This window comes from Acipenser ruthenus, chromosome 42 (genome assembly GCF_902713425.1).
Source record: "Acipenser ruthenus chromosome 42, fAciRut3.2 maternal haplotype, whole genome shotgun sequence".
Classification (NCBI taxonomy): Eukaryota; Metazoa; Chordata; class Actinopteri; order Acipenseriformes; family Acipenseridae; genus Acipenser; species Acipenser ruthenus.
Window position 1 is genome coordinate 5,848,584 of NC_081230.1, and position 68,924 is coordinate 5,917,507.

General features: G+C 42.6%; 3 protein-coding genes across 3 annotated transcripts in view; all 3 read left to right on the top strand.

Annotated features, from left to right (window-relative positions):
- The first annotated feature begins 20,737 nt into the window (after positions 1–20,737).
- On the top strand, positions 20,738–24,650 carry LOC117401080 (tubulin alpha chain-like). The gene is made up of 4 exons (XM_034001521.3): positions 20,738–20,871; positions 22,799–23,021; positions 23,127–23,275; positions 23,429–24,650. Exons 1-4 carry the CDS (start codon positions 20,869–20,871, stop codon positions 24,407–24,409), a joined length of 1,356 nt encoding a protein of 451 aa, XP_033857412.2. The 5' UTR covers positions 20,738–20,868; the 3' UTR covers positions 24,410–24,650.
- Positions 24,651–33,577: 8,927 nt separating this feature from the next.
- LOC117401081 (tubulin alpha-1C chain-like) lies at positions 33,578–37,663 on the top strand. The gene is made up of 4 exons (XM_034001522.3): positions 33,578–33,680; positions 35,980–36,202; positions 36,300–36,448; positions 36,571–37,663. The coding sequence occupies exons 1-4, from the start codon at positions 33,678–33,680 to the stop codon at positions 37,543–37,545; spliced, it is 1,350 nt and encodes a 449-aa protein (XP_033857413.2). The 5' UTR covers positions 33,578–33,677; the 3' UTR covers positions 37,546–37,663.
- Positions 37,664–61,978: 24,315 nt separating this feature from the next.
- Positions 61,979–68,924, top strand: part of LOC117967105 (peripherin-like) — a 15,128-nt gene continuing 8,182 nt past the window's right edge. Inside the window, exon 1 of the mRNA XM_059011589.1 lies at positions 61,979–62,569. Within this exon, the coding sequence (XP_058867572.1) occupies positions 62,040–62,569 (530 nt within the window). The 5' untranslated portion in view covers positions 61,979–62,039. The remainder of the gene's footprint in view (positions 62,570–68,924) is intronic.

The window sequence follows — 68,924 nt, forward strand, 5'->3', positions numbered from 1 at the left end:
TCCCGCCTAGACTACTGCAACTCCCTCCTGGCTGGCCTCCCTGCGTCCGCCACCCGTCCGCTCCAGCTCATCCAGAACTCTGCTGCTCGCCTGGTGTTCTCTCTACCTCGCTTCGCCCACGCTACTCCACTACTCCGCTCGCTCCACTGGCTCCCGATCACCGCTCGCATCCAGTTCAAGACTCTTGTACTAGCCTACAGATGCCTTGACCAGACTGCACCCAGCTACCTCCAGACCCTCATCTCTCCCCACACCCCCACTCGACCTCTCCGCTCCGCCTGCACTAGAAGACTGGCTCTACCTCCGCTACGCTCCCCTGCCTCCCGAGCCCGCTCCTTCTCCACCCTTGCTCCGCAGTGGTGGAACGACCTTCCTACAGATGTCAGGACTGCCCAGTCCCTGACCACATTCCGGCGCCTCCTTAAGACTCACCTCTTCAAACAGCACCTGTAGAACTCCTCTGTTGTATCCTGGGACACTATCACCCTTCATTTAAATATGCTTTATTTTGCTCTTATCTGCCCCCTATTTTACTGCATTTAATCCTGTACTTCAGAATATTGTAATCTGCCAAGTGTTTAACCTGTAGTATTTTGTACTTAATCATATCCTGATGTAACTTTCACTATTATCTGCTGTATTATTGAATTGTGGTTTGTCACACTTGAAAAAATTATTGTATTTCTTGCTCTTATTGTATGACTTGTATTGTAACACTTGAATGTATTTGTATTTGCTTGCGATTGTAAGTCGCCCTGGATAAGGGCATCTGCTAAGAAATAAATAATAATAATAATAATAATTTTACATCACCCAAGCACTGATCTTACATAAGTTTTATTTTGCGGCTTGTACAATGACGGTGACGGTTTTTAATGTCAATTTGCGGGTCTGACCCACGAAATGAAGGTCACTTGGGTGGTCTGCTGTTTGTAGGAATTCATACAGTATTTAAACAAATTACAAATCCTGCGAATGATGGTGATTTCTAATTTCAAATGGACGCTATTTTTTAAGAGCTACTTGGTCCAGGTCTCAATGGTCACAGTTATCTTAACTCGTGCATTCCGTTTGTTTGCAATGTTTTTGTATGATTTTCTGTTTCTGTGTGGCATCCTGGTGACATTGTGAAGCACCCCTGGAGCCTCAGAAGGGCTCTCAAACATGGCTTCACCAGACTGACCACCAGCCTGACCTCTGCAAAACTGCCCTAGACGATATAAGAAATATATCAATAACAAATTCCTCCACAAGGGGCAGAGTTCTGCAGGGGGCAGGTAATGTTTACACTCTGGTGTACCAGCACAACTTGAAGGCATGTCTGGGAGCACTTTGAGTTTTCAATGTTACAAGCTGTGCTGACTGAAACAGAACATAATACGAGCGAATCTAAACAACCAGAGAATTCATTAGTTAAGAGAATTGAGATATGTGAACCCCATAGCAAGTACTATTTAAAGAATTGTATTGAACAAATACCCTTTGTAACATTAACTTGGAGAATTTACCTTATTAGGTGGTGAGCATTAGATTCTAAAGTAAAAGCAGACTCAACTGGCCAGGTGTCCAGTGACTTCAAGCAGACACCTGCAGGGCTGGCCTCTGTCCTCCAGGGGCTGGCAGCTCACCAGCCCCTCTCCTGATAAAGGCACGGCCGTGTGGTGTGCAGGGTGAGTCACACAGTCAGGAGAGTGCAGGGTCCTGGTTGTGCAAAGTTGCCGATCTTCACTGGGGATTCCACGGAGAGCACTGTCTCTGGCACTCCTGTGGGTTAGGGAGGCAATCAGGGACTGTTCCTCCTCATCTCGCTACAGCAGACCTATCAGGTAACCGGGGAGATCAAAGCACCTGCAGGCTGCCATTTGTCCTCCAGGGGGCAGTAGCTCACCTCTGCTGTGGAGCTCCAGGATATAAGAGGCGATGATTGGCTTGGGGATCAGAGGACACACGCTTACCTTCAGAACTGAGCTGTTGTGGAGAATGCTGCGGTGAGGGAGGAAAAACATGGGTAAAATAATTAGGTTTTCCCAATTATTAAAAGCACACACACTTTAAATAATGTGTGCTTGCTATCCGCTATTTATAATACAGAATTCTTGAACATTTTGTTATGACAATAAAAATGAACCAGGACAACATCTGTGTGTGACTCAGTCCACGTGGAAACGTGGATGTCCCGCCAGTGCAGTGCAGCCAGTAGACAGTGATTCACACAAGGCTATCTTCCTGTGGTGATTGGATGACTGGATGAATTCCTCGAGACCCCTTCCAGCACCTTGTAGAGTCTATGCCATGTCCAGGCTGTGTTCCGGGCAAACAGTGTCCCAACCTGGTATTAGATACAGGTCCTAATAAAGTAGCCAGACACTGTATATCTCAACAGTATCACCTGAAATGCACATGGTCAATACGGTTTTAAAAAAGAGGAAAGGAAATGGTTTGAGTGAATATTTTATGGGTAGTTTGTACTCTTTCTCCACTATTGCTCCTACAAGTAAAAAGTGCTGCTGTATGCTTGCTGGATGGAGATTACAGGATGGGAGTAGTCAGAAATTGAATCAGTATGGAAGATCGTGGATTCCAGTCTCTGCTAAAGCTTGGTTGCTAGGAGACAGCCTAGGAGACCTGGAGGTATTAATGCCTTCCTTTATCAGGCACATCACAGCAGAATTGGCACATGCCACAACAGTTTAAAAAAGGAATACAGTTCAGTTTCCGATCTGGATTTTTTGCTAACTGTGCTATTGTGCCACTTGTCCATCTGCAGCATGAAACCAGCCTGTAGAACTCAATCTCATCTCAGTCCAATCTCAAACTGGGGCTGTAGCCGGTTCTATCTGCAGTCTACAATCTACAATCCAATCTGCAACTGGACATTACACAAAAGTAAAACATAACCTATGTATCCGGGCTTCAATCTCTGCAGAGCCACACCCAGAAACTCTGTCATCTTCTCATAGAACAGAACACCGCCACCTTGAGGGATGAACATATCATAATCAAAATGGCTTCAAAGCATTCACTTCCTGGACTGGTCATTGAGAATGGTCTTAATTTAACAGTCTGCAGAGCTTGGCTCCTGGTGCATTGTTCAGGTGTGTTTATCCCGTGTTGATGGTTTCTGTGCCACTCTTGCACTTTCCGGAGGTGGTTTTCTGCAAACGTTCCAGGAACACCCAGGAGTCTTGATGGTCACGGTGGTCAATGCAGCCACTGCACTGAGGGACGAGTCGGTTTCACGCCCCTTGTGAAGTCCCTGAGGTCCTTCTGCTTTCCCATAACTGTTGCACACAACTGTCATAAAGTAATAGAGGTCTAGAGGATTACATGATATTTGGCCACGTAGGCTTGCAGACAACAGTGAGCGTGCTGATGAGGCCACACCTGGCGATACCACAGGCACAACACTGAGTATGATACCAAAGTCACTTCACAGGGCAGTCTGTAACCCTCTTATCACCCCATAATCAGGTGCAGACAACCTTTGCATAAGTGCAGGTCTCCCATGATCGCTTTCATGACGGGACTCTTAAAGGATGAGAAGTGGAATCTGTATAGAAGTCTGTTCTGTAGAATGGCCCACAGCTTCTGTTCCTTGTCAAGCACTTTGTGTTGTGCCATGGATCCATCTTCCAACTGACTATCAGCCTTATGTATCATTTTTTTTCAGATCTGCTGTCTTGACCATTGTGACTTAAACAGGGAGATGCAGCTTTGATATACTGCAGATGACAACCTCTACAATGAACCAGACATAATATAATAAAAGGATGGGAGTCATTTAGGCATTTAATTGGCTAATTGTTAGTTGACAATATGCCATTCGTAGAAAAGCGTTGATGCTTCCTTACAACAATATAGCATTATACTAGAAACATTTCTTATACAAATGTACCAGTACATTTGCATTGTAATTTTGAAGTTGCTTTTCCCATGATTATACTGTGCATTTACCACAGTTTACCATGTTCACCTCTCTGGGCTTAACAATGCTTTCCCTTGCTTCACCGTGCTTTCACTGTGCTTTATTGCACTTTGCTGTGCTTTTACTGTGGGAAGCTTTTATACCGGGTTGGCATGGGAACCTGGCTTAACACAGAGTTCTATGGAAACAAGCTAGAGTAAGAGTAGAAAAAGGCTTCTTGAATTTAAGTTTCTTTTAAAATTAAAGCTAATTTTTAATAGAACAGGACCCATCCTTATGCATTTGAATAGACAATCAAGTGATGCGATAGCGGTTGTACTGGAGGTTTGTGAAAGGCAGCGTTTCATTTGGGGTGGGCTGTTTTATACGGTATAAACCGCATTATCAGTCTCGGTCCTCCCCCCTCCTCTCACCCCAGCGTTGCCACAGTGGTCATTCTGCAGAGCACATGGCCTCTCTCGTCACTGTCAGAAATCATTATCCTGACTCCACAGGGGCAGGACCTCCTCTCTCTCTCCCTAGGCAGACTGACACTGAATATCGGTCAGGCTTAACCCAAGCATCTTCCATATCTACAACCTAGCAGTCTAGTCTCCTTCTCTGCTGCTTGCCATTAACAATGAACATAGCCTTTTTTATTATATTTAGATTTCAGTTATTTTAGACGAGTAAGCACAGACATATAGGTTAGACGGTTTCACACAGAATGACATTCACTATATTTACATTCTAATAAAAAGTGGCATATTCTATATTAAATTGTCTCCAGATATTGTGTTCCTCCCTATGTTTATGCATCCAATCGTATATAAAAAGCATGTTCGATTTTTATTACATGAGAATAGCTGTTATTGATTTCATGCTGGTATTGGACTCTCCCAGATAAAATGAGATAGTAGTGGTGGGGACCAACCCAGACGTAGCTTCACTTTAATATATGAGCCTGCAGCGCTTTCCCTCCGCCAGGTAATGTGGATTTCCTATTAGCCTGGTGTCGATGGCTGAAGTGCAATGCTGGCTCCAGGGATCAACCACAAGCACCTCAGCATGGCAGCCGTCTGGAACCGGCTGGGTGGGGCACTTCATAGGGGTCATCAGGTAGGCAAGTTAAAATATGAGAAGAAAATGTACAAATGAGAGGAGGTGGTTTGGCCCATCTATGCTCATCCGGTTCCTAGTAGCTGATTGATCTCAGAACTTTGTCAAGTTGGGTCTTAAAGGATCCAAGTGATTCTGCCTCAGCAAAAGTGGGTCGGTAACCCATTTCATGCCCTCAGCATTCTGTGTGAAGAAATGTCTCCTTCCCTCTGTCTCAAGTCTGTCTCCACTTAATTTCCAACTGTGTTTTCTGATCCTGGTATCTGTGCTGCTCTTAAAGTATTGTTCAGGGTTACATTTGTTAAATCAACTCCCCCTAAGGTTAAATACAGTAAGTCATTCATACAGTAACTCATTCATGCATTAACTCATTCATACAGTAACTCATTCATGCAGTAACTCATTCATACAGTAACTCATTCATACAGTAACTCATTCATGCAGTAACTCATTCATACAGTAACTCATTCATGCAGTAAGTCATTCATACAGTAACTCATTCATGCAGTAACTCATTCATACAGTAACTCATTCATGCAGTAACTCATTCATACAGTAACTCATTCATACAGTAACTCATTCATACAGTAACTCATTCCTTTAAGCCCTGGGATTTGTCTGGTGGCTCATCATTGGATCCTTTCAGAGCCACAATGTCCCTCTGGCACTGTGGTGAAGTGTTGGAGACGGTACTGTGGTTTCACCAGTGCATTATACAACCTCATTATAACCTCCTTGAATTTGCACTCTGGTCATTATAGAGAATTTAACAGGTTTGCTAAACTTGGAACTGTAGATGGTGGCCTTAATACTGAACACAGGGATGGCCTTAATATTGAACTTTAAATAGGAGCAAAGCTGGACTGTAAACAAATGGCCTCAATTCTGAAGTGGCCTTAAAGCAATGATTTACTGTATAATGTTTTTTTACCCACACAGTGATGTGATTGTTATATACTGTGAAATAATTGGTCAACGTGAATATAATCTACATGTCATCATAAACCTGTTATGTTTATCTAGATCATCAGAGCATGTCTTTGCTACAGTAATGCCATTGCACATCCAGCAGTCTCACGTTACTCCGGGACAATGGGGTTCTGTCTCCCCCATTTCAATGAGAACAGAGCGCTGTCAGAGAAGAGCTAGCTGTATTGAAGATGAGGGTCTTAGCTCAGCTCACAGTGAACTGCTTCAAATATCAACCAAATAGCCCCTCTCAACGGCCCCTTTGTTTCATAAAAGCATATCAAAGTGTAATCAAGCATACTGAAAGCATGTTAAAGCACTGACACGTCCAGGGAGGTACTGTAAAGTGTATTACAAACATGACACACTGTGGTAAATACATAATATAACCATGGGAAAACTGCAGGATTACAGTGCTGAACCGGTAAACAGGTCTCTCATTTCTGAACAGTGAGCTGCAGGTGGCCTAGGTAGAAGCCTCCTCCCACCACTATGATGCCAAGCCAGGCCTGAGTTGGGAGAAGATGAGGGACGATGGCACTGGCTAGTTAGACACAGTTTTGGCATGAATCAAAAGAGTTGCCCAGTCACCTCAGTACTGCAACCCATGATACTGAAAGATTTCTGCTTGGCCCTGCTGATGGAGTTTCAGGAACTGTTTATAGTGTAAAATGCTTTCAGGTCTATAATGGTGCATAAGTAACCAATCACTCAGAAAACATGACTGTTTCTTAGAGCTAGAAAGGGAAAGACTGATATTACGAGTTAATGACATTTCTTTGTTTTTTTTTGTACTGTCCCCTTATCTTTTTATGCTGTTTACAATCATTCTGAGTTGTTTTTTTTAAGTTTCTCAAATGCTGTGTAAGGCGCTTTCAGCTGAGTTCAGAATCTGCTCTTCAGCTCTAGTTGCCTGCCCTCGTTCTACGTTGTTCAGGGCAGATCAGTCGTTTTGCTAGCAATACACAGCAGTGCTCTATAGTGCTGCTGTTTACTAAGATAAAGATATTTATTTCATTTATAAAAAGATAACGTTGTAAATGGAGTAACGGTATGAAATCGTGCCTCTGTCGGGTGTGTGGTTTTAATTCTAGGGGTGTGCGTGGGAGGAAGGAGCTTGGGTTTCCCGGGGTGTTTGAGCAGGCAGCTGCAGAGATGCTTTACATTCCCCAGCCGCCTCTGCTCAACGTGATTCATCTGATGCTGACATCAATCACAGTCTATGTTATAATAATCTCAGGAAGCCGCCACTGACGGCAGCACCGTCATTCTGATGATGCCGTGCCAAGCACATAAAAGCTCTCCTGCATGATAAAAAGGATCTTTAAACAATATTGTCCTCTAGTTTCTGTGCTGTCCCCTTACCTTTTTATGTTCTTATATATATATATATATATATATATATATATATATATATACACACTAAGGATTCCCTTTTTACATGGAAGTGTTCTCCAGGAGAAAGACATTTTTGTCTTCTAAGCATCTCATTGTACCCAGTTCGTGCTCCCTCTTGCAACAATGCTGGTGATTGAAATAAGTGGCGTCCAGCATTGTTGCAGGAGGGCGTGTGATCTGGAAACACTGCGATCCTTAGAGTTGTTCTACTCCTGGCGAACGCTCCTGAGTAAATGCTGAGAAAATGTATTGCGCAGCTGCTTTTGTTTATAAATATACACTGTGATACGGACAACACAGGACACAGCAAGAGTCTTCCCCGGCAGACAGCTCCAGAGGGGCCGAATCAATTGGTCACAAAGGGCCTAAAATGGTGCTGCATGTGATGTATGGGGCTACCTGGATAGCAAAATTTTAAAGAGTAGTGGTGCCAGGTCACCTTTAAAGAATGGTGGAGCCAGGTAATGGCGTTGTTGGGCTTGCAACAATTAACCCAGGGGCATGCGCTAGACTTCATACTCAGTACTATGGGAGAAGAAGCAAAGCGGGAAGTATTGATTATGAACGTCTCTGATAACCTTACAGTGAGTCAGCTCATGTTAGGCTTAGAAGAACAGTATGGGGATTGGGTATCTATTAACAAATTGCGGATGAAGTTATTTGCTTGCAGTAAAGGGGATGTGGAATGTGTAGAATCATTCACCCTATGGATTAAGGAAATATTTAACAGAATTCAATGCAGGGGTGGTTCAGGCCTGGGGTTTGACCAAACAAGGGACCACTGGGTAGCGGGGTTGCAAAAACAAACCAGAAGACGGCCTACCACTTCTCTTAATGCTCTGTACAGGGAAGCGAGACGACTCCAGGACGATCTACCTGAGGAGACTGAAGGGCAGGCGAGCTGTGCAGCAGTAATTCAGGGGCCCAGCGAAAGAACACGCAGCTGTAAGGAGACTGAAAGACTGAAGCTGGTGAAGAAGTTGGCAAGGGAACTGCGCGCGGAAATACGCACTGGACTTATACGCAACTAAATTATCGCACTCCAGGACATCGGGCAGAACCAAGGCCCTGGGAACCCTATTCACCTGTTTCCAGAGGGGAGACTGAAGATTTGGGAAGTTGGGAGATAGAGGTAAGAGAATTAATGACTGAGTTGAAAAATTAGATGAGTACTTGGGGTAATTGGCTGATTCAGGAAATCAGGGCAATGAGCCTGCAATGTCATGATTCTCAGGAGTTATGTCCCTGTTGGAAAACATGGAACAAGTATTGAATAGCAGTTTGCTACGCATGAGGAATGACGGCTGTATTCATGTTATTTTTCTGAAAAGTGATTTAACATTGGATAGAAAAAACTGTTAGTTCCAAAAATGCAAGCACTGCTGTGATATATGAAGGCTGCAATATGGTAGAGAAGTTAAGATTATTTTGTGTCAAAGCAAATGGCTGGCCAGCAGCACACGGCTGTATAAACAAGTCCTTTGATCTCCAGCCCTGACATGAAAGAAGTTTGCTCTTCGGGAGTCCACTGGGGTATAAAACTAGTTAACAGGTTTTTGCTTAGAAAATACAGCTGGTTTATGACGGGGTCATAAAGCTAATTTTCAAGGGGACCAAAGAGCCAGGCTCTAAGACTTCAGAGAGATCCAAAGAGATAGTGCCACTGAGATCAAAGGGTCTAGAGATAGGAACAAGGAAGATGACAAAAAACAGATGTATGGACCTTTGGGGCACTAGGGTCTGAAGACTGCACTGAGTTCAGAGATCTTCACACTAGATCACACACACACACACACACACACACACACACACACACACACACATAATGATAATGAGTTGTACCTTTTCTATTGGTTAAGTGTCAGAGAAAGAGGAGGAGAGAGACACCTATGCAGAAGGGTATTTAATGTCATGCAACAATTGTAAGAATGAGTATTCTGTGTCCTGTACCTGGGACCAGACTCCCTGCATATTTCAATAAACCTAACAACTGACTGAAGAAAAGGACTCTGTGCAGTTTCTTGAATCTACTTACTCACCATCCTTTTTTAAGTTACGTCAGTCCCCTATTTCCGCAGACCTTGGTTCCGCCTCATCACGGTAGAACTGTCAGCTGTACTCAAGCCCGAAATAGACCCCCCCGATATCCGGAATATAAATGGGACCAGGCAGGCCGGTCCATTTATTATGTGTGTAAGCAAGCTGGTCACATGTCTTTTGAATGTCCCCAGGAATGCCGGACCAGCCACCTTTAAACTCCTTCGCCCGGCCACTGTAGGGCAAGTGGTCGGGACCCAGACTTCTGAATTGCCCTTCTCTGCTCAGAAGGCCTTAGTGGGAGACTGCCCAGTCGCAGAAATTGAGGTGGAAGGAAAACAGCTTCCGTGCAAGTTGGACACCTGTTCCCAGGTAACCCTTTCTCAGCCAGGTTTTGTGAAGAAACACTGGACCCCCAAACACTGGAATTAGGAGGTAAGGAGTGGTTAGTATTAAATGCTGTTAATGGACTGGAAATCCCCTATGTGGGCTATCTCATCTTGGATGTCAAGATTGGGGGGATTGCCTTGAGAGAGGTCGGAGTGGTCATCGTAAGCAACGAGATTCAAGGGGCTGAAACCGGGCTACTGGGCATGAATATTCTCTCAAAATGCTTGGAAGTTATTTTTCATAATTCCCACTTAAAACTGTCCTGTTTTTTTACCTTTCTGAAACCAGTGACTCAGAAGCAGTGGAACAGGGACTTCTTCGAATGGGAGAAGGTGGAGCAAAGGAAGATCGGTAGCTGGAAATTGAGGAGCGCAAAATTGGACCAAAGAGCGAAATGACAATATGGACCAAAGTGAAGGGGTCTGCTACCATACCGGATTAAAACATTAAAACAGGCGTTTTTTCAATTTTCAGTTCTTGCATATGCAGATTTTACACAACCCTTCCGACTGTATACTGATGTTTGTTTGGGAGAGTTAGGAGCAGTCTTGGCCCAGGTACAAGAAGGGACAGAGCATGTCATTGCATATGCCAGCCACTGTCTTCATCCCACTGAGAAGAATGATCAAAACTATAGTTCTATTAAATTAGAGTTTTTGGCCCTTAAATGGGCCATAACTGACAAATTAAAGGAATATCTGTGGGGGGTTTGTAATCTTTACGGACAATAACCTGTTGGTGCATCTGGATACATCTAGGTTAGGGGCCACCGAACAATGCTGGGCAGCACAACTGGCTAACTTGAATTTTTCTATTAAATATCGTCCAGGTCATAACAACACTAACGTGGACATCCTCTTCAGAAGAGCGGAGGAATCTATCCCAGCTCCCCCGAAGATCTCAGTGGCTGTTCATGGAATCCTAGTGCATCAGGCAGATTGGCCTGTGGAAGGTAAGTCCTATTCCCAGATAATTGTCCCGGTTCTCCAAACTTATCCCGTGTGGGAACAATATCATATAGCTATGGGTCATCCTGCTACCAAGAAGACCGTGGCTGCTATTAGAAAGGGATTTTACTGGGCCCAGATGCGAGAAGATATCAACGAATGGAATAAGACTTCTCCTGTGTGTGTAGTTACGAAAAGAGGGCTAGAAAACTGGACCCCTGTAATGCCAATCCTTAGTTCATATCCCATGCACAAGGTGACCATTGACTATCTTTCGTTAGGCCAACAAGGAGATACTCACCCTTATATCCTAGTGGCTGTAGATCTCTTTTCTCGGTTTGCCTGGGCCATTCCGGTCAGTGATCAGACCACGGTGAAAAGTCTTTGGACGCACATGATCCCACCATTTGGTTGTCTGGAACAAATACATTCAAATCGGGGCCCAAACTTTGAATCTAGTATTATGGCTCAATCGTGCAAGATGTATGGATATGTAAAAAGTAGAACCACTCCATATTATCCTCAATCTAATGGGGCTTGTGAACGGTTTAACAGAACTCTGCTGTTGTTATTAGGAACTCTGTCTGAGGGCCAACAGCAAAGATGGCCGGAGAAGCTCCCAGAAGTCACTCATGCCTACAACAACACTTGTCATAGTGGGAAGGGACTTGCCCCATTTTTCATGATATTTGGGCAACATGCACGATTGCTGAGACTGGGAGCTATGCCTATAGAGCAACCTGACACTCTACAGCCAGTGCCCCCGGTGGCTATAGTAGGGTTGCAGAGCTCCCAACAGGAGGGGAGGGGGCAGCAACCTCCTCCCTATGTGGAATTATAAAGGTCAGAGACGACCATCGGAAGTACTGGCTTTACATTTTCACTTGCCGTACTTTTAAGCTTAGTTCACATCAACAAACCGAGACAGGGACAGTTCAGTAATATTGCTCCATTCAGATGTCTGGCACTGTAAAAAAGTTTTTTTGTTTAAGAAAGTTTTTTTTTCTCTAATTATGTGTGTGATGCTTTATGAAAAATGTTTGGATATTATTCCTAAAACCTTTCTTAACAGAAGGGTACCCGAGGAATCATTACAAGTTCAAGAAACATGTAGTGGGTTTTTTTTAAAGAAAATTATGATAAAAAATGATTTTAGTGCCCTCTCGATGAAGGCTCTACCGTGTGGTAGTTGAACTTGACTTTCGTTAGCGCCTTTGGCTCGGGACGCATAACTATAGCAAATGGAAGTTCTTGAATTATTTCATTCGTTAACTTATTAATTTATTTAGAAATAATAACCAATTATCTGTATAGTTTGACACCAATGGGTTAAGAAGATTTCAATGTGTCTGAACCCACAAAGAGCTGAACTGAGCTGAACTGCAGGACTGAGATTCCTGTGGGATGCTGAGAGCAGCTGGAAGGACATGGAGAATTCGACAGCTGAGCACAGATTTCAGGGAAGGGCCGGTAGGACTGCGTGGCATCTCCAGAGAGCTGGCTTGGCTGAAGAAATGTTTTATCCACACTAATATAATGTTGGGCAATAAGAAATGTTCAATGTATGATCCAGATAATCACATTTATATTAAGTCATGTTTTAACTTTTACTATTGGCAGCCTTAGTTAGTAGTTCTTTCTCTCTCACCCTCGCTTTTTTCTTGGTCCGCAAATGAATAGTAGTAGTTTAATGACAATTTACCACTTAGATATCATAAGCAAACCAGGTGTTAGTATCATAGTAAAGTGTTTTAAATGCCTGATTTACAGCATTTGGAATAACTTCTTGTGCTCTCAAGATGCATGTACATAGTGTGACACAGTCCTACTTTGCCTCCATTTGTTAATGTGAGCACTATCTTCAAACACCTTGAGTCTCCAGTATGTTGTCAGCTTGATGAGATATTAAAAAATATTAAAAGATGAGTTGTTTAAAGATGGCGCAAAAGATTAATGCAAAGAGGAAACCTTCAAATGAGCAAAATGACACAAGTGAGCCTCCATAGGATTGAATACACATGGAAACAATAAGAATGTGGCAACAGACAAGTCTGCATATACACCCTGTGGTTGTCCATTAAAGGTAGAACAACTTCCCCTGTTAGACAACAAGATTTAAGTAACCTATGGCAAACCTATTGTGTTATTACGACTAGCAAAGTCCTGTGTTTTTATATCATTCATAATCATACACAACAGTCCTTAATGACTGATAATGCCCTCAATGTCAGACCTATTGCTTAAGTAAACTGCACAGTGAAGCCACCAGACCTATAGTGCTGGAGGACAACACAGATCTGAATGGCTCTACTGCAGACCCGCAGGCGCCCTATCAGCCACAGGGGTCGCTGGTGCGCGGTGAACCATGGATTGCCCTGCCGACCTAAGCCCTCCCTACCCGGGCGGCACTCGACCAATTGTGCACCGCCACCTAGGAACCTAGCAATGACATAGCCTGGATTCGAACCTGCGATCTCCAGGCTATAGGGCACATCCTGCACTCCACGCGGAGTGCCTTTACTGGATGCGCCACTCAGGAGCCCCCAGAATAATAATTTTTAATAATCTTTATTTTTAATATAGCGCCTTTCACAATAAAAATTGCTGCAAAGCGCTTCACGTGAATATTCATGGCAGCACCTTAACACATACTTCTCAAAAAATATGAAAGCACAGCAATAAGAATCAGTATTATTCAAAGTATCATAAAAAGCTGAAGAGATATATTTTTTAAAGTAAGAATTATTTTGCTGCTGCTGTTTTTTTTAAAGTATAATAGTTAGGGTTAGGGTTAGGAATCATAGGCAATGTGTTCAAAGTAGTGAACAACTATTTAGACATGTCGTCTTTACACTCCAAACAGTGTAACGCCGGTCTGAGATCCTGCACTGTTTGTGATAGCATTAGCAGTGATTAGTGTGTCTGCATGCCCTCACAAAAATAATATCAATAATGGTAATACATGGCATGAGAAATTACAGAATGGTTGATTTTTATGTCTGAATTATAAAATGTATGCTTATTTTGCTTGACCATTAAGCTGCTTTTGTAAACAGCGTCGAGAGATTTCTGAATGTTGAACAGAAGCTGGGTGATCAACCACATGGAGACAGCTCAAAAAGTCTTCAAGGAAAACTGCAAATCCACTTAATCCGTTGAAGTTGCAGGCCCTTTCAAAGGCTGCCAGTCTCCATCAAATTACTTTTAAAGCAAACTCAATCTGCTTTGCCTGCAACTAATTGCTTTTTTCTATGTTTGGTAATGAGCACTGAAATATTAAAAGAATCCTTATCATTTTTTGGATATTTCTTATGTTTGCTGCATTGTTCAACAGTGAAATCAGGACACTTTTTTTTCTTTCATTTCAGCTCTCTGCTCTTGCCTCTGCTCCTGCCTGGCACTGGCACAGGCGTGAGGAGGCCGGAGATGGGGTTAGAGACGTCCAGACATCACCCTCACAGTGTTTCTTTTTTAGATTTAGTGTGCAATTATTTTACTAATAATTTCTTCCCCAATTTAGAATGTCCAATACATTCCCTCACCACAGTAATTCCCCAGCTCTGGAGAACTGAAGGTCAGAAGGCATGCTATCCCACAACTAAGCCAATTGCCCTTTTACACCCAGGAACTCGAGAGAGGATGTCGGCGAGCTACCGGCCTCTGGTCAAAGGCCAGCCCTGCAGGTATTCGCTTGAGCTCACCAGGTGTCTGGCAGTAGACTCTGCTGCAGCGTGACGAGGAGAAACAGTCCCTGATTGCCTCTCTAACCCACAGGAGAGCCACAGCCAATCCAGAGCGAAGACCAAGACCCTGCCCTCCTCCGATTGTATGACTCACCCTGCACACCACACGGCATTTCCTTAACCAAGTGAGCCACTCGGGGCACCACTATCCCTACATTGTTTATTACATCCTGTGAACCGCTCATCCAATTGTGATGGAACTTGGTATGGATATCCCATATGGTATGGACAAACACATATTTTCAATGTGGACTGCATTCCTTTGTGATTGTAAATTTCTTCAGTACATTTTGTGTGCAAAATTAAATAATACTCATGTGTTATTCATATTATTTGGTTTTTCATTAAACCGTTTCACACTGTGTGACAGAACTGCAGTCCTCCTGCCCACCCAAAATTTCTCTTATTATACCATAAGAGACAGGGTCAACTGTACATACGAACTTATATAGAAACACATCAACCTAAGCATGCACTTGGCCTGTAGTTCCCTTGTTCACATTAGCTAGAAATGAATGGAGTTTCACACAGGAACACACCACTCCCTGACCTACAACTGGCATCATTAAACATGGATTTTACTGTTAACTGAGCGGTATGGTGGGTGCAGTTACTGTATTGTATATGTGTGTGTTACAGCTGTCCTTGCAACACATGACACGTTACCCAACGACCAGCTGAACATGCCCATTCCTAATGTATTATCATGACATTACCCAACCACCAGCTGAACATGCCCATTCCTAATGTATTATCATGACACATTACCCAACGACCAGCTGAACATGCCCATTCCTAATGTATTATCATGACACATTACCCAACCACCAGCTGAACATGCCCATTCCTAATGTATTATCATGACACTTTACCCAACCACCAGCTGAACATGCCCATTCCTAATGTATTATCATGACACATTACCCAACCACCAGCTGAACATGCCCATTCCTAATGTATTATCATGACACATTACCCAACCACCAGCTGAACATGCCCATTCCTAATGTATTATCATGACACATTACCCAACCACCAGCTGAACATGCCCATTCCTAATGTATTATCATGACACTTTACCCAACCACCAGCTGAACATGCCCATTCCTAATGTATTATCATGACACTTTACCCAACCACCAGCTGAACATGTCCATTCCTAATGTATTATCATGACACGTTACCCAACCACCAGCTGAACATGCCCATTCCTAATGTATTATCATGACACGTTACCCAACCACCAGCTGAACATGCCCATTCCTAATGTATTATCATGACACGTTACCCAACCACCAGCTGAACATGCCCATTCCTAATGTATTATCATGACACGTTACCCAACCACCAGCTGAACATGCCCATTCCTAATGTATTATCATGACACATTACCCAACCACCAGCTGAACATGCCCATTCCTAATGTATTATCATGACACTTTACCCAACCACCAGCTGAACATGCCCATTCCTAATGTATTATCATGACACGTTACCCAACCACCAGCTGAACATGCCCATTCCTAATGTATTATCATGACACATTACCCAACCACTAGCTGAACATGCCCATTCCTAATGTATTATCATGACACGTTACCCAACGACCAGCTGAACATGCCCATTCCTAATGTATTATCATGACACTTTACCCAACCACCAGCTGAACATGCCCATTCCTAATGTATTATCATGACACATTACCCAACCACCAGCTGAACATGCCCATTCCTAATGTATTATCATGACACTTTACCCAACCACCAGCTGAACATGCCCATTCCTAATGTATTATCATGACACATTACCCAACGACCAGCTGAACATGCCCATTCCTAATGTATTATCATGACACGTTACCCAACCACCAGCTGAACATGCCCATTCCTAATGTATTATCATGACACATTACCCAACCACCAGCTGAACATGCCCATTCCTAATGTATTATCATGACACTTTACCCAACCACCAGCTGAACATGCCCATTCCTAATGTATTATCATGACACATTACCCAACCACCAGCTGAACATGCCCATTCCTAATGTATTATCATGACACTTTACCCAACCACCAGCTGAACATGCCCATTCCTAATGTATTATCATGACACATTACCCAACGACCAGCTGAACATGCCCATTCCTAATGTATTATCATGACACGTTACCCAACCACCAGCTGAACATGCCCATTCCTAATGTATTATCATGACACGTTACCCAACCACCAGCTGAACATGCCCATTCCTAATGTATTATCATGACACATTACCCAACCACCAGCTGAACATGCCCATTCCTAATGTATTATCATGACACTTTACCCAACCACCAGCTGAACATGCCCATTCCTAATGTATTATCATGACACGTTACCCAACCACCAGCTGAACATGCCCATTCCTAATGTATTATCATGACACATTACCCAACCACTAGCTGAACATGCCCATTCCTAATGTATTATCATGACACGTTACCCAACGACCAGCTGAACATGCCCATTCCTAATGTATTATCATGACACTTTACCCAACCACCAGCTGAACATGCCCATTCCTAATGTATTATCATGACACATTACCCAACCACCAGCTGAACATGCCCATTCCTAATGTATTATCATGACACTTTACCCAACCACCAGCTGAACATGCCCATTCCTAATGTATTATCATGACACATTACCCAACGACCAGCTGAACATGCCCATTCCTAATGTATTATCATGACACGTTACCCAACCACCAGCTGAACATGCCCATTCCTAATGTATTATCATGACACATTACCCAACCACCAGCTGAACATGCCCATTCCTAATGTATTATCATGACACATTACCCAACGACCAGCTGAACATGCCCATTCCTAATGTATTATCATGACACATTACCCAACGACCAGCTGAACATGCCCATTCCTAATGTATTATCATGACACGTTACCCAACCACCAGCTGAACATGCCCATTCCTAATGTATTATCATGACACGTTACCCAACCACCAGCTGAACATGCCCATTCCTAATGTATTATCATGACACTTTACCCAACCACCAGCTGAACATGCCCATTCCTAATGTATTATCATGACACGTTACCCAACCACCAGCTGAACATGCCCATTCCTAATGTATTATCATGACACGTTACCCAACGACCAGCTGAACATGCCCATTCCTAATGTATTATCATGACACGTTACCCAACCACCAGCTGAACATGCCCATTCCTAATGTATTATCATGACACGTTACCCAACCACCAGCTGAACATGCCCATTCCTAATGTATTATCATGACACATTACCCAACCACGAGCTGAACATGCCCATTCCTAATGTATTATCATGACACTTTACCCAACCACCAGCTGAACATGCCCATTCCTAATGTATTATCATGACACATTACCCAACCACCAGCTGAACATGCCCATTCCTAATGTATTATCATGACACATTACCCAACCACCAGCTGAACATGCCCATTCCTAATGTATTATCATGACACGTTACCCAACCACCAGCTGAACATGCCCATTCCTAATGTATTATCATGACACGTTACCCAACCACCAGCTGAACATGTCCATTCCTAATGTATTATCATGACACGTTACCCAACCACCAGCTGAACATGCCCATTCCTAATGTATTATCATGACACGTTACCCAACCACCAGCTGAACATGCCCATTCCTAATGTATTATCATGACACGTTACCCAACCACCAGCTGAACATGCCCATTCCTAATGTATTATTCTCCCTTTATATGAAGATAAACATGCCTATGAGTACCGCCATGCTAATATAATATTTTTATTTAAAATTTACACAACAGGAAAACCTCATTAAGTTGGCACACCTTTCTCATGAGTCAGTGGTAAACTATACTTTGAACAATAAAATAATTGTCCTACATAACTATTAAACACTAGTTCAGAACTCTAAAAGAAACTTAAATTCAATGACACATTTCATATTTGTAAACCAGAATGTGGCACAACTAGCGGTTTCTTTAGAAATGTTGCTTTGTTGAATTATGCTAAAGTAAATATCCTGCTAGTTGAATAAATATTAACATGTTAACTAGAGAGTGCATAGTTAATTACAGAGCTTTGTTTGCAATCATTCTGCGCATTTCTCTATGTACAGCCTCAAATACAGTGTTGTTTTTTTGTGGATCAATCTGTGTAAAGTGTATTGCCTGGGTTCAGTAGCTGCTCTTCAGGGCTAGTTGTTACATAAACCAGTAAAAGCGTTTTATAGAAGTTTTTATTTTTTATTTTTTATATTGTATTACTTTTTATTATTGATAAACACAAACCTCACCAGGGTATTATTCAGAATAACATATTCATGTTTGTACAGGTATATAAAGCTACCATGTGATATTCCACTTCTTTAGTAAAAGACACAATATTTGGTTTTATTTCTTTATGTTTACATTTGTGGATATGATGCCCATTGATGCTTGTCGGACAGATACCTTGAAAGATCTTTCCAGAATCGACAGGTCATATCACATTGGTAAAACAAACGTGCAATAGATTCCTCAGAACCGTGACAAACACTGCACTGAGGAGAAACATTTATAAAGAACTGGCTTCTCTTTAGGTTGGTTGGGTAGATCCTATGTAGCATACTGAAGTGAATTTCCTTGACTTTATTTAGAACTGGGAATTTAAAGGGGATGTCCACACTCTCATTATTATTATTTATTTATTAGCCGACGCCCTTATCCAGGGCAACTTACAATTGTTATAAGATATCACATTATTTTGACATACAATTACCAATTTATACAGTTGGGTTGTTACTGAAGCAATTTTTAGGTAAAGTATCTTGCTTAAGGGTACAGCAGCAGTGTCCCCCACCTGGGATTGAACCCACGACCCTCCAGTCAAGAGTCCAGAGCCCTAACCACTACTCCACACTGCTGCCATTTAAAGGGGATGTCCATGCTCTCATGCAATCATTCTCCTCTGGTACATCCAAGATGTTCTGCCACACACATTATTTGCTTGTGTTATTATTTTTGAGTTGAAGTATTTTCTTACAAAATGATTGTTGCATTAACAGATTGCAATGTTACTCCATCGATTTTAGGTTCAATTTCCTTGATTACATTGTAGTTAGCATTAGCTTTGATATAATACGGCTTTGGTATTTTCTATTAGGCTGTTATATGCAAGGAAGTTCCCATCAACATCCAAAATGTCAGTGGTGTATTTAATATCTGAAATACCGGTAAATCAATTATCAAGGAAAACAGTCTTTACAGAAGAGCAGAACAGTATATTGCCAGCAAAATAAAAGGCAACAGTGGCAGCTCACTGCATCACTGGATGACTGGGCGCTGGCTCTTTCTTCTGTAAGACACTTCTGATCTAGCTGGTGTTGTAGATGTCTGTGGCAGACAAGAACTGGAGAGAAGCTCCTGAACTGGAAGCACCTTAGCACAGGCTTATCATTAGCAGAACCCCTGAAAATGAAATGCAACGCTTTCAAACTGCTCCAGTAACACACCCAGCCAGTGTAATGGCTCGTCTGTCAGAAACTAAAGAAGCGCCGCAGTCTCTCTCAGTCTGCAGATTTTTGCTGCAGTGACTCTGGCAGTGTTTGAACATTCCAGAAAGTGGGTTACAGTAGCCTTTCCAAATGTGGTAACTGGGTTAAAACACATTTGATTTGCAAAACAATGCCTGACTAAATGTTGAATAATAGTGAATAATCTGAATTTTTGTTATGTTTCTCCGCGTGCCTACTCGGCACTTTATAAATTATTATTATTATTATTATTATTATTATTATTATTATTATTATTATTATTATTATTATTATAATAATAATAATAATAATAATAATAATTATTATTATTATTTTCCAGTTTGATAAATACACAAAATTGATGGACAAAATAAATAATACACGTGTAGCATTTATATTATTTAACACCTTTTAAAATAATGATTTTAAAAAATCTGGTTAATCAGATTCCTGCCCGTAACAGCACCGAAAACTGCTTATCAAACAGGCTCAGCAGTTTGCAGCGCCCCGAGCTCTAATTTGATTAATATATTAATTTATACAGCGATACCGGCTACTACTGGTGCATACAACGTACTTATTATACTAATATATAATCGCGCGGCATCTTCCTCTAACCCTTGGCTCTCAAGCTTTCTAATTATAATAATATATTAATTTATGTCGGCCAGTGGTTTATAAAGCTACACCCGCGCCTCAAAACGCCAGTTACTTACACCGACTCTTTGCTGTCGAAGAGGGTAACGTTATTTTAGATTCTATTTTTTTCTCTCCTCCTTATTTTTCTCTAAAGCAGTCATCATGGTAAGTACTTCATCTGTATTTCACTTGTCTTAAACTAGTCTCAGTTAGGCTTGTGTGTCATTTTAAAGGTAATGCTGTTAACTTTCGTTAATTTGACGCTATTTAGATTATTGTATGGATAAGTCGTTGTATTATTATTACAAAGAAGCGTTCAGGTAGCTGCAGCTATGTTGTTAGCACCTTGCAGAAATACTGTAGATGTGTACAAAAACGAATACTGCACTTCATGTGGGCAGCAGTGTGGAGTAGTGGTTAGGGCTCTGGACTCTTGACCGGAGGGTCGTGGGTTCAATCCCAGGTGGGGGACACTGCTGCTGTACCCTTGAGCAAGGTACTTTACCTAGATTGCTCCAGTAAAAACCCAACTGTATAAATGGGTAATTGTATGTAAAAATAATGTGATATCTTGTAACAATTGTAAGTCGCCCTGGATAAGGGCGTCTGCTAAGAAATAAATAATAATAATAAGCGCCACGGATACAAGCTTTGGCTTCTTGTATGGTTTCAGTTGCAAAGCATTTGCTGGCGTGAATTACATGTAAAATGAACCCAGGTTAAAGCTTCATCGTGCCGTACTGCAGTGCCACCCATCTGCTTGTGTTATTTTCTTATACAGTATCTAAATAATCCCGATTAAAATGTACATTGGGGACAATGCATGATTAAAGGGGCGAGCGGCAGCTCTTCCTCCATATTCATGACAAAGCCATTCCCGGCTCGGGAGGAAATTGTTTGATGTGGTGATTTAAAAAAAAAAAAATGAAACTGGCGTTTCTTTCATTCAGCCAACGGGGTGCCGATTAAAATATGCTGTAATGGCACAGCGTTAAAAAAATACCATTTTGTGTTCTCCTATTTGGTACAACGTTTGTTAGACCATAGTGTAAATCGATGTTTGCTTCCTGTTACAAACCTTTTAAAATCCCTGCAGTTCATTGCCTGGGTTGTAATCAGGAAATGTCTACATTTTCAAGCGCAATGTCACAGTGCTGTCTGACCTAGATAGAGTCTCGGACTTCCTAGGGTTTTTTCCACCCTGAGGAGAGAGCAGAAACGATGCAGCATTGGCCACAGACAGTACTCGGCTCGGCACATTACACCAGGCAATTGATTTTATGTTTCAGAAATGTGCTAGATGTACCGGTAGCTCATTATTATCTAGTAATTAAACACTGGAGCAACCTAGAATTTATCAGTACGAGTTTAGATAAGACATGTGGCAATGCACATACAGAGTTCCTACTTAAAATGCCAGCCTTCGGTTCAGACTGTGTGACTGCAGGGCTGACTGCAAAGACAAGCAGGGGAAAGGGGAGGGAGGTACAGATGTAATCCTCTTACATAAGAGCTGATGTCATCGGGACTTGGAAAGCCTCATTTTGAAACATTTCAATATATGTTGAAACTGATCTTACTATTTATATGACTTACCTATTGTCACAATGGACAGTAATCTAGTTTAAAACTTTAAACAAACAATAATAAAAAAACAAGTGAATAAGGCATGTGTAGGCAAGATGAGAAACATAAATACTTTGATTTCCTCCGGTTTTAAAAAGCTCTGATGCTGAGGCTACGTTGATCACATTGTATGGAATTGCTTAAATCTTAAGGCTTTTTATGGAGTCAACAACATGATTTAAACAGGTAAAAACTCGGTTTCATAACCCTATTAGTCTCCCTCCATAGCACGGATCCTTGGCTAGGACTTGCTAAAATACTTGTGCTAAAAGGAATTTGTTTTTTGACAATATGGAAATGATGCCAGCAATTATTTTATGTTGAAAATATGGTGAATAGTGTGCCCATGAAGGACTGCACCTGCAGTGTAAAAATATTAGGTATTGGTATACTTTGATTTGACTACATTTAGAATGACTTACAACCATACACGCTGTTTTACAATACATTCTTTTGTCCCCCACAGCGTGAGTGCATCTCCATCCACGTTGGCCAGGCTGGTGCCCAGATCGGCAATGCCTGCTGGGAGCTCTACTGCCTAGAGCACGGCATCCAGCCTGAAGGGACGATGCCCAGTGACAAGACCATCGGAGGAGGGGACGACTCCTTCAACACCTTCTTCAGCGAGACTGGAGCCGGCAAGCACGTCCCCAGAGCTGTCTTTGTAGATCTCGAGCCAACAGTCATAGGCAAGCTTTCTGTTTTCTCTCAGAATGTTTCTGTGCTGTGTGTTTACCTTCCTCCCTCATCCAGAGCAGGCTTTGCTAACAGGCCTTTATTCCTGTCTCTCTCAGATGAGGTGCGCACTGGTACCTACCGCCAGCTGTTCCACCCTGAGCAGCTCATCACTGGCAAGGAGGATGCTGCTAACAACTACGCCCGTGGGCACTACACCATCGGCAAAGAGATCATCGACCTGGTTCTGGACAGGATCCGCAAACTGGTGGGCAGCTCAATGTGTTTAGTGGCAATTTACTGAACTGCAATACTTTTTAAATGAGGTTATGCAGGAAAGCTTTGATGTAAAATACATCTTAAATGACTAGATATTTGTTCTGTTAACTTGCATTTCTAATAATAATGTTTCTCTCCCCAGGCTGACCAGTGCACAGGTCTCCAGGGTTTCCTGGTCTTCCACAGCTTCGGAGGTGGTACGGGTTCTGGTTTCACCTCCCTGCTGATGGAACGCCTGTCTGTGGACTACGGCAAGAAGTCCAAGCTGGAGTTCTCCATCTACCCAGCCCCCCAGGTCTCCACAGCTGTGGTGGAGCCCTACAACTCCATCCTGACCACCCACACCACCCTGGAGCACTCCGACTGTGCCTTCATGGTAGACAATGAGGCTATCTATGACATCTGCCGCAGGAACCTTGATATTGAGCGTCCCTCCTACGCCAACCTGAACAGGCTTATCAGCCAGATTGTGTCCTCCATCACAGCCTCCCTCCGATTCGACGGTGCCCTGAATGTTGATCTGACAGAGTTCCAGACCAACTTGGTGCCCTACCCCCGTATCCACTTCCCCCTGGCCACCTACGCCCCAGTCATCTCAGCCGAGAAAGCCTACCATGAGCAGCTTTCTGTGTCTGAGATCACCAACGCCTGCTTTGAGCCGGCCAACCAGATGGTCAAATGTGACCCCCGTCACGGCAAGTACATGGCCTGCTGCCTGCTGTACCGTGGTGACGTGGTGCCCAAAGATGTCAACGCTGCTATTGCCACCATCAAGACCAAACGTAGCATCCAGTTTGTGGACTGGTGCCCAACTGGTTTCAAGGTTGGTATCAACTACCAGCCTCCCACTGTGGTTCCTGGGGGTGACCTGGCCAAGGTTCAGAGGGCAGTGTGTATGCTGAGCAATACCACCGCCATCGCTGAGGCCTGGGCACGGCTGGACCACAAGTTTGACCTAATGTACGCCAAGCGGGCCTTCGTCCACTGGTACGTGGGGGAGGGTATGGAGGAAGGAGAGTTCTCGGAGGCCCGAGAGGACATGGCCGCCCTGGAGAAGGACTATGAAGAGGTGGGCGTCGACTCCATTGAGGGAGAGGGAGAGGAGGAAGGAGAGGAGTATTAAGCTGGTTGCTTATGAATCATGTCCTTCATCACTGCTGTCTGTTAGAACACAATTGCTTTTACTTCATCAGTGTGAACAAGGTGAAAAAATTGTTCATACCAAAATGGTATGAAAGAGATTTCTGTCTTCAAGAAGTAAACCTCTTTACAAGATTGGTATTATTTCAATGTTGAGATCTGTGATCATTTCGCATTGCTTTCATGTCTTGTCCATTACTGCAATAAAGCCAACCTAAAACAAATTAATATTGTGTTTTAGTTTATTTCGAGTAGATGGTCAAATGAAAGGTAAAAGGTCAAAGGCCAACGCTAGTGACTGGAAGGTATAAAGCAGATATTAACAGAACAGGATACACTACTGTCATATCCCCCTCAAAACATATTTATTACATTAGTATTAGCACCCATTCTTGACATCACTTTCTACAATTTGGAACCAAAATAATTCATGAGAATTATGCTGTTTTAATTGGTCATGTATTGAATCATCTGAAAGCCCAAAGTGTAACACACCAAGACCCTCCAAACATACAAACAAGCAGAGAAAGGCTGAGTTTCATTGTCAAGCATTTCTTTATTCAACAATGCAAAAACTACATGCATTATATACGAGCCACTGTTGCCACTTCTGGATGGCAAGTTAAGAAAGGATCAAAAGTGCATATCCCTAAAAAAGGCAACCCTTATATGGCCCTCAGAGGGGAGGACTATTTGTGTGGGGTGCTGGGTGCATGGCCATTTGGTTTCTGAGGGGTATATGTTTCTGTGGCAGTCTTCATGCGGAAGAATATCAAGGTGCTTTTCAAACAGACGCAAAGCAAAGACCTTTTCAAAAGTGTTTTCAGAATTCTATTACAGTGGTTCAGAACAGCTAAAGTCCACCACAGGATTTTAACTGGTGTCTTAGGGAAACAAGTAGTGTAGTGTACCCAGGCTTCAATTGACTAGCAGATACATACGGAGTGAACAGATATGAATGGTCCCTTCACAGAGCTGTAGCATTGAACATGAAGATCTAGTGCCCTCTTCTGGTTATTCACACTGATCTTTCAAACTGTCCAAACATACAGAAAACTTCAGTAAACAAGAAGACCCTTAAATTATAAAGTACATTTTTCTAATAAAGATTCAAATGATAACTTTAGGGTTGATAACAAAATATAATATAGATTTTCATTTGATTAATGTGACAGGGTGACTGTCCCTGCTAGAACTACAGTCAACTTTTGTTTGACGCATTTCTGTGCAAAAAGTATGTAGATGTGCGTGTTCTGTTAATCTTTTTATTTTTCACCCATTTCCCATTCTAAATCCATTTAAGTGTACACACTACAATAAAATACATAAAAACAGCAAGATTGCTACTTTTTGTTACACTGTTAATAAACCATGTAAATAGGAAAAGCAGGTAAAACAACTTTCTCAGCCCCATCCGTTCTTGTGCTTCTGTTCGAAGGCCTGTTTGTGTTTTGGAGGTCACATGACCACTCCAAAACACTCAAAGGGGAAATGTCAATCAAAGTGTGAATGTTTGGTGTAACGTATCTGTAAATGAGTAAATGTTCTTGTTGTTTCTTATTATTAATATGTAGCATTACTAAAGGATTGGACAAAGATTGTGAATGGATTGCACATTTTGTTTTAGATTTCTTTGAATGTTTGTTCTGTGGTATTCTTGTTTTAAAATGCATTATTCTTTGTTATTTTTGTTAATATATAAAAATGTACCATTTTATTTGTATGCATCCATATCTATATACCAGAATTGCAAACAATTTGGTTATTCCTGCAAAGTGAGAAAACACCCAACCAGGTTAAAAAGTTGCCTTTTAGAAAAAAAATTGCAACAAAAGACTGCACTAATGTCCAAAGAACTGCTACTGTCTCAGTTTCATCCTTACTGAGCAATTGTGGTGCTTGCTGTTTTCATTTCAAAAGATAGATGGTGCTGTTTTACTAGTTTTTCACAACTTCTTTTGTAGATTAAGATAAACTTACTGTAAGCTTATCCACCCCCCGGATTTAGGAAAACAAGAATGTGGCAATAGACAAGTTAATCTCTGCAAATACACCCTATAGCAGTCCATAGTAACTATTTCATTTTCGGCCGTCCAAAATCTTCCAGACTATTGTCCTTTTATTCAGGTATTCATACAGTGGAGTTATCTGATCTTAACACACACTGTTCAAAAACAACTCAACTCAAACACTCTTTGTCTGCCTTTTCTTTATTTTTTTTTGTTTTCAAAAGGCATTTCTCTTTGCCTTATGATGAATGTCATAAACAAACATCAATTCACTACAACAGAAGAAACAAAAGCTTTGATAACCAACTGTAACTCAATATCAAAGCACAAACACACCTAAGAGCATAAAAAGCAATCAGATGTATTTGAAGCGGGTATTAGACATGTTTTATAATACAGAGGGAGCAGGTGTGCACTTGTAGATCTCTTGATCCACCCCTCCTACTATGTACTGGACTTGTCTTGACCTCATCACCATGTTACTGGATCCTCAGCTGAAGCACTATGCTTGCACTATTGCACTACTATTATGTCATTATATATATATATATATATATATATATATATATATATATATACAGCTCTGGAAAAAATTAAGAGACCACTGCAAAATTATCAGTTTCTCTGGTTTTACTATTTATAGGTATGTGTTTGGGTAAAATGAACATTTTTTGTTTTATTCTATAAACTACTGACAACATTTCTCCCAAATTCCAAATAAAAATATTGTCATTTAGAGCATTTATTTGCAGAAAATGACAACTGGTCAAAATAACAAAAAAGATGCAGTATTGTCAGACCTCGAATAATGCAAAGAAAATAAGTTCATATTCATTTTTAAACAACACAATACTAATGTTTTAACTTAGGAAGAGTTCAGAAATCAATATTTGGTGGAATAACCCTGATTTTCAAGCACAGCTTTCATGCGTCTTGGCATGCTCTCCACTAGTCTTTCACATTGATGTTAGGTGACTTTATGCCACTCCTGGCGCAAAAATTCAAGCAGCTCGGCTTTGTTTGATGGCTTGTGACCATCCATCGTCCTCTTGATCACATTCCAGAGGTTTTCAATGGGGTTCAGGTCTGGAGATTGGGCTGGCCATGACAGGGTCTTGATCTGGTGGTCCTCCATCCACACCTTGATTGGCCTGGCTGTGTGGCATGAAGCATTGTCTTGCTGGAAAAAACAATCCTCAGAGTTGGGGAACATTGTCAGAGCAGAAGGAAGCAAGTTTTCTTCCAGGACAACCTTGTACTTGGCTTGATTCATGTGTACTTCACAAAGACAAATCTGCCTGATTCCAGCCTTGCTGAAGCACCCCCAGATGAGTCCAATTTTCAGCTTTGCCCAACACCTGGACGTCTAATGGTTAGACGGAGACCTGGAGAGGCCTACAAGCCACAGTGTCTCGCACCCACTGTGAAATGTGGTGGAGGATCGGTGATGATCTGGGGGTGCTTCAGCAAGGCTGGAATCAGGCAGCTTTGGCATGAATCAAGCCAAGTACAAGGTTGTCCTGGAAGAAAACTTGCTTCCTTCTGCTCTGAAATTGTTCCCCAACTCTGAGGATTGGTTTTTCCAGCAGGACAATGCTCCATGCCACACAGCCAGGTCAATCAAGGTGTGGATGGAGGACCACCACATAAAGACCCTATCATGGGGCTCCCGAGTGGCGCATCCAGTAAAGGCGCTCCTCGCAGGATGTGCCCTATAGCCTGGAGATCGCTGGTTCGAATCCAGGCTATGTCACAGCTGACCGTGACCGAGAGTTCCTAGGGGGCGGCGCACAATTGGCTGAGCGCTGCCCGGGTAGGGAGGGCTTAGGTCGGCAGGGGAATCCACGGCTCACCGCGCATCAGCGACCCCTGTGGCCGATAGGGCGCCTGTGGCTCTGCAGCGGAGCCGCCAGATCTGTGTTGCACTATAGGTCTGGTAGCATTGCTGTGGATCTGCAGTGCGAAAAATGACGGCTTGGAAGGAGCACGTTTCGGAGGACGCGTGTTTCAGCCTCCGTTTCCTGAGTCGGCGGGGGGGTTGCGAGCGGTGAGCCGGGGATACAGATAATAATTGGGCATGCTAAATTGGGGTGAAAACCGGGGTAAAAATAATTGCTGACGACTAAATTAAAAAAAAAAAAAAAAAAAAAGACCCTATCATGGCCAGCCCAATCTCCAGACATGAACCCCATTGAAAACCTCTGGAATGTGATCAAGAGGAAGATGGATGGTCACAAGCCATTAAACAAAGCCGAGCTGCTTGAATTTTTGCGCCAGGAGTGGCATAAAGTCACCCAACATCAATGTGAAAGACTGGTGGAGAGCATGCCAAGACGCATGAAAGCTGTGCTTGAAAATCAGGGTTATTCCACCAAATATTGATTTCTGAACTCTTCCTAAGTTAAAACATTAGTATTGTGTTGTTTAAAAATGAATATGAACTTATTTTCTTTGCATTATTCGAGGTCTGACAACACTGCATCTTTTTTGTTATTTTGACCAGTTGTCATTTTCTGCAAATAAATGCTCTAAATGACAATATTTTTATTTGGAATTTGGGAGAAATGTTGTCAGTAGTTTATAGAATAAAACAAAAATGTTCATTTTACCCAAACACATACCTATAAATAGTAAAACCAGAGAAACTGATAATTTTGCAGTGGTCTCTTAATTTTTTCCAGAGCTGTATATACAGACGTGCTCAAATTTGTTGGTACCCCTCCACAAAAAATGAAGAATGCACAATTTTCTCTGAAATAACTTGAAACTGACAAAAGTAATTGGCATCCACCATTGTTTATTCCAGATTTAATAGAAATCAGACTTTGCTTTTGATTTTTGATTCAACATAATATTGTAAATAATAAAACAAATGAAAATGGCATGGACAAAAATGATGGGACAGCTAACCTAATATTTTGTTGCACAACCTTTAGAGGCAATCACTGCAATCAAACGTTTTCTGTAGCTCTCAATGAGACTTCTGCACCTGTTAACAGGTAGTTTGGCCCACTCTTCCTGAGCAAACTGCTCCAGCTGTCTCAGGTTTGATGGGTGCCTTCTCCAGACTGCAAGTTTCAGCTCTTTCCATAGATGTTCAATAGGATTCAGATCAGGACTCATAGAAGGCAACTTCAGAATAGTCCAATGTTTTGTTCTTATCCATTCTTGGGTGCTTTTAGCTGTGTGTTTTGGGTCATTATCCTGTTGGAGGACCCATGACCTGTGACTGAGACAGAGCTTTCTGACACTGGGCAGTACGTTTCGCTCCAGGATGCCTTGATAGTCTTGAGATTTCATTGTGCCCTGCACAGATTCAAGGCACCCTGTGCCAGGCGCAGCAAAGCAGCCCCAAAACATAACCAAGCCTCCTCCATGTTTCACTGTAGGTATGGTGTTCTTTTCTTTGAAAGCTTCATTTTTTCATCTGTGAACATAGAGCTGATGTGACTTGCCAAAAAGCTCCAGTTTTGACTCATCTGTCTAAAAGACATTCTCCCAGAAGGATTGTGGCTTGTCAATATGCATTTTAGCAAATTCCAGTCTGGCTTTTTTATGTTTTTCTGTCAAAAGTGGAATCCTCCTTGGTCTTCTTCCATGGAGCCCACTTTCGCTCAAAAAGCGACGGATGGTGCGATCAGAAATTGACGTACCTTCACCTTGGAGTTCAGCTTGTATCTCTTTGGCAGTTATCCTTGGTTCTTTTTCTACCATTCGCACTATCCTTCTGTTCAATCTGGGGTCGATTTTCCTCTTGCGGCCGCGCCTAGGGAGGTTGGCTACAGTTCCATGAACCTTAAACTTCTTAATAATATTTGCAACTGTTGTCACAGGAACATCAAGCTGCTTGGAGATGGTCTTGTAGCCTTTACCTTTACCATGCTTGTCTATTATTTTCTTTCTGATCTCCTCAGACAACTCCCTCCTTTGCTTTCTCTGGTCCATGTTCAGTGTGGTGCACACAAAGATACCAAACAGCACAGAGACTACTTTTCTCCATTTAAATAGGCTGAATGACTGATTACAAGATTGGAGACATGTGTGATACTAATTAAAGAAACTAATTAGTTTGAAATATCACTATAATCCAATTATTTATTATCTTTTCTAAGGGGTACTGTGGCAGAGTGTCCCGCCCCTATTTATTATTATTTGTATTTTTGTTTACGGCGCGGGTAAAAGCGCCGCGTCTTTTATTATTTTATATTTAGAAACCCTGTGAGGATGCATGGCTGATCAGCTACTGATTATTTAACTAGCTGACAGTCATGCATCCTTAACAAACGCGTGCAGACTCTGGCCGAGGGATAATAAGATAATTAACTACTAGTTAATCCCTCGGCCAGAGTATATAAACCTGCAGCTCTCTGCACTTGAGGTTGGGTGTACAGAGGAGAGTACGGGGAGCGGAGAGAGCGAGCAACATTCGAAAAACAATTGCTAATACGTGCTGGATTATCCAGCACGACACTTACTTGTTTGTTTGTTTATTCTTTTGGCCCTCGTGCCCTTTTGTTTTGTGTTTTGTGTGTTTTGTTTAAATCTTTTGTTTGTTTATTAAATACGCTGAACGCAATTGTGTTCAGCTTCACCCGCCCATCCACTGTTTTGGTGTCAGTTACTTCTGGTCCGTGACGTCATCCACCACCGCTGCGAGCCAGACTGTCACAGGTACCAACAAATGAGTCCAGGCCATTTTAGAATATCTTTGTAGAATAAGCAATAATTCATCTCTTTTCACAGCTTCTTTGCTTTATTCTATGACATACCAAAGGCATGCAAGTGTACATGATAAAACAGCTTTTAATTTCATCACTTTTCAGGAGGAATGAAGCATTATTTCAATGAGCTGTAAGGGTACCAACAAATTTGAGCACGTCTGTATATATATATATATATATATATATATATATATATATATATATATATATATATATGCAATAAAATCAACTGTAATATTAGAGTAAAATAAGTATGACTGGGCATTATGGGCCCCATTTTGAAGTGCAAAGGTCAGGACACATTTTATGAAAGTTATATTAAAATAATAAAACTAGCAATAAACTACATAATAGTTTATTGCTAGTTTGAATTAACTGTACCAATTAGCAACTTCTGTTTGATTGTAATATACCACTGGGATTGTTCAGAAAATGTAATATTAACAGTATATGTTTAAAAACAGTTCCCATGTTCAGGAATACCTAAATATTGTTTTAAGGAAATTGTAATCCATTTTCTATTAGAAAAAACGATTTAGCTAATTCCCTCTTACAATTTACTTTCTTCTGTATGTATCTGTGTGCACACTTTTTTATGTATCAGACTCTTTAAAAGGAATTTGTTTATTTTGTTTATTAACGTATAAATCTTAGATGAGAGGATGTCAACAATTTTTGGTTCCTCGGTTTTATATTGAACAACACTGTGTCACTATAGTTTTTTTTTTGTTTTTTTTTATTACGGTTTAATGTTACCACATCTAACATAATGCCTTTCAATACAGATGTAAGAATCATCCTTTTGCTTGACTGTTTGTTTTCTAGGTCTGACTGGAACTGAAGACACAGACATGTGAAAGCATGTTCTGAAATCCAGGACAACGAGGACACAGTGCAAAGGAAATGATGCTTCAGGTGTTGTGAATACAAGCTCCACCTGAGTTTCCTTTCTTCCCATTCAATAACATTTACAAAGAATCGTATTAAATATCAAATGAAATGACAGCGGGCTTGTGTGGGGAGATAACAGAATGCCCTGTAAATGGCCTTCCCCAGCCAGGAAGCACACAAACTAAGACAGATATGTGATACACTTTGCCGAGCTATGTACTTCAGATACCATTTCACAAGATTAACTTCTGTAAGCAGCCCACAGTATTTTGCAACATATTCATGAATGTATTTGGCAACTTTGGCTTACTTCCTCACTCTTATATTGAAGGAACTTAGTATTACAGTGGGTAACTACAGATTTTCATAGTACAATGTAGCCTAAAGAGCAAAATGCAATTTTGAACTTGGTTTTCTCCATACCCACTAGATTTGTGTTTACCAGCAAGGTCAAATGGAAATGTTATCATATCCCAAATTCATTGTCAGGAACATGACTTCTTATTTTGGGTATGGGTGATGTCAGTGATTATTGATTATATGGTCACTGGTCCCGCCTCTCAAGGGGAGAATGATGCCAGGTCAGCAGGGTAGACTGTGATGAAGCCATGCGCACCCCCCTCCCCCAAGGCGACTTACAATTGTTACAAGATATCACATTATTTTTTACATACAATTACCCATTTATACAGTTGGGTTTTTACTGGAGCAATCTAGGTAAAGTACCTTGCTCAAGGGTACAGCAGCAGTGTCCCCCCACTGGGGATTGAACCCACGACCCTCCGGTCCAGAGTCCAGAGCCCTGAGCCCTAACCACTACTCCACACTGGCGTATCACTGTATTCAGAATCCCTCCCCTGAATCTCAGCCCAGACCTCTGAATTATACCATGGCTGCCTCTGTGGTTTCATCAGGAGCCGGGGGATCAATGTCAAAAGCTAAAACAATGATGCCTGCTTAGAGTTTATATTTGTATATTTGCACTGCAATTTTGCAGTTTTTCCATACTTTTTACATTGTTATACTATGTATTTACTGTTTGCCACATTAAGTGTGCTTACCATATACCTCTGGGCTTCACGATGCTTACCTATGCTTTGCCACGCTTTCACTATACTTTATTACACTTTGCTGTTACTATAGGAAACTTTTATAAGGGCAGTAGACTGACAGCTGCCACTATGAAACAACAAAACACACACTTTGCCACCAGCCCTTTTGCATGAAAACAAGAACACTGTTTAGTGGTGGGGAGGAAACAAAAACAGCTGATTCCACACCAGCTCAAAGCAGCTGATAATTCTGCAGAAATGTGCAGTCCAAATGAAATCCAATCCTGCAATCTCTTTAGCAGCCTCCGAAATTATAAATTGGAAGTTCTAACCAGCCTATCAGCAGTTAAATGTGCTTATTTCATTTACCAATCACAATGTAATTTCTAAAAGGCAGGCGTTCACTGCTTATTAGGATCCACCCCTTGGTCATGTCACTATTTGGAAGGCTATAAATTGCCCCACCCAGAGGGGAATGCAGTGAACCTCTCACTTAGACTCATTACAGTCGTTCTGTGAGTGTCCAGAATTAAATACCTTATTCCTCTTCTTTCTACCAGACAACAAACACAAATAAAATGGTAAGTAAATGTTTATCAGAATGGAACATTTCAGAATGTTATACTCTTAATCACAAGTACGTATTACAGTCTTTAAAGTCTTTAAAAATGTTTGTATTTCATGTGGTGATGTACTATTGCTAAATACTACTCTACAGTGTTTTAAACTTCCAGTACAGTAGAGTTAAGTGAACCCTTTATTTAAATCTATAAGTTAGACTCGCTACCCTTAGTGGGTAACTACACGGTATGTGTTTATAGTACAAACATAACAGAGTGCAGTAATGCAATTTTAAACAATGTATCTTGTACTTTCTTACTTTGCAATGTGGAACACGGTGTTAATACCATCCCCTTGATCTTTGTAAAAGAAACGTTTAACGCATTAAAAAAAAAAAAAAAATCCTAGATTTACTAAAACTAAATATCGTTGTAAAGTGCTATCATATTTATTTTCTTAGTGTGTAACGTTTCCAGTAAAATCTGCATATTTATATGAATGATATCATGTAAGGTTTACATAGTGTTATGATAAGCAATACCATCAGTTTTTTTGGTTTTTTTGGCATTTAGGCGCACTGTGACGGCCACGTTCTGTATTAGTTATAGGAAGTCTGGGTCACTCCTGGGTCGATTAAACGAATTACTAGTAGAGTAGTTTAATAATCTCATTACTCTCCTGCTGTCACCCTGGCCGTGCTTCTTTCTGCTACAGTACAGCGGAGATCATCTGTTCAGTCACAGGCGGGTGCGCAACAGGCTCGCCGCTACAGATTACAGAGACAATACAGTGATACGGTTTCCTGAAATCTATTTGCGATAAATGCAGGATTTCCTTGCAACATCTATGATGTATTTCCTTCAATGTGATGGAGAACAACCGATGACTGTGTGACGAATACAATTAATTCTTGTCGCCCTTATGTAAAACGCGAAGATCATAGATATGTTTTACTGTACAATCAAAGGGTTAAAGATCGAGGTCGTACAGATAATTAAATCAGAGACTACTGTAAAGTTGATGTCATGCGTTCCCGAGGGCGAGCGATCCCAAACAGGAGAACAAAGAGATGCAATTATGCGGTATGTTGGAAAGTGCTGAAACACACTGCAATTAAATACTGCACACAACTCTACCAGCGCTCCCGGCTCGGTTTGCTCACTTGTGTGGCTAAGCTAAATTTTCTCTGCGCAAGACACGCTGGTATACTTGTTGTATTGCATTGATTGAATAGGTCATAAACATGTTCCCCTATATTAAATATTTTGTTTGTGACATGAGAAACGACAGTTGTAATCAGTAAGGGGATTAAACGACGTTGCGAGCTGTAATTGTACCACAGCACCCTAAGCCATATAACACATACAGTATACATTGCTATTCAATTACATTCAATTACATGAGACGCATCCGAGTGTCAAATGAACCCAAATACCAAAAGACTGAGAAAGGCTTTGGTAAAGCTGAGGTCACGTGGCTGGACACCGTCATTCTCAGAAACACAGCCCTATCTGTCTCAGATCTGCTTATTAGGCACAGGCAGCTCAGTCAGGTGATGCCTGGTTTGCTTGTTTCAGCTGGGATCCAGTACAAAATCACTTTTTCTGTTTGTGGAAAAGGATTAAAGACAAATCCCTATTAAGCTATTGAAAACCAAGAGAGTTTTATAATTGAACGGGACAGTTTAACCTCACCATGAAGGCTTGTTAACGCAATGGTTCTTAGTTCATGCGTTGGACCCAGTGGTTTTGATACTGGACCACATACAGTATCTGCTGGTGTCTGCATTTAAGCAGTTTAATTGTCTCCAAGAACAGTAAAAATAATTCTTGAAGCGTGGATGGTATCCCTGTTTTGCTGATTAAGAATGAGTAAGGGATTTGCCGTCTTTGTTTAATAAGAGAAGCAATGAGGAGGCTGTCCATGCTTACGTCAGGCTAGTAAACAACGCTGGTATCCTTGATATATAGTGCAGTGTATTGGAATGGGCCGTTTTGAGACTTGCAGAATGTTTGTCCTTGTGTCCATAGTAGCACAGCACATGCACAAGATCTCTATTGCAGTGAAATGCAAACTGCATTATATCCCTGGAGCTACAATAAATTCCATGGCTAGGACTTGCATAAAATACTTGTGCTAAAGGAATTTGTATTTTTACAATATGGAAATTATGCCAACAATTATTTTATGCTGATTACATGGTAAATAGTGTGCCCATGAAGGACTGCACCTGCAGTGTAAAAATGTTGATTTGACTAGATTTAGAATAACTTACAACCATACACGCTGTTTTACAATACATTCTCTTCTCCCGCACAGCGTGAGTGCATCTCCATCCACGTTGGCCAGGCTGGTGTCCAGATCGGCAATGCCTGCTGGGAGCTCTACTGCCTAGAGCACGGCATCCAGCCTGACGGGACTATGCCCAGTGACAAGACCATCGGAGGCGGGTCTGACTCCTTCAACACCTTCTTCAGCGAGACTGGAGCCGGCCAGCACGTCCCCAGAGCTATCTTTGTAGATCTTGAGCCAACAGTCATAGGCAAGCTTTCTCAGAATGTTTCTGTGCTGTGTGTTTACCTTCCTTCCTCATCCAGAGCAGGCTTTGCTAACAGGCCTTTATTCCTGTCTCTCCCCAGATGAGGTGCGCACTGGTACCTACCGCCAGCTGTTCCACCCTGAGCAGCTCATCACTGGCAAGGAGGATGCTGCTAACAACTACGCCCGTGGGCACTACACCATCGGCAAAGAGATCATCGACCTGGTTCTGGACAGGGTCCGCAAACTGGTGGGCAGCTCAATGTGTTTAGTGACAATTTACTGAACTGCAATACTTTTAAATGAGGTTATGCAGGAAAGATTTGATGTAAAATACATCTTAAATGACTAGATATATGTTTCTCTCCCCAGGCTGACCAGTGCACAGGTCTCCAGGGTTTCCTGGTCTTCCACAGCTTTGGAGGTGGTACGGGTTCTGGTTTCACCTCCCTGCTGATGGAACGCCTGTCTGTGGACTACGGCAAGAAGTCCAAGCTGGAGTTCTCCATCTACCCGGCCCCCCAGGTCTCCACAGCTGTGGTGGAGCCCTACAACTCTATCCTGACCACCCACACCACCCTGGAGCACTCTGACTGTTCCTTCATGGTAGACAATGAGGCCATCTATGACATCTGCTGCAGGAACCTTGATATTGAGCGCCCCTCCTACACCAACCTGAACAGGCTTATCAGCCAGATTGTGTCCTCCATCACAGCCTCCCTCCGATTCGACGGTGCCCTGAATGTTGATCTGACAGAGTTCCAGACCAACTTGGTGCCCTACCCCCGTATCCACTTCCCCCTGGCCACCTACGCCCCAGTCATCTCAGCCGAGAAAGCCTACCATGAGCAGCTTTCTGTGTCTGAGATAACCAACGCCTGCTTTGAGCCGGCCAATCAGATGGTCAAATGTGACCCCCGTCGCGGCAAGTACATGGCCTGCTGCCTGCTGTACCGTGGTGACGTGGTGCCCAAAGATGTCAATGCTGCTATTGCCACCATCAAGACCAAACGTAGCATCCAGTTTGTGGACTGGTGCCCAACTGGTTTCAAGGTTGGTATCAACTACCAGCCTCCCACTGTGGTTCCTGGGGGCGACCTGGCCAAGGTTCAGAGGGCAGTGTGTATGCTGAGCAATACCACCGCCATCGCTGAGGCCTGGGCACGGCTGGACCACAAGTTTGACCTGATGTACGCCAAGCGGGCCTTCGTCCACTGGTACGTGGGAGAGGGTATGGAGGAAGGAGAGTTCTCAGAGGCCCGAGAGGACCTGGCTGCCTTGGAGAAGGACTACGAAGAGGTTGGTGCTGATAGCTTGGATGGAGAGGAAGAAGGAGAAGAATATTAAAAATGCTATTGCCAGGCATTTCATTTTCTTTCCAAAATGTCTTTTTTTTCTGTCCTTTTGAAATGCTTCCAATCTTTTGACCACTTTCTGTTGAAATAAATGTGAATGTTATTTAATATATATTGTGTTTGTTTTTTATTCAGGGTGGGGGAAGTCTCCTATAAAAAAACAGTACTACAAGATAAGTTGAACACTGATGTATTTGAAAATACTTACAAACATATGCACATTATAATTTACAGAATCCATACAGGCATGTAGTTGAAAGAATGCCTATAGTAGCACAATGTTCGGGTGGTGTTACCCTATACTATAGGACTCCAGTATCCCTATCAAGACATTTGAGAACATTTACAATGGAAGTTCCCTGCAGTGAAATCATTTGAAAATGCACGATACGCTGTGATCTTCAATGGAAATGGTTACCTTATCTACAGCAAAAGGAAAAGAAAAAATACAAAGAGGGACACGGCTTCTGATTTGCATTTCAGGAGGCAGGAAAATGAATTTGCATGAATTGTTTACGGCTGCATCTATTTTAAAAGAGGGGAAAAAGGTTTCTAGCATAGGTGCATTTGCATCTTTGTGTAATGCACAAAATGTGAGAGTTTGGTGCACAGTAGGTATTTCTATCTACCAATGGTAATCTTGAACGTTTTCTGGCAACTCATGAAGCAGCGTGCTGTATATGAATTAAGCACATTTTCACCATCTGAATATAATATTTAAAGCTATATTACACACACACACACACCTCTGTACTGCAAGCATCTTTATGTTATGTTATATTTATCTCACTGCATAAGTATTTTATTAAATACAGAGGTAAGTATGTATTTACCAGGAAGAGACCTTTGATATGTGACACATTTTCAAGTACTGCTGTAGTGTTATAAAGTGGTACATCGTCACAATGTGGTACGCGTACCAAAACTCAACCCGTGTAATGTTATAAAATGGTACACTGTCACATTGAAAGTGGTACGCTGTGAGATTCTGGTACAGGTGCAATCAACTGCGATGTGATGTTTTCCTGTTGTCAATTTACCATTTACCATTAATTATACTTTTTGGTTTTTTGCAAACCATTATATATATATATATATATATATATATATATATATATATATATACACAGTATATATATTTGCAAACTTAAACTGGAATCAGACAATCAATTTCTATAAAAAAGAAAAAACAATTCACGACAAACAAGACAAAATGAAAAGTCCACCGCAAAGTTGCAGAAGTAAACAAATGTACAAGACCCAATGTATTGCATGTGATAAATATTTGCATACTATTTTAATGGTGGAAAAATATGATAAACTCAATTACCAGATTTCAAGGGGCACTTCCATGCTTTCTAAAAAGAAGTTGTTTAGTTGCTAAATAAAAAACATACCCCCATCTGTAACCCGAAACCAGAATCCTCGAAGCTCCTTGACTCCTGTTCAGTCTGAGCACCCGCGCTTGTTGAAGTTCTTGGACATTTTTTTCTGCTGGAGTGCCGAGTGGTGCTGTCTCGTCGTGCTCGGGTTTAACTTTGTGAGGCGCCACAAACAAGGAAAGAAAAGACGAACTTCAAAAACTTCGTTGTTATTCAACCGTGTTTTTTTTTTTTTTTTTAGCAAAGAAAATATAGGCCCTAAAAAAAGTAGACCAGAGTTGTCGTGTCTTCATTGTTTCATAATACGTTTTGTCTTGAATGGAGACATATACTATTTGTCTAAATAAACTAAAGCATATTTTCCTCAAGTCGTCGAGGCCATATAAATCGTGTCCCGTAAAATAAGATCATAAATTAACTCGACGGTGCCAGTCTGCCATTTTAGACCGTTTTCAAACAGCTCGTGCCACCTCAAGGAAAGACAGCCCAGCGCGCGCACAGGGTTGCAAAAGTCGAGGCGGTGCACACGTGCACACTGAAAGCATAACACCATGTAACAGGTCATTTTCTTCTACTTAAATTATTTTTAGACGTTTGTTACTGGACGAGTGCTTAATAAATGCTATACCATACTAATTTATTTTTCTAAAGAGTAGTACAATATTGTAGCGGCGGGCTATAAAAGCGGGGGCTAATCACATAGTTAGACACCTTGCATTGTGTAGTATAGTGGGCGTAGTGCCAACTGTGTACAGCTGGGATTGGGGGGAAGTGTAGTTGTCAGGATTGGGGGGTTAGCATGCTAATTAGGGAAAACTTTAGTTGGCCAATGATCAAGCCTGGTTGGGCTATATTAGGGGGCTCAGCGCCGATGGTGTTTGTTCTGTTCTGTTTTGTTGGACTTGGGGATTGAATTGATAAAGAGCAATAAACGGTACCTTTGGGTGCGTTTCAACCTCAATAAACGGTGTCTGCCTGCTTATTTCGCAACCGTCGCTGCTGAATTAACCTCCCGCTTGGAACCCACAGCACGCTCGACGTTACAATATATTCGATTTTGGCTGTGCGACTCCAGCGAGACTGCTCGTCCGTTCAAATCTGCGTTATATTTGAAGAGATAACGTTAATCTATTGGGAAGCCACGATATTTAGTAAACCGATGTGGTGTTACGTTGTGGTAAAAAAAAAAAAACAGTATAGCTCAGAAAACAAGGAAATGCCCAGGTTTTAATGTATATTTTTGTGACGTATGTGACTTTTTCTGATGAGCAACAAATTGGTTTATCTAAAATTGTAAACATACATACGATTTTGTGGGTGAAGTACAGTTTGTCTTGTTTGTAGTGTTTTGTGCAGCAGTCAATGACAGCATTGACAGCGTACCATTTTCTGGCGTTAAACGGGTACGCGTACCACATTCTGACGCTCTACCACTTTCTGACCCGACACCGTTCATCTTTTATAGTGGCGCATTCCGGCTCCACTACACCACTGGTGATGGGGTAATAGAGGTCGTGACCTTCTGTACCCCAGGGAACGCATGTCACTGACATGTTTACAATACATTTGCAGAGATCCACTTCACTGTGATGAAACTTGGTAAGGACATTCTTTAGCACGCATTATGAATCTGGGGATCTTGTCACACTTCATGTCCCTTTTTAATATAGCAAACCAGTATGCAGTTTTGATATCTTGATATGTTCTTCAGCCCAAGCTATTGATATAACAGGGGTGTTACACGCACCTCTGTAAATGTGTGGATACAGTATGCTTGTGTTTGCAGCTGTGACAGGGACACGTACGTTGCTGGCACACTGAAATGCTGTACTGTCACTCAGCTGTATTTTGTGATGACCCAGTTATGGTGAAAAGCCCTTTATAAAATCAATACTGTTTCTGCTGTTGTGCCCCTAGTTGAAAGCCAGTATTGTATTAGTTGTGTCTCTCCTGGCTGGAGCCGGTGGCTTTGTAGAAAGACAAAACAGCCCATGCAAAGTGATTTAACCCAGTCATTTGAACAGGGGAACAAAGCTCTGTTCTGATTTCCAGGAAAGCTAAGCAAATCTCACCCTTCCAGCATTCACACCAGACAGTCATGCACCAGTTCTTGAAAAAGGTCAGCCTGAGTGTTGACAGACCGCTTTGCATCTCACACCTGCAGTGCTGTAGAAATTCAGAGTACCAACAACAAACCTATTAAATGACCAGTTAATCAAACACTTGAAGCCGGAAGCAGGAATCAAAAACTCAATGAGATAGGGAGAGTATGTATAAAACACACTTATTCTTCCTTCAAGAACCACTTGGTGAACTACAATGAGCTAGACTCTGCTTTTGGTATCATGTAAAGAAAACATCGCGATTCATCAATGCATGCTGAATCATTACAACCCTACAAACCATTGAAAATAACACGTCAGTCTTGTGAACACCCTCCATTCCCAAACCATTGAAAATAACACGTCAGTCATGTGAACACCCTCCATTCCCAAACCATTGAAAATAACACGTCAGTCTAGTGAACACCCTCCATTCCCAAATCATTGAAAATAACACGTCAGTCTTGTGAACACCCTCCATTCCCAAATCATTGAAAATAACACGTCAGTCTTGTGAACACCCTCCATTCCCAAATCATTGAAAATAACACGTCAGTCTTGTGAACACCCTCCATTCCCAAATCATTGAAAATAACACGTCAGTCTTGTGAACACCCTCCATTCCCAAATCATTGAAAATAACACGTCAGTCTTGTGAACACCCTCCATTCCCAAACCATTGAAAATAACACGTCAGTCTTGTGAACACCCTCCATTCCCAAACCATTGAAAATAACACGTCAGTCTTGTGAACACCCTCCATTCCCTATGTGTCTGTAACTCTGCGGTTCTACTGTATATAATTCAGCTTCTCATTTGTCGATTGTCGTTTTGATTGAATATTTCTGTGCTTGTCTAAAGTGTTGCTGTGAAGTTTTCGCTGTTACCCCATGGTTTGTCTGCCCACAGAGAGGCTGGGGCCCTGGGCTCACTTCCTGGGAGATCCATCCAGATTATAGTTCATGATCTTATTATTTTGTACTTATTTTGTTTAGTTTCTATGAAGAACAGTGGTCTGCAGTGTGAATATGGTAATACTGGGAGCCCTTTCTCAGGAGCTCCAAGTAATTCCTATTTGGATATTTTGGTTTTAAATATAACCCCGCTGCAAACTATTCCTGGATTTCAGATATATCATCGACTAAAACGATTATCATAAATATTATCACAATAAACTTAAAAAACAGAATTGAAGTAACTGTTTGAGTTCATGCTTTGTGAATAGATCTCATTATAACTACTCTGGACCTTTCTGGTGTGCAGTTTTAAATAATGCTTTGTGGCAGGGTGCCCCGCCCCTGTGCGTGTTTTTGTGTTTTATGTTGTATGTGGTGTGTTATTGTTGGTGTGTATATATTGGTACACGGGGAATAGAAAGAAAGAAAGAAAGAAAGAAAGAAAGAAAGAAAGAAAGAATAATAACAATTGCTACTCGTGTTGAAACAGTTCAGCACAATACTTGTTTGAGGTTTGTCCACTGTCTTTATTTTGACCGTTTGTTTTGCGTTTTGTTTAAACCTTTTTTTATTTATTTATAATATACCGGCGCAGCAGCGCATTCACTCACCATTCTGTGTCCATATCCTTCCTGGTCTCACGTCACCACAAGCCAGCCTGTTCAAATGCTTTTATCATCAGCCCAGAATGAAAATATGAGCATGTTTGTGTGCAACAGGAGCTGCAATTCCCCAGTAGAGGGCAGAGTTGCGCTGCTCTTGCATAGCTGATCTTGGACTGGAGAGTCACACATACTGGTGATACCCATTAATACTGCATCCTGCACCCCCCTATATCTTATAGTCATTCTTAACAGGTTTTACCATCTTGTCAGGGGTGGCAGCGGTGAGCTGAGCCTAAAAATACAATTGTATATTTTTTTAATTGGGAGAAAAACTGGGTAAAATCAATTGGCGACTACTAAATTATTAGAAAATATATATACAATTATGCTTTGAGGCAGGAGAAAGATCATTTTTTTTGTATTGACCGCAGTGTATCCAGATCACGCGCCCTCCTGCAACAAGGCTGGTTTTTAGTTCCCACAATACGCCGCTCATTTCAATCACCTGCATTGTTGCAGGAGGGAGCGTGATCTGGATACACTGCGATGCTCTTTCTCCTGGTGAATGATGCTAGGTGCTCCTGGAAGAGCGGGCAGTTCCACAATGAGCAGTACTGAAAGGGCTGCAGATACAGTATCGATCCAGCTCCACCCCACCCCTGCTTCAGAACCATCCCGAGACCACTTCCAAATGCAACAAGGTGATTGGGTGAATGGGAAGCAGCAAGGTGATTGGGTGAAAGGGAAGCAGCAAGGTGATTGGGTGAAAGGGATGCAGCAAGGTGATTGGGTGAAAGGGATGCAGCAAGGTGATCGTGTGAAAGCGTTCCTGTGTCTCAGCCCCCCTGCTGTGTATCTGATCCTTCGTGAATGTGTTCTGGGAGTCAGCAGGCTGGCTCAATTATACAGGGAAACTTCAGGTTCAGAAGCCAAACACTGAGGCTGCACACAATCCTTGCGCACCGTGTATACTCACAATACGCAAAGGAGCAGCAGAAATATATGATATGTTTTATTCAAGAACCATTTGATCACTACAAGGGGTGCAATACTACACAACTCTACACCCCTGCAAACAACAAAAACGTATTCAACCACTGCATGTCCTTTATCCCAAATAGATAATGCTCCCCTTTTCAAATATATGCAAAGTGCTTGGTGAGGTTATCCATTCTCTCGGATGATGAATGACTACTGGGAATAGGGCACTTACACTATTAACCCACCCCTTGCATGAATATCTTGCTATACCTAAATAGATAGTTGACTTTTCAAACAGGCAAAGATTTAAAGATGGATTTCTGCAGTGGTGCCAGCCGGGAGAAGTGGATTCTAAACAGCATTGGCAATGGCAATCAGCTTTAATCACTGGGAGTAGTTCTGAATGCAGTGAGGGTTTGAAATGCTCAAAGTCTCAAAGTGCGTTTACCTGTTTAGAAGCTGCTCTTCAGTTCTTTATGGGATTTGCCTCTGTGTTATTATCTCATATATCATTTTCTTCTCTAAGTCTCCCTTTTGCTGGCTTCCAGCTGTCTCGCCGTCACATGTGCTGTGCAGTCCCGGCACTTAGGATTCTCCAGGCAAGCTCAAGGCAGCTCCCAGCCAAGTAAAGGCAGGTTTAGAGACAGTGATGATAACTCAATATGAGCAGTCATGGGGAAGTTACTTTGAAAAGTAATCTGTTACAGTTACAAGTTACAAAAATGTAACTAGTTCTAGTTACAGTTACAAATAGTTACTTTTCAGGCACAGTTTACATTTTAGAGATTTTTTTTTTTTCGGTTTGGTCAGGCTGCAGCTGGAAATATCCTTTGAAGATCCAGCTGTGGAACCCCCTCGTTCCCTCCTCTGACTCTCTTCTAGCAGGATGAAGTGAGAACTGCGTTTGCCTGTTGAAGCGCGTTCTCATTTCAAGTGTAACTAAAAGTAACTACATCACTTGTAATCCGTCACCACATTTAGTTACCTGTCTTAAAAAGGAACCAATACAGTTACTGTACAAGTTACAAAAAAATGGAATCTGCTTACAGTACTGCGTTATTCCCTAAAAACCATGAATGATGTATGAGTCTTTTCTTTAATTAGTAAATTGATCCAGGTTCTAAAGCACATAATAAATTAATTCAATGTATTTAATGTATAATGCCACAGCGCTTCATGACTGGAGTAGCCAACCCCTGGACCTTAAAGCTTTTAGAGTAAAAGTAACCAAAATTACACTGGTAAAAAAACAGAGAGGCTGGCCCTCTGCGGGTGTAATGGTTGCAACAAAACATTTGTCATCCCATTTCATCCCTCAGTGGCTGTAAAAATAATGGAAATAAAGGCATGACAGGAGTGATGGAGGAGTTTACCAAGGACTCCTTCGAGAGGCATTCAGGAAGAGACGAGACAAAGGCTCTTTGTTTCACCTCAGAGGGGCTCCGCATCAAAGACATCGCTGTCCCAAATAAAGCAGGGCTGTGCAGACCCTCCCCTCCAGTTATAAAAGCCTAGCTGTTCTCTACAGAGGGTTAGTGATCACAGTGTATAATGTCATCTTGTGTAGTTTGGGAGAACTGAGAGGTTCTGGCTGCTAGACTGTGAGAAATACACAGTCTAGCAGCCAAAAACTTATTAACTTATTATGAGAAAGGAAGAATACACCAATAAAGCTGCCAAACTGTTTTAAGACAGAGGCTTGTAAGTATCCTTCAAGTCTTACAACCTGCAAAGTTTACAAGAAGCGCTTTGCTTTGTCCACATCGCAGCGTTACATTTTGAAACATTTACAATTCTTGAAATTTGTAATCACCCATCAAGGGTCATAAATCAGCTGGACAATACATTTCTCAACATTTACTCAGGAGCGTTCGCCAAGAGAAGAAAACGTCTTCTAAGGATCGCAGTGTATCTACAGCTATGGTCAAAGGTTTTGCATCACCCAATAGAATGAACTCATTTTGCTTCATAAAGTCGAATGAAACCTGCTGGATAATATTGCGTTAACATATTCTACAATTACATAACAGTTTGTAGTTTTCTGACTTTTGCGATATCATTTTGTAGTTTCATTGATTGAAATGATGTTAACTAAAATATCTAAATTATGTTCATATGGTTTTTAAAATATTTCAATTATGTCTCAATCCTAAAATTCTAGGTGATGCAAAACTTTTGTCCATTGCTGTAGATCACGCTCCCTCCTGCAACATGCTGGATTTCTGTTCCCACAATACAACACTTCAACCACCAGCATTGTTGCATGAAGCGAATACGCTGCCATTGTTATTATTCTGGGGAGGAGCTTCGTAATCTTAATGAATTCAGTCATTTAGTGACTATTGCCAACTTTAACCAGCTTTTCAACAGTCTAAGGCGGTTGTGTTTTTGTTGTGAAGCCTGTGTGCCTGTCTTCCCAGGCTCTGCTCCGCACCCCTGCGCTGGCACCTCCCCTTCAGTCTGCGGGAGAATATAGGGTGGCATCTGAGTGCAGCTTCACAGAGCAGTGAAAACAGAAGGTCACATGAGCTCCCATGAAACTGCACTCTCACTAATGTGAGGTCGCGGTCAGGAAAGAGAAGCGCTAGGGGGAGGGGAGGGGCTCTTTGTCCACAAGGAGCTGTTCAGGATATGAGGCATTGCACTCACTTGTCTAAATTGGAGCAGCTGGAATAACCAATTAATCAGGGAGTGTGCGGCTATACAGAAGGACTGAATCACTAAATTAGGAGCATCTCAATCGGGCTTGGAGAACCTTAACCCACAATTTCATTTTCTTTACATATCCTTGCAGCCTTTTACCCCTTAGAGAAGTTACATTTGCAGTAATCTTGCAGTTTTCCCATGGTTATACTATGCTTTTACTATAGTGTACCATGGTTTGCCACATCTTTACCATGTTGTCACTGTTTTTTAACACACTGTGCTTTTACTACAGTAAGCTGAAATATTTGTGGGTTATCGAGATCTTTTTTTTTGATTTTCCAGTTTTTTCTAGTATTATTAAGCAATCTGATATTGGCATAGCAGACCCCTCTACTGTTAGAGAAATCTACCTAAAGTACCGAATAACCTGGTCCACAGCAAACCAGGGTTTGTTTTTAGTGAAGGGTTTTGATGAAACTGTAATGGTAGAAATTAGGGGAGACATAATTGAAGTCTTTCTTAAAAGGAGTTAACATGCTGGTAGTTAACCTGAATCAACACACTACATTTCTGATGCTCTTAAATGCAATTCCACTTCCAGACACCTGCATGCAATAATATTTGATTAGCTGCAGCCCTAGAACAACTTTACTAGACAGAATAACATGTGACCATTTCATGTCAGAGCGCACAGGGAAGGAGAATTAAATAGGAATCCTGCCAAGCCCTCTGCAGATCTGCACATTTACTCTCCTGAATGATTTAAACAGAGGCCATGATAAAAGATTTCCATTACACGAGAGTAGATGTTAAAACTTCATGCTGATTTGAACTCGGCTCTCGCCAAGATAAGCACCAACTAAGACGTAGCTTTACAGTAAACTAATGTGATCCATATGCGTCTCCATCCATTTACGTTTCCTTCCATATGATGATGTAGATATCCTTCTGTCTGGTGTTAATGGCTGAAGTGTAATGCTGGCTCCAGGGATCAGCTTATTTTGCCTCCCTGGCGCATCAGCACACACAACGGCTGCGATGCTGGCTCCGGGGATCAACCAAAGTGCGGCCTCCCCAGCGCATCAGCATGACAACCGTCTGGATTGAGCTAAGTAGGGTACATCTCTGGGGTTTTCAAGTGGGCACCTTCCATCCTCAGTGTTTCGTCGACTAGCCCACGACACCTCAAGAGGGCTCGACGGTGATTCTGGCGTCCCAGCATCACCCCCCTCCGTCCCCCACTCAACTCAGCCCAGCTTACTTACCTGTCCCCAGCCAGAATCTTTCCGTCTCAACCACAGCCAGTTGCTGCTCCTCTCTGCTGCTTCAGATAAGTTCTTCACTGTGCGACGCAACTCTTGGCCACTGAATCCGACGTCTCTGAGAAACCGGGTTGTAGAGTGTGCCACAAATCCTCGACAACCCACTTCCACTGGGTAAACCCGAACTCTCCATCCTCGCTGTTCCGCTTCAGTGGCTAGTTGAGCATACCGCAGTTTCTTCCTCTCATACGCCTCATCTACAGCGTCCTCCCATGGCACTGTTAACTCTACCAGGTGAACAAGGCGTGCTGATCCAGACCACAAGACAATATCTGGTCGAAGGTTAGTGGTGGCAATCTCAGGTGGAAAAATAAGCCGTTGACCAACATCTGCCAGCATATTCCAGTCTCTAGCAGCTTCCAGTTGTCCTGGGCGAGGATTGGTTTTAACACCTTTTCTTGGTGGTTGCTCTCCTGGGCGGAGGAATGTTGTCTTTTGTGTGTAATGTTTTGATGGAACAGGTGGCAACTTATTGGTCATGTTACGCTTGTCTTCCAATGCTAAGGCCAAACATCGCAGCACCTGGTCATGGCGCCAAGTAAACCGTCCTTGGCTAAGAGCCACCTTACATCCTGTCAAAATGTGCCTTAATGTTGCAGGTGATGAACACAAAGGACATGAGGGATCCTCTCCTACCCAGAGGTTTAGGTTCTGTGGTGATGGGAGAACATCATATGTTGACCTGATGAGGAAACTGATCCTGCTCTGTTCCATTGACCATAGGTCTTGCCAGCCAATCTTGCGTTGTTCCACACTCTCCCATCTCATCCATTCTCCCTGTTTGGCCTGGGAAATGGCCTTTATACACCTCATCCTCTCCTCCTGCTTTTGCACCTCGTTGACTACCAGCTTCCTTCTTTGAGCTGGGGCCGCCTTGTGCCATGTAGGAGGAGTTGAACTGAAACCAAGACCCCCTCTTCCATGCTGAACTTGCCCCATGATATCACCAATTCGAAGGGCAGCCTTTGCATCTTCCACAGCTTTCTTTGCCGCCCACTTTCTTCCAGTTTTCAACACAGGTGCTGCCTCCCTTACGCATTTGTCGCGTGACTCTACTAATGTCATTTCCAGTCTGACCTTGGCGCACTTAAACTCCTCGGTTAGAGCAGAGACTGGTAGCTGCAGTATTCCTTTACCATAAAGTCCCACTCTGCTGAGGCAGCGTGGAACTCCCAACCATTTCCTGATGTATGAACTGATTAAAGCTTCCAGCTTCTCTACTGTTGTCAAAGAAACCTCGTACACAGTCAGTGGCCACAGCAACCTCGGCAGTAGACCAAACTGAAAGCACCAGAGTTTTAGTTTACCTGGTAGAGCGCAGCTGTCTATGCTCTTCAACCCTTCCACTGCTTGTTGTCTAACTTCTCCCACACGAACTGTGTCCTTTAGATCCCCGTCGTACCATCTCCCAAGACTCTTCACTGGCTTCTCAGACACTGTTGGTATTGCCTCACCATTAATGAAGAATGTTTTATCTACTACTTTGCCTTTAATTATAGAGATGCTCCTTGATTTAGTGGGCTTGAATTGCATTCGTGCCCATTCAATGTTATTGGTTAATTTGCCCAATAATCGATTAGTGCAGGCTACTGTTGTAGTCATGGTTGTCATGTCATCCATGTATGCTCGAATTGGTGGTAGTCGCATTCCAGAAGCCAAGCGCTCTCCTCCTACTACCCATTTTGATGCCCTAATGATTACTTCCATTGCCATGGTAAAAGCCAGTGGAGAAATGGTGCATCCTGCCATTATTCCAACCTCTAGGCATTGCCATGTAGTGCTGAATTCTGAAGTTGAAAAACTGAATTGCAAATCTCCAAAATAGGCTTTCACTAAATTTGTTATTGTCATCGGTACACTGAAAAAATCAAATGCTGCCCAAAGTAGTTCATGTGGCACTGAACCATATGCATTAGCCAAATCCAGGAATGTCACATGGAGCTCCTTCCTCTCCTTTTTAGCTGATTGAATTTGTTGCCAGATCACATTGATGTGTTCTAAGCAACCTGGGAAACCTGGAATGCCCGCTTTTTGTATTGAAGTGTCAATGAAGCAGTTCTTTAATAGGTAAGCTGACAATCTCTGAGCAATAATGCTGAAGAAAATCTTGCCTTCTACGTTTAATAGGGAAATGGGACGAAACTGACTGATGCTTGTAGAATCTTTTTCTTTAGGTATAAAGACTCCACCTGCTCGGCGCCATGCTCTTGGTACAACCTGTTTTTCCCATGCCACTTTCATCAATTTCCACAGAATTCGTAGAACTCCTGAAGCACTCTTGTACACTCTGTACGGAACTCCATTAGGCCCTGGAGATGATGAAGCCCTTGCTTTTTTCACAGCTTGCTCTATTTCTTTCCACTTAGGTGCACAGTCCTCCATTTGGTATTCTGGTGGATTGATAGGTGGGATGTCTGACGGAATTGACATAGGCTCCTGCCTTTTTGAATCTGTATGTGTTTCCTCCAAATATCTCTCCAGCTCAACCTTAGATGCTTTTAGTGTGCCATTCTTCTCACTGGTGAATAACTTCTTTACAAATTTGAATGGGTCTTTATAAAAGTTAGCTCTCGCACGCTCCTTCTTTTTGTAGCGTTTCCGTAGGCGCTCAGCTCTGCGCAATGTTGCAAGCTTATCTTTTATGACCCTTTGTAAGAGATTGAGTCCCTCCTTCTGACTTTGTTCTGCTCTTCTCCATTGGTTCCTCAGCTGTCTCCTTTCTCTAACTAAGCGTTCAATCTCCTGCTGCCGTCTAGACTTTCCAGGAATAGTTTGTACTTTTTCCTTCCTTTTTTCAACTCCAAACCTCTCACTTCCATATGCGTAGATGATGTCCCCAAATTTATCCAGCTTCTTTTCAACTGTTCCACTTAATCTTTCCAATGCAACGCAGAGATCTGTGTTTACTGTGTCCCATGCAGTTTTCTCACAAGCTCTTGGCCATTTAACTCCAGGCTTGTGCCCGTTGAGGTTCTTTTCTCTCTTATGCTGGTTTGTCTGACCGGGTTCACAAGGATCATTAGGTTCATCACTAACTGTGTCCATGCAAGTCCTCCTCACATCTATGACAGGGGTGCTGATATCCTGCGAACTGTGGTTTGCTTCCTGTCGCTGGATTTCATTCGACTGACTTGACTGACTTCGTAAGAAGTACTGATCAATGCGAGGCCCTTGTCCCTTCTCCCTCAAGCATTTCATTCTCCCTTGATGAATCTTCAAACCCCTGACCGTTGTCGCCTTGCTCCAGCCGCAGACACAAACCTGGAGTTCCATGTCTTTGTTAACTGCAGATCTTGAACTAGTCTTTTGTGAAGTACTCTCCATACTCATATCCGTTTCCGTTCCTAAGTCGTTAACCGTGTTGTCCAACGTTGAGTCATCTTCCGCCCCCGCTCTCGCAGACTCTAGGGGTATTTTTCTCTTTAATTTCTTAGAAGCCTTGGGCGGGTGTCTCCAGCATCCTGTAAACACAGAGCTGGATACTGCCGACAAGGGTAGCTAACCCTTACCAGCCCCAATGGGGTCTCTTTCCTCCTGTCAGCTGTCTCTCCAGGCTGTCACAAGGTCTTTCCCTTGTTGCCAGCTGCACTATTCACAGCAGTCACTGGACGTATCCAGATCTTCATGAAAGTTATACAAATTCAATGGAGCCAAGTAACCAATGGCAATCCATTAAACCTGACGTTGGTCGATAAGAGACAAATATATATTAAATAACAAGAAAGAAGAGAAGGCTTTTGGAAGGAAGAGACAGCTATGGCCAAAGGTTTTGCATCACTCTGTAGAATTAACTCATTTTGCAAATGAAACCTGCTGAATAATGAACCTGCTGAATAATGTTAACATATTGAATTACATACAGCTTTGTAGTTTCCATAGACTTAACAAAATAAATGCAACAATGTGACATTTCAAAATCTAAAAAGAAATACTGGATTACTATTATGGCTTCCGGTAAACTGTATCATTTTGTAGTTTCTTTGATTACATGATGCTAAATAAAATTATGTTCATATAGTATTAGAGGTATGTATCGACTGAATTCTACTGTGGAGACCAAAAGCACAAGTGGATCTTGAATGCAGAATCAGTTTGTCTTATAGTAGATAAAAATACATACTCTGTCTATCTCATTACATTTTTGTCTTTTAACAAAATACTCCATCATTTTTATTATACATCATACAAGTAGCCTATCAGGACCATAACAGGTATTGTGATGCTGTAGGTATCATATTGTAACCTGTGTATTGTGATACGCATCCCATTGTGACATTAGGATTAAACTGCTATGTTTAGGTGGCCCTGAAGTTTTATTTCCTGCCATGCATTTTAAAAGATGCACGCTATGTTTTTGAAGACACTCGTTTTTTTGGCATGCATTTTAAAAGCTTCATTAAAAAAATGCACACTTCTTTTAGAAAAATGCACACTTCTTTTAGAAAAATGCACACTTCTTTTAGAAAAATGCACACTGCTTTTAGAAAAAATGCACACTACTTTTAGAAGACACTTTTTTTTTGGCATGGTTTCTTTTTGTTTTCATTTTCCACTCCTGGGCCACTGTAAAAAATTGAAAAAAAAGTAATAAAAAGAGCAGGTTTAACCAGACCACACAAAGACTGCACTGCGCTCATTGAAACATGCTGCATGTTTAAACTCAACACCCGTTTGTTGCGTTGTGACTGAACTTGCATTCCCCAGTGACTCTTGCAGTCTTCAAACCCAGTGACTCCCTCCGATGGGATACTTCACCTCAGAGCTGGACTGTGGAGCTCAGCGTTTCCATTGGACAGGCCTGAACTAAAGAAAAGATTCAATTAGAAAATGACACAGACCTGTTACTAGAGACTTCAGAGCTGTCTTCTCGTTGCGTTAGTGGACAGGCTCCAATTGGATCTCAGCTTTTAGAAGTTTGTTCTGCATTTCTTGGGTGTTGCATTCTCAGAGCCATGTAGCTTGCACAGAAAGGTGGTTGTCGTATGTACTGCTGAATAATAGATGCAGTGAATTGTAAGGAGTAATGCACATCCGACTGTACTTAATAAGCCTGCCATTCCTTTGAGGGGTTTTGCTGTTGTATAATTGATCAGTGTCATCAGTAACCCAAGGTGGAATTACAGCCTTCTCTTTACAGTAGGACGGACTTGCTTTGTTAGTTGTGAACAATTCGGTCAATTTCTCTAGTTTCTTCCGTTCGTATTAAATGTGTTCAATGCTCATTGCTGCAGCATTTCTGTCTCCTTCTAAATCAAAATCATTTGCAATCTGGACGGCACTTTGACCTGTTGGTTTTGCTGGTTGATTTGTACAGCTGTTCTGTGGCAGTGAAGACGTTTCTATTTATTAACCATAAAGTCTTATTATCTTACAGGGACCGCAGAACAAATCCAATAAATTGGCATTTATACACATGGAGACATTTACTGCTAATTTTAAGGCTGTTATTTGCATTAATGATAACATTATAATTCATGACAGTGAAAGCATGATTAAGTTGTGATTAAAATACAAATCATGTGTAAATACAGCAACCCAAATAGTAACTTTATTTATAAGATATAAAAGAGTTGGTAAAAAAGAATCTGCATTTCATCTTAAAAACACTGTTAAACAAAAAACCAAATCGCAGTCACAGCAGTTTAAAAGATTCACTGAAACTGGGAAATGCATGTCAATGTGACGACACATCAAGGATTGACTTATTGATGTGCTGTTGCTGACTGTTTCAGTGTGTGATAGGACTCGCGTATACAGCGTTTATCCTTATATTGAAACAGTGCAGACCAGCGATCTATTCAGTCACTAATGTCAATGTGTCTTTCCCTGACCAGCTGTTCTTATCCAGTACATTTTACGTTTTCAGTTTGAAGGCAAGGATTTTAATTTTATCAAGGAAGTCATGAAATATTAAACCTGCATCTCTGAAGCCGAATTGTACTTTGCTGTGCGGTTATTCATTTTTTGACAATGTAATTGACTAGTGTAATAGCCCCAGGGTCCAATACGCTGTGATGTATTGGCAGGCCGTGCTGATAAGGCTCTGCACTGTACATCATGCTAGAAGAATGGGTTTACTGAGAAGTGTGCAATCCTGCTGTTAAGCATAAAAGGTTCAAACTTAGTTTTTTAAGCCAGAAACCATGCCCAGGTCTCCTCTTTCAAAACATCCAACCCACAAAAAAATTGTGACCCAGATCTGCTACCTGGAGTTGAAAAATCGAGTTGAGATCATCCCTATACACGTTTCCCACAGTAAAACAAAGAATGAATGCAATCAGTTTGGGTCACTTCTGTATCAGCCCCGGTTAGGATTGTGGCTCACAGTCAGTACTCAAAGAGATCAGTAGACGCTCTAGTTTGATGGTGCTGATAGAAAGTAATTTGCAATGACAGTTCGGAGGGACTCTCCTGCTTCTTGGCATCAATCGAGCACTGAAGAGCCGAATGCCCTTCTCTTATTAACTTTGGTGTGTCACAGTGACTTGGTTATTATGAGTTGAAGCTAATGACTGGAGTGTTTCTACTGAAGTGGCCACACCTCTCTTTCTTGATGAAACACCTATCCCATGACCCCCTGGGCAGTGTGTTACACAGCCTCCTCTCTCCCTGCTCTCAGTATTTGTAGTGTGTACTGCCTGCACTGCCAATGAAGATCATTCGTGTTTTACTTGCTTGAAGTTATAAATCTAAATGAACAGTTGCAAATAAATCTAAATGAACAGTAGCATTCTGAGATGTGTGCAGATCACGGGTGAGGTCTGATCCTGCAGTCTTGCATTCTGAGATGTGAGCAGATCACGGGTGAGGTCTGATCCTGCAGTCTAGCATTCTGAGATGTGAGCAGATCACGGGTGAGGTCTGATCCTGCAGTCTTGCATTCTGAGATGTGTGCAGATCACGGGTGAGGTCTGATCCTGCAGTCTTGCATTCTGAGATGTGTGCAGATCACGGGTGAGGTCTGATCCTGCAGTCTAGCATTCTGAGATGTGTGCAGATCACGGGTGAGGTCTGATCCTGCAGTCTAACATTCTGAGACGTGTGCAGATCAGAATACAATATGGTGCTGCTGCAGTGCAGGGATATGTGCTACACAGCACTGTGTGGAGTCTCAGATATCTGTTACAATAGCAGTGACTGGATGAGAGAGGAGCAGATCGATAGATGAAACCCGATCAACAGCCATCTGGGAGGTCTCTTACCAGAACTGTCTGCTAAGGCATTACTGCAGAACGTCATTTCCATTTGGACTCGAGACAAATCGCTTGCTTTTATTACATTATTGGTTATACTAATGCACCAGGAAATCTATTACACAGACAGCCAGACACAGACAGCCAGACCCTGGAAAGCAGCCAGATTGAATTTTCAGAATGACAATCAGAGTCGCGGGCGTGTCTGCTTGTTTAGAGTAGCACTATTGCTGCTGACTGCTAATTCTCTACAGCAGAACACTAGCCATCATTATCCCTGGAGCAGAGTGACCACAAGCAGTGGTCAGTCAGCTTCCCCACCTTGCTCCACGAGCATGGAATTGTGTCCTAAATTGGAGGGTCAGAGGGTGAGGGAGCAGTTCAGTCTCCATGCTTCAAGCCTGCCCTGAACTGGAGGAAGCACCCTTTCTCTTAGGGGGTGAGGGAGCAGTTCAGTCTGCATGCCTCAAGCCTGCCCTGGACTGGAGGGAGCACCCTTCCTCTTAGGGGGTGAGGGAGCAGTTCAGTCTGCATGCCTCAAGCCTGCCCTGGACTGGAGGGAGCACCCTTTCTCTTAGGGGGTGAGGGAGCAGTTCAGTCTGCATGCCTCAAGCCTGCCCTGGACTGGAGGGAGCACCCTTTCTCTTAGGGGGTGATGGAGCAGTTCAGTCTGCATGCCTCAAGCCTGCCCTGGACTGGAGGGAGCACCCTTTCTCTTAGGGGGTGAGGGAGCAGTTCAGTCTCCATGCCTCAAGCCTGCTCTGGACTGGAGGGAGCACCCTTTCTCTTAGGGGGTGATGGAGCAGTTCAGTCTGCATGCCTCAAGCCTGCCCTGGACTGGAGGGAGCACCCTTTCTCTTAGGGGGTGATGGAGCAGTTCAGTCTGCATGCCTCAAGCCTGCCCTGGACTGGAGGGAGCACCCTTTCTCTTAGGGGTTGAGGGAGCAGTTCAGTCTCCATGCCTCAAGCCTGCTCTGGACTGGAGGGAGCGCCCTTTCTCTTAGGGGGTGAGGGAGCAGTTCAGTCTGCATGCCTCAAGCCTGCCCTGGACTGGAGGGTGCACCCTTTCTCTTAGGGGGTGAGGGAGCAGCTCAGTCTCCATGCCTCAAGCCTGCCCTGGACTGGAGGGAGCACCCTTTCTTTTAGGGTGTGACAGAGCAGTTCAGGAAGGATTAGAGTACACATGATTGACTAAAAGATATTAGTCATGTTGGTCAAATAAGCATTTCCAGGTCACCACCAGCATATGAATATGTCCAACTAATTACCACCTAAGTGGTGCTGCAAACTAAATGCACCAGCAAGCCTGATCGTTGCTTCAAAGGGGTTCGGTCTCTCTGTAACACTGAGCAGCACCTTATAAGAACACCACTTTGCATTTTACACAATTGGCAAGACCTAAGATTTGATGGGCATTGGGACCTGCTTCTGAATCTGCAGTGCAGTTCAGCTCTTTTTAGTTCAATAAAGCAGCTTTTGCATCATATTCATTGTAGAGCTGTGCCGTGTAGTTGCTATTGCTTTGCAGTATAACTTTGCTGTGCCCTTGCAGTGCTGGCAGTAATGTCCTCTGCTGCGCCAGGCTCTTGTGCAATTCATTTGATGGTCGTTATAATCGAAGGACCTCTTCTGTTCCTTTCTGCAACTCATAAATCAGACACAGCTAGAGAAGGGTATTTGATGGGCTTGACCGTCTGACAACCGTACTGGAGACATAAGACAGGACCAGGTCATGTTACAGTGAATAAATACAGCAGTCCCCCAATAGTCTCGCTTTACTACCTATTCAGAATGACTGGGTGGGGCTTTTCATCTTCACTGTAATCCAAAAAAAAGTGCTTCTGCAGCGGTGACGTCAAAACAACTTCAAGGGATTGTAGCAAACAAATGAATTCCGTACATCTTCCACACCATGAACACCATTTCAATATAAACCTTCCAGGGACATCTTTCCTCTCAGTAACCAACCAGCTGCTTCGCTTAATAGCTAAAATGACCTTGAAGTGAAGCAGGCGCAGATTTCCTAGACAGCAAACTGAGAACTTTCACTAACCCAGTACCAGGTGTTTTATTATGATAGTACATGTTTGCTGTAACATGTGTTTCTTTCCAAACTGCACATTTATATAGTCCCCATTTTGAAGAGTCCCCTGTTCTAGTGTCATTGTATTGAGATGCAGTTTGGCAGGAATAGGGTCAAACCTCCTGCTGTCTACATGGAAATTAGCCCCAATACTTGCTGTAGTGCCGTGGATTGTTTGTAACAGTGCCACACCCTAGTAGGGAGAGCAGCGTGTGTTATTAAGCTGAGCAGCCTGCCGGGGACTTCCCCGGTCCCTAATGCAGTTTGCGCATTCATTATTCATCTTCCCAGCTCCCTCCTGGCACTGCGCTGGAGCTCAGCTGTGATCTTTAACCCCCGGTGCTTCAATCACACTCCAGGTTCCTGTGAGAGATGAGTCACTGGGGTGGGGGGAGGGGTGGACATGTTACCCTCTGTGCCGGGGCTGGGGCTCTGCACGGAAAATGTGTTTTTGAGTTTTGTTTATTTTTCTGGGGTTTTTGTAAAATAAATAAATAAATATAGTCTGACTCTCTGTCTCGCACATGCTACCTGCTGGTGATTGGCCAGCTGCGGATTCCAAACCAGCTGGTGGGCGTGTCCCTGCGGAGAGTCTCGCGATATAGGGGTCAGCTGACACACGTCCAGGCTGCAGCCAAGCACAGGACTGTCCACGCTACCCTGGACAAGAAACCTATCACCACTATACAGAAGGAACCGTGTGTGGAACCGGGAGTTTGGATTAATATTAGAAGTTTAGGGATTAGAAATCCTGGGAGTGTAGTGAGGAAGGCCTCCTGGATTAGCGGAGCTGCGCTCGCTGTACTAACGGACGCTTCTGTAGTTGTGTGTTTCCAGTCTTTTCGGTTTGCTCTTGTTTTGTTCACTTGTGAAGGGGTTCTTCAACCTCTCCATTGTTGGCAGCATCACGCGGTCTCTCTGTTCTCAATCCTGAGTGACGGTGTGGCATTTCAGCCGTGTCTCTCCCCGTCGTTCAGTGGGTAACCCACAAGACCCTATCCTCTCACTACCATCTCCTGGCAAGGCTTCCGTCTTTCTACTCTTCAATGGTTCACACGTGGAAGCAATGCTGGCAGCTCCGAGGTGTGGGAGCTGGAGTCCTCACACTTCGGCTTCTCAGTCACCAATTGCAGCTTTGCCTCTGTGTAAATCATGGGACTCAGAAGTGCATGACTGAAAAACTGAGTGTTAGGCAATGAATAATCAAATACACAGTTATCATAATGATAGGACCAATTACATTAGGACCGGTCCTGGAATTGTGCCTTCTTTTAAAGAGAAACGTACTCTGAAGAGACTCCCACACACACAGTGTTAGAGACACGTACTCTGAAGAGACTCACACACACACAGTGTTAGAGACACGTACTCTGAAGAGACTCACACACACAGTGTTAGAGACACGTACTCTGAAGAGACTCACACACACAGTGTTAGAGAAACGTACTCTGAAGAGACTCACACATACAGTGTTAGAGACACGTACTCTGAAGAGACTCACACACACACAGTGTTAGAGAAACGTACTCTGAAGAGACTCACACACACACACACAGTGTTAGAGAAACGTACTCTGAAGAGACTCACACACACACAGTGTTAGAGGCACGTACTCTGAAGAGACTCACACACACACACACAGTGTTAGAGACACGTACTCTGAAGAGACTCACACACACACAGAGTTAGAGACACGTACTCTGAAGAGACTCACACACACACAGTGTTAGAGACACGTACTCTGAAGAGACTCACACACACACAGTGTTAAGACACGTACTCTGAAGAGACTCACACACACACAGTGTTAGAGACACGTACTCTGAAGAGACTCACACACACACAGTGTTAGAGACACGTACTCTGAAGAGACTCACACACACACAGTGTTAGAGACACGTACTCTGAAGAGACTCACCCACACAGTGTTAGAGACACGTACTCTGAAGAGACTCACACACACACAGTGTTAGAGACACGTACTCTAAAGAGACTCACACACACACAGTGTTAGAGACACGTACTCTGAAGAGACTCACACACACAGTGTTAGAGACACGTACTCTGAAGAGACTCACACACACGTGTTAGAGACACGTACTCTGAAGAGACTCACACACAGTGTTAGAGACACGTACTCTGAAGAGACTCACACACACACACAGTGTTAGAGACACGTACTCTGAAGAGACTCACACACACACAGTGTTAGAGACACGTACTCTGAAGAGACTCACACACACACAATGTTAGAGACACGTACTCTGAAGAGACTCACACACACACAGTGTTAGAGACACGTACTCTGAAGAGACTCACACACACACAGTGTTAGAGACACGTACTCTGAAGAGACTCACACACACACACAGTGTTAGAGACACGTACTCTGAAGAGACTCACACACACACAGTGTTAGAGACACGTACTCTGAAGAGACTCACACACACACAGTGTTAGAGACACGTACTCTGAAGAGACTCACACACACACAGTGTTAGAGAAACGTACTCTGAAGAGACTCACACACACACAGTGTTAGAGACACGTACTCTGAAGAGACTCACACACACACAGTGTTAGAGACACGTACTCTGAAGAGACTCACACACACACAGTGTTAGAGACACGTACTCTGAAGAGACTCACACACACACAGTGTTAGAGACACGTACTCTGAAGAGACTCACACACACACAGTGTTAGAGACACGTACTCTGAAGAGACTCACACACACACAGTGTTAGAGACACGTACTCTGAAGAGACTCACACACACACAGTGTTAGAGACACGTACTCTGAAGAGATTCACACACACAGTTAGAGAAGCTGGTTTGTCAAAGTCTCATCCACATAAACAAAGTGCCAGTTTAGTTATTGGTTATTGATTAGGGAAGATGCATTTGACATATATTGACACATGATCATTCTAAAAGAGTTTTACAGTGCGATATTCATTAAATAAATCACTTTTAAACAAAGTCCCTGAACGTATAGCGAAACAGGCTACACATTAACTCATGTGAACAATATATCATGAAAACCAAATCTAACAAACCTGTCATGATGAAATACAGAGAGAGAGAGGGAGCAGGGATCAAAGATACCAGCTACAAACATAATGACAATGACCTGAGGAACAGGAACTCATGGTAGCTGTGCTTTGAGTGATTCTGATATGCTATCATGAACTGTAATGATTCAAACCACAGTACTGGGGTCCAGTTGAATACAGTGTAGCACAAAGTGTGTGTCGCTCATATAAGCAGGAACATGTGGGGCCTTTGAATCGATGGGAACTCATTTAAGATTTACTGGGATTATTTGGTTAGCTCCTTTTGAAAAGATTGCATACGTGCTGTGAAGGAATTATCTGAACACAACAAAAGGAGAGCATAGTTACTGATATTTTCACAGTAATAAATAACACACCCAATAAAGTTACATTCATGCTGAAAAACAGTGTGAAAATATGTGAATGATTAATAGTCAGTCATTGATAAATTATTGATGTAGTAGGTTTCACACACAGGTTGACATGACTACGCTGTGATCAATCAATCCTTTTTTTAAACAGGAGTCATTTGTGACAGTGATAAGGACTGATGCATGCTTTCAGTTTGCTTTCCTACACTATTCTTAAGCACATTTGAATTAGTTCCTGTGTGTGGGTGGGTGTGTGTGTTGTGAAACAGCTGTGCAGTGACAGGTGTAATGGTAAGGGGTGCTGAGTGACAGGTGTTCATGGTAAGGGGTGCAGTGACAGGTGTAATGGTAAGGGGTGCTGAGTGACAGGTGTTCATGGTAAGGGGTGCTGAGTGACAGGTGTTCATGGTAAGGGATGCTGAGTGACAGGTGTTCATGGTAAGGGGTGCTGAGTGACAGGTGTAATGGTAAGGGGTGCAGTGACAGGTGTAATGATAAGGGGTGCTGAGTGACAGGTGTTCATGGTAAGGGGTGCAGTGACAGGTGTAATGGTAAGGGGTGCTGAGTGACAGGTGTTCATGGTAAGGGGTGCTGAGTGACAGGTGTTCATGGTAAGGGGTGCTGAGTGACAGGTGTTCATGGTAAGGGGTGCAGTGACAGGTGTAATGATAAGGGGTGCTGAGTGACAGGTGTTCATGGTAAGGGGTGCTGAGTGACAGGTGTAATGGTAAGGGGTGCTGAGTGACAGGTGTTCATGGTAAGGGGTGCTGAGTGACAGGTGTTCATGGTAAGGGGTGATGAGTGACAGGTGTAATGGTAAGGGGTGCTGAGTGACAGGTGTAATGGTAAGGGGTGTTGAGTGACAGATGTAATGGTAAGAGGTGCTGAATTATTTATAAGTTTTATATTAGAATTCAGGACTGAGGGGTTAAAGTTAAGGATTAGAGAGATTTTACATCACGGTACAGCAGAATCATTGCTGTGTTTTTATTTGTACCAGTAAATGTAAGATATAGAATACAATTAATCTGTGGTTTGGCTTTGGTGTGTGTCTATCACTTATATTATAGGAAACAATGAAACAATCTCCATCATCAGTTGTCCACGGTAGTGAAGCTGGGAATAGTAAATATTTCAATAGAAAGCTGCATAGCCTCTGTTTGTAACCGTTTGCATTTAATAATGAAAACACTCCATTAGAAGAAAATCCTAAAGAAATGATACATTGCTTTAGAAAAACAAGATTTTTTTTCCTGCCATTTGAATCCAGATGTATCTGTGTATTACACCTGCTTATATAAATACGGATTTATTTCTAGATTTCTGTCATGTTCTACCTACGATACATTTCTATGAAAATCTATAGAATTCCACAGGGTTCCAAAAGGAATCAGGTAGCAATTTCATTATCAAATTATATCAAAAACTTCATGCTCACATATTGATAGAAATACCAAAGAATGTCAGCTTCGAGCTCTTTCATTTAATAGCTGCTTGAGTGTCTGTGTGTCAGCGTGTGGCTTTGTAGATGTGTGCCTGTGTGAGAGAGGGAGAGAGCAAGACTGAGGTGATGCAGTGATGTGGAAGGGAGTTTGGAGATTTTTCCAGAAGTGGTTTAAGGAGGGGGAGGGGGGGGGGGGGGGCATCGTCTAGCGGCAGGGAGGGGGGTTGTGAAGATGGGAGTGGCTGCACAGTGGAGGGCTGAACCGACACAGGGTATAAAACCCTCTGAACAGCAGCATCCTGAATCCTTCAGTCTCTCTTTCTCTCCACGAGCAACACAGACATCATGAGCCACCACAGGACTTCCACCACCTCCACCTCTTACCGGCGCACTTTCGGGGCGCCCCCGATGTTCTCCCCAGTCTCCTACACCCCAGTCTCCTCCCGCCTCTCAGCCGGGGGGCGGCTCATGAGCTCCCCGACCTCAGCCTCCTCGCACCGCTCCGTCTCGTACAGGGCCCGCAGCAGCACCCCGGCCCTGCGACTCGGCTACGACAAGGTGGACTTCGCAGGGGCCGAGGCCCTGAACCAGGAGTTCATGACGACCCGCAGCAACGAGAAGGCGGAGCTGCAGGAGCTGAATGACCGCTTCGCCAGCTTCATCGAGAAGGTGCACTACCTGGAGCAGCAGAACACCATGCTGTCTGGGGAGCTGAGCCAGCTCAGGGGCCAGCAGGAGCCGGGCCGGGCCAGCACGCTCTTCCAGCAGGAGCTGCGGGAGCTGCGCAGGCAGCTGGAGCAGGTGGGGGAGGAGAGGGACCGCTTCCACGTGGAGAGGGACAACCTGGCAGAGGACGTGGCGCTGCTGAAGCAGAGGTCAGTGTCATTACATCAGTTAAACTAGGTGTGGCATCAGTCGAATAGCCAAGTAACAGTGGATCTCACAAACTGGCAGTCCACTAATCTTTATTTTGTCTCCTCTAAGCTAAAGGTACTGACAGTCCCCACGTGTAGCATTGGAATTCTATTCAGCTGAATTGAAATGGGTGCTTTCAGATAGACGGAGGTGGAGTTGCAATCCATGACATATAAATGAAGTTTTAGAACATTAATGAATAGTTTCAAAAATATAATAATAAATATAATGCACAAACAGCAGTGTTACGAAACAGTACGTTCACAAATAGAGCAGCATTATAAAATACATGATTCATTCATTTCTTTTTTGAAGTCATAACTAATCAACTATGAGAAACTAAGGTAGAGACAAAGAGAGAGAAGTTTGTGTGTGTGTGTGTGTGTGTGTGTGCCTGGAAATAAAGTGACAGTCTTGGTCCAGATGTAATCCCACCAGTTTAGATTAATTGAATAGCACCTCTTGAACTTGAATACATGTGTTTGGTCCCAGAACATTTAAACAGTTGAAAGGTTAGTAGGTTATGAATTGAGTAGATGACTGGGGTAGTAAGATGTCTTTCTGATTGTCTTTGAACATGTAGATCTATAAGAAACTCAGATCAGCTTTAAATTGAATTTCTTTGCTTACAACTAAATTATCTAATGAAATATGTTTTTTCTGTCTCATTTTGAGAACCTTATAAATTAGCAATACTCCTGACCTGGTCTGCATGGTGACTTGATTAAAATCCCATTGGATTACCCAGAACAAACTAGCAGAACCGTTAGCATAACAATATTCACACAATAGACCTGGAGCCAGATACTGTGCTGGATTACCAATCTATTGTACAACAGATCCCATTGTAGCTGCCCTTGTGCTAGCCTTGCCCCACCCTAGTATTGCCACTGCTGCACTGCTGTTGAATAATATTCTGCTGGGGGATAATACAATACAATGCAATAGTATTGCTTAGAGCCCAAATCACTTCAGTTTAAGTTCATGCATTCGACAGGATAGATGCAGTAATTTACCATTCAGTGAATTTATGTGTCATTCAAACATCATTATTTATTTAATTCAATCCAAATACTGATTCTCAAAAAGCTGTGGACGCTCATCAACTGTGCTTTTGCCCAAATGCATCTATTTTATCCCCGGTTGCAGTTGGTGTTTTGTGCTAGTAAAAGATGTGGGCATATAAATGAAACGCTAAAGCTGCAGGGTGATGCAGGATTACAAGACGTTTCTGCAGGGGAGTTCCCAGAGGTGAGATGAGTTACACTGCAGTGCTGTGTCTGGAATACACTGAACAGAACTCCCTCTGCAGTAAAGAAAGGTGTGCCTCTCCACTCACTGATCTGGGGACAGAACAGACCATCTTACTGTGGAGACGCCCTGGGAGAACACATGGGACATATACCCATATACCTGGGAGAACACATGGGACATATACCCATATACCTGGGAGAACACATGGGACATATACCCATATACCTGGGAGAACACATTATTATTATTATTATTATTATTATAATTATTATTATTATTATTATTATTATTATTATTATTATTATTATTATTATTATTATTATTATTATTATTTATTTATTTATTTCTTAGCAGACGCCCTTATCCAGGGCGACTTACAATTGTTACAAGATTTCACATTATACAGATATCACATTATTTTTACATACAATTACCCATTTATACAGTTGGGTTTTTACTGGAGCAATCTAGGTAAAGTACCTTTCTCAAGGGTACAACAGCAGTGTCCCCCCACTGGGGATTGAACCCACAACACATGGGACATATACCCATATACCTGGTTGATCTCAACACTTTGTCTTTAAGGATGCCAGTGATTCAGGTGACCCATCCCATACTCTCACCCGTGTACCCTTGTAATACCCTTGTGCTTTTGCATGTTTCCCCCATGCTTTCTCGTGGTTATACTATGCATTTACCTAACAGTTTGACATGCTTTCCCTTGTGTTTTATTATACCATACCTCTCTGTGCTTTAAAGTTCATTACCTATGCTTTACCATGCTTTCAGTATGCTTTATTACACTTTGCAGTGCATTGGCTATGTTAAAGTTTTATAAGGGTACATTTTATGACAGTGAAAACAACTCTGTCAAGTAGTGTTAATGTATGGAGTTCCATCCTCACACTCACAGACTTGTGTACTAAGTCCATGTAAGAAATATTATAAATGGTAACTACAGTGTGACTGCATGTCTTGAATGTATTTTGAAGTGTATGAAATTTGTGTTATCATTAAGCAACGGCTACCGGCACGTCGGGTGTACCAGGGTCCCTGCTCATGCCTTCTTTAGTGTTTCGGTCTTCCCCTTTTTAAATCAGTTAAGTACCTGTTAAGAGTCTCGCTTTATCTGAATCAGTCATTGTCAGCAGGCTGCTGTCGCCGTGCAGTCCATGGGAGCCTTAGTGACGTTTGTTTAGACTCCCAATGAAAGTAAATGGCTGAGATTCCACTTGCCGTATCAAGCTGTATTTCTAAAGCCTCTTATTCGAAGATCCTTAAACTAATTTGGTAATTGGCACTATGATCTTTGTGACAGCATCTGGAAAAATCAATAGGTCCCGTTAACGTGTCCTGTTACTGCAGTCACATTAGGAGGCACTCAGCTCCCTGCATGAATAATAGACAACACCTGCCTGCCTGACGTCCTGCTGTGTAACCCATTGGACTCTGCAGCCTAGCAACTAGAAGACCAGGGGTGTGTTCAGAACCAGGGACTCCACTTCAACTCTGCTGTGAATGCATACTGTCTGCTACTGTCATCTGTAGACAAAGGCTTTGCATCACCCTATAGAATGAACTCATTGTGCTTCATCATGTCGAATGAAACCTGCTGAATAATGTTACGTTAACATATTGAATTACACACCACTTTGTAGTTTTCCATGTACTTAACAAAAAACTGACAAAAATAGAGAAGTGTGACATTTCAAAATCTAATATGAAATACTGTACTAGTATTATGGTTTTGCGATATCATTTAGTAGTTTCTTTGATTACATGATGTTAAGTTTAGAAAATAAGGTCTCATAGCTTGTTTTTTTAATTATGTCTCAATCCTACAATTCTAGGTGATGCAAACCTTTTGGCCCTAGCTGTAGGGGTGTTAATAGTTGAGTCGTTTAAATGTTAGTCCATTGATAAACATCTAGAGTGTTTAACCATTGTCAGGAACATGCAGACAGATAGGTGTTAGCCTGCAGTGTAGGCCAGTTTCATATTCGATATTTCTTCCCAGTTTGCATGTACAGTGAAATGCTGCACACCACACAGTCTGCTTATGATGGCTTTGTTACAAATACCCCCGATTTAATCAAATTTAATTCAAAAGTTTAGTAAAAATAAAAACCCTGCATGAAGAACACAAGAAGCTTTTCCACACACTGTAAATCATTCATTTCAACACACTTTACCAGGATACTAACACTTTAAATACCACCGATTTTCATTAAACATTTCATTGGCAATTCTTTTGATGGTTGTTGATGGGAGTTGATGGGAGTTGATGGGAGTTGATGAGAGTTCATGGGTGTTGATGGGAGTTGATGGGTGTTGATGGGTGTTGATGAGAGTTCATGGGTGTTGATGAGAGTTGATGGGTGTTGATGGGTGTTGATGAGAGTTCATGGGTGTTGATGAGAGTTCATGGGTGTTGATGGGAGTTCATGGGTGTTGTTGGGAGTTCATGGGTGTTGATGGGAGTTGATGGGAGTTGATGGGAGTTGATGGGTGTTGATGGGAGTTGATGGGAGTTGATGGGAGTTGATGAGAGTTCATGGGTGTTGATGGGTGTTGATGAGAGTTCATGGGTGTTGATGGGTGTTGATGGGAGTTGATGGGTGTTGATGGGTGTTGATGAGAGTTCATGGGTGTTGATGGGTGTTGATGAGAGTTCATGGGTGTTGATGGGTGTTGATGGGTGTTGATGGGTGTTGATGGGTGTTGATGGGAGTTGATGGGTGTTGATGGGTGTTGATGAGAGTTCATGGGTGTTGATGAGAGTTCATGGGTGTTGATGGGAGTTCATGGGTGTTGTTGGGAGTTCATGGGTGTTGATGGGAGTTGATGGGTGTTGATAAGAGTTCATGGGTGTTGATGGGAGTTGATGGGTGTTGATGGGAGTTGATGGGAGTTGATGGGAGTTGATGGGTGTTGATGGGAGTTGATGGGAGTTGATGAGAGTTCATGGGTGTTGATGGGTGTTGATGAGAGTTCATGGGTGTTGATGGGTGTTGATGGGAGTTGATGGGTGTTGATGGGTGTTGATGGGTGTTGATGAGAGTTCATGGGTGTTGATGGGAGTTGTTGGGAGTTCATGGGTGTTCATGGGTGTTGATGGGAGTTCATGGGTGTTGATGGGAGTTCATGGGAGTTCATGGGTGTTTATGGATGTTGATGGGAGTTGATGGGTGTTGATGAGAGTTCATGGGTGTTGATGGGAGTTGATGGGTGTTGATAAGAGTTCATGGGTGTTGATGGGAGTTGATGGGTGTTGATAAGAGTTCATGGGTGTTGATGGGTGTTGATGGGTGTTGATAAGAGTTCATGGGTGTTGATGGGTGTTGATGGGAGTTGATGGGTGTTGATGGGAGTTGATGGGTGTTGATAAGAGTTCATGGGTGTTGATGGGAGTTGATGGGTGTTGATAAGAGTTCATGGGTGTTGATGGGTGTTGATGGGAGTTGATGGGTGTTGATGAGAGTTCATGGGTGTTGATGGGAGTTGATGGGTGTTGATAAGAGTTCATGGGTGTTGATGGGAGTTGATGGGTGTTGATGGGTGTTGATGGGTGTTGATGGGAGTTCATGGGTGTTGTTGGGAGTTCATGGGTGTTGATGGGAGTTCATGGGTGTTGATGGGAGTGCATGGGTGTTGATGGGAGTTCATGGGTGTTGATGGGAGTGCATGGGTGTTGATGGGAGTTCATGGGTGTTGATGGGAGTTCATGGGTGTTGATGGGAGTTCATGGGAGTTCATGGGTGTTTATGGATGTTGATAGGTATTATGTGTTGTTCCAGCTGGCATCACTGCTCTGAGCTGCTTCTCTGCAGTTTCAGTGTTTTTTCCACAGCCTGCCTGCATTGCTTTAGTGGTGTCTCTGGAGCTCTGGGGTTGTGGGGGTGTTGAAAGCAGCGGATTGTGGAATAAAGGCTCGGGGGAGGGGGCAGCTGGGAGCTTTGTGTTCCCTTCTGAAGAGAGGGACGCAGGGGGTCATGGATCTGCAATTCCAATGAGGGTCAGTCTTTTCTCACCAATCCCACTTAAAGAGGTCAGGGGGGTCAAAGCGGAACAAGAGGAAGGAAAAGATAGAGGGGGAGACATTAAATATTTCAAAGCAACACCATTTAAAAAATGAGACGTGAAGGAACTTTGCCCTGTGCATTTCAGCTCTGAATCGTTAAAGGATGTGCTGTTTGCTGTTTTTAATGTATGGAAAATCAGGGAGCGGGCGGTGAGCCGAGGACACCCTGGCCAACCTGATCTATTCACTAGAAGAAAGTGTGTCTGTTTAAAGGGCAGTGCAGTGTTAAACGTTTTGCTTAAAATATGCATCACCGTATTGTTAATATACAGTATTACTTGTACAGTGTACAGGTACAGTTCCTTCTCAAATTCAATTATTACAGCAAATACATGTGCAAACGTAGTCTTATAAACATTAATGCTGCGTTCTGGGTAAAGTCTGATCACCCTGATGTTCTTATGCAGAGTAGAATACACTTGTTTCTTTTTTTCCAGTTATTAAGTTTTATTATTCAGTGGACAACAACAGGCTTCATTGAAATGGTAGAAAAGGTCTATGGTTAAAATGTCACAGCAGCAATTTGTTTGACTGAGTTAAGAAGCCAGTTTGAATGTGTACATGCATTTAGATACGTAAGATAAACCGAAACAGTGGGAACTGGACTGCCTGTGCAGATTGCATGTAGGACACAAAGGAATGTTTCACCTGTCAGCTGCCTGTAGCTGAATATCTACAGGCCAGTCCTAGTTCAATATCATTCACAAAGCCAGGTTAATTTGCCTAAGAAATCGCTGCTAGATACTTACAGTTAAAGATAAACATGTTTGAAATGCTGGTAGATTTACAGGGTATTCGTTTTTACAAAAGCAGTGAGCTTTTGCACGCCAACAGTAAAAGTGTTACTATCAAACAATCGGACAGTGACACCGGCTGGCAGGTAGAGGGAATGCACCTAGTGTTTTTAGGTACATTTGGGGCATTAAGATCTGTTCAGTCTTCAGGGAGAAAGGAAGGTGTTATTTCACTCCCTCCCCTGA

Excerpts from the sequence above, each read along its gene's own strand:
- LOC117401081 (XM_034001522.3), top strand. Across the intron at positions 36,203-36,299 it reads TCTTGAGCCAACAGTCATAG|ATGAGGTGCGCACTGGTACC; the intron begins GCAAGCTTTCTC and ends GTCTCTCCCCAG. Across the intron at positions 36,449-36,570 it reads TGGACAGGGTCCGCAAACTG|GCTGACCAGTGCACAGGTCT; the intron begins GTGGGCAGCTCA and ends TTCTCTCCCCAG.
- LOC117401080 (XM_034001521.3), top strand. Across the intron at positions 23,022-23,126 it reads TCTCGAGCCAACAGTCATAG|ATGAGGTGCGCACTGGTACC; the intron begins GCAAGCTTTCTG and ends TGTCTCTCTCAG. Across the intron at positions 23,276-23,428 it reads TGGACAGGATCCGCAAACTG|GCTGACCAGTGCACAGGTCT; the intron begins GTGGGCAGCTCA and ends TTCTCTCCCCAG.